Source organism: Rattus norvegicus, chromosome 16 (genome assembly GCF_036323735.1).
Source record: "Rattus norvegicus strain BN/NHsdMcwi chromosome 16, GRCr8, whole genome shotgun sequence".
Taxonomy (NCBI): Eukaryota; Metazoa; Chordata; class Mammalia; order Rodentia; family Muridae; genus Rattus; species Rattus norvegicus.
The window spans coordinates 63,758,496-63,830,296 of record NC_086034.1 but is presented as its reverse complement, the minus strand read 5'-3'; the positions used below and the strand labels follow the sequence as shown (position 1 = coordinate 63,830,296).

The window sequence follows — 71,801 nt, the reverse complement described above, 5'->3', positions numbered from 1 at the left end:
TTCAGTGGTTAAGAATGCTTGCCTTGCAGAAGAGTTAATGCAGTTCCCAGCATCCATGTTGGGTAGCCCATGACCACCTGACCTCTAGCTCAAAGGGCTCCCATGTTCTCTTTTGTCCTCCCCATCCACACATGACACATGCTCATACAGACATACAGAAATACTCAGAAATTTAAAAAATTTTAAAAAAAGGTCCAAGTTCTCTTTAAAAACCTAAAATTTCTTAAGTGTGACCTCCTGTAAAATAAAAACAAACAAACAAACAAAAAATAGGTTACATACTTCTTAATCCAAAATGTAAAAATCCAGGCACAGGAACAATCAGATCCAATTATAATAGAATTATAGTGTTGGTAATTTTATATTTCTGTAAAATTATTTTATTAGGCTCTTCAGTCTGTCTCACGGACAAGTGTCTTTGCATGTGTGTGTTTGTGGTATATACATGTCTTTGTGTGTGTGTGGTGTATATATGTATGTGTGTATATGTGTGTGTATATGTATGTATATATGTGTGTTATATATGTGTATGTGTGTGTATGTGTGTGGTATATATGTGTATATGTGCATATGTGTATATGTGTGTGGTATATATGTATATGTGTGTATTGTGCATATACATGTTTTGTGTGTGTGTGGTATATATATGTGTGTGTGTGTATGTGTCTGTATGTGTGTCTACGTGGGGTGTATACATGTTTGTGATATGTGTGTCTATATGTGTGTGTCTGTGTATTGTATATGTGTATGTGTATATATGTGTGTGTCTGTGTGTGGTTTATATGTGTATATGTGTGTATGTGTAAATGTCTGTGTGTAGTGTATATATGTGAATCTGTGTGTATGTCTGTGTATGTATTTATGTGTGTATGTCTCTGTGTAGTATATATGTTTATGTGTGTATATGTATGTGTGTCTGTGTGTGGTATATATGTGTATATGTGTATATGTGTGTGTGGGTTGATGTTGGGATGTTCTTCACCTTTCACTTTCTCACCTTACTTTTTGAGAAAGAATCTCATACTAGAGCTGAAGGCAGACACTTCAGGTGGCTGTCCAGCAAGTCGTTGCACGTCTGTGACTCTGCCCCAGTGTTGTGGTGATACGTACTTGCCACTGTACACAACTTTCATGTGAGCTCCAGAGTTCAAACTCAGGCCCTCATGTTTGCACAGCAAGCACTTTGTCTGCTGAGCCATCTCCCAGCTCCCTCAAATACTTTTACATGGCACTAAGCTACGTTTTAAAATCTGTGGATCTGGTATAGTACTGCGTTTACCCATCTAATTTGTGGCATGAACCTGGGAGAGCAGGGCCTAAAAATGGAGTGGACTTGTGCCACAACCAGCCTTTTCCAGAGCATTTGGTGATTTATACTCTGAGGGTTAACAAGAGTCACACGAGTAAGGGGTTCAGTCACAAGGACAAGCCACACATGGCAAAAGCATGTTTTTCCACAGAGGCGGATGAATAACAACATCTGGGGTAACTCACCCTCTCCACTACACCTGGGAGGAGCATGCAAACGCATTCCAAGAACAGTTCTGCTTTTGGAACTGAGGTCAAAGATTCTCACCTTGATTTCTTGGAGTTTTTTTCTCATGAGCACTCAGAACTCTCCTCACGTGGTTTCAGTCTTGAGCCGTGTATTATAAGTATTATTGGTTTTTAAAAACCCATTACGATTTTTCCTGAAATTTCCCCATTATTTTTTCAATGATCTGCCATTTGCTTTGCTTTGAACATATGTTTGAATATGCACAATATGGTAGAAATCGCACATGGACACGTAACAGAAGTACAACAGTGGTTACAACCAGACAGACTTGAGCTCAGATTCCGTCGGCAACATGAGTGCTGTGAAGACTTGGAGACATGTCCTAACCTCTCTGGTTCTTGGTCTTCTCATATGCAAAATGGAGTCATACCCAATTAAAAATATACCAAACGGTAACCTTGGGATGTAGGAAGTCTAGGCTGGAGGATCACATGTTTGAGGGTGGTCTGGGACATATACAGTGAGACTATCTGAGGAAAAAAACCTTTCAAAAAGAGAATAGAGAATGTATATTTTAAAATGGGCAGGGGCTGGGTTGGGGATTTAGCTCAGTGGTAGAGCACTTACCTAGCAAGCACAAGGCCCTGGGTTCGGTCCCCAGCTCCGAAAAAAAAAAAAAAAAAAAGAAAAAAAAATGGGCAGGGACTGGAGTGATGTTTTAGTAATTAAGAGCCCTGGCTGCAATTCCGGGGGACCCAGGTTCGATCCCCAGCACCCACCTGCTGGCTTACAACCATCTATAACTCTAGTCGTAGGCGATACAACTCCCACTTTGACCTCCAAGAGTACGGCACACATGTGGTGCATAGTCATATATGCAGGCAAAACCCTCACACACACAAACAAATAATTTTTAAAAATCTAAAAGGTAAATGGGCACATCCTAACACCCGTCATGAAGAAGATTCCATTATTTCTGCTTTGACTCTCATTAATTTCTTCCTCTACACCACAAATTTTACAGAAGAGTATGCATTTCCTCGTCCTTTTGATTAGTTAAATTTCATAAGCTCAACCCTCAATATGCTTGCTTTCACTTCAAGCTTTGACGTGTGTTCAATATTTTCCAAAGTATATTTTATTTTGTTATTGGTCTTCTCCTTAGTCCAATAGTTAAATAAAAAATTTTTTGAATGGGAGATGACCGGGGTGACTTTGGTTATAATTTAAACAAGTTGATTTCAGTTTTATTGTAATGTGACTAGCATATGTAACCTATTCCAATATGGGAAATTACTGAGTCCATTTTGTTTCTGGGGACATAATTAATACTGGGTACACAGTCTATGGATCTCTCGGAATGAGAGGATGTATTTTCTGAAGGAGTAGCATTAGGGGTCTAAGTAGATGAACACTGAGGTTCAATGAAGCTTGCAGCTGACCAGCACACCTGGGATGGTGAGCCTCGCACTGGACATGAGGAGAAGCTCCACCAGCAAGAGCTTGAAAGCTCTGTAAACTGAGACTAAGGCACGCTCAGGTCTGCCCTTCTGTGTGCGTGCGAGTGTGCGACCTAGGACGCCGAGGAGTTCATTTAGATTACTGGATGAACTTCAGCAACTAAGTACAAATTCTACAAAAGAGAAGAGTTTCTGGTATGTAGGTCGCACTTAGCATTGAACCTGGAGTTGGGAACTGAGTTGTGCCTCCAGGTGCAGACTTTTGGGATATATCCTAGAAGTTAATGGCTTTCCTAGGCGCTTCTGCTATTATTGTTCCGTGGTCTCAGTAGTGCGGGCAATAATGCTGTTACTATAGCTGAGGGAATGTTGCTTTCCTTTTCTTCATTGATTACACATCTGTACCACATTGATTACATGCGCGCGCGCGCACACACACACACACACACACACACACACTCACACAGGGATTCAAGGGCAAGCAGGAATATTGGATACAAGAATCAATGATGCTGTGTGAGAATAGACTGCATGCAAGGCAACTTCTTGCCTATGCTACGGAGAGGTCTGAACTTGTCACAGCATAGGAGGCAACAGTGTGTGTGTGTGTGTGTGTGTGTGTGTGTGTGTGTGTGTGTGTGTGTGTATGGGTGGGTGGGTGTTGGTAACAGTATGAGGTATAAACCTGAAATCTCCCATACAGGCTCATGCTTTGAATTCTTGTTCCTTGGCTGGTTAGTGCTCTTAGGAGAACTGTTGAACTTTTAGGAGGCAGGGCCTAGCTGGCAGATGTACCTAACGAGGGTCAGGTCTTTCAGGATTATTAGCTTGGCCACTAGTTCCGGTCATTCTAGTTCTTGGTCCACTACCATGTAAATGTTCAGTGTCTCATGCTCCTAAGGCCGAACGTGGAGCTATTCCTCCACGTCTTCCCTGCTATGAACAATGGAAAGCCCCTAGAAGCAGGAGCCAATCAGATGCATTCTTCCTTCTGCAGGAGCCAATCAGATGTTTCTTCCTTACGCAGCCTTTTTTTTTTTTTTTTTTTTTTTTTTTTTTTTTTTTTTTTTTTGGCTACGTGGTCACATTGGTATATAAGTAAATAATACAAAAGGCATGATGCTGTGTAGATGAGCAGAACTGGTAGTCCCTGACGTCCTGTGTTGGAGCAGTCCTGTGCCAAGAGATGCTGTCTGTACTATTCCACTTAACTGAGGAAGGAATTGGTGTTCACAGAGCTGAGAGGCAATTTCTCTTTAGCCGAGTAGGAAAACAGAAAGAAAAGAGCCTCAGCTTGTTTGATTCCGGAGCCATAGTCTTTATTTACATCCCGTACATTCCCTCCCGAAGATATAGCAGCGGCTGGTAAAGGGCCGGTCCAGCAGCACAGTCCTGGAATTCTGTTGCTCAAATACATTGTTAAACGTTGGGGGCCCCTGCTTCATCTCTCCTGTGACGCGGGTTGTTAAAATTGCCTGGTCCCTTTTCATTGTGGTGGGATTTGCTCAGGCTCTTGTGTTGCTGGGTTCTATGAGATCTGGGGACTTGCTATTACAGCTTTGATTTTCTTTTCCTTGTATTTCTACGGAAGAGTTACTTTATACAGATTGTATAATGCACTTTTGAAGTTCGCACACCTATGTGTACAAACATTGGCACGCATGCTTATGTGCGGATACACCAACGTGCGCACATGCATAAGCACTCAGAGTTCCCCACCCGCTCTAATGGCCTTTGATTGTCTTCCACAGCTGGGCATACTCTTGCCTCGATGTGAGATGATCAAATGTCCCCCTGGAGTCTGTAACGGAAGCATAGATATTGTTGCTTTCTCCTTCCAGAGCACAGGAGAAAAGACTAATATCCCTCCATATAAAGTCTGCTTGCTGCCTTTCCAAACAGGAACACTAACTTTCTCTAAGTGCTGAATCATCGATGCCTAGACTCATTTTAAAGTTTTCAATGGTGCTCCAGTGTTGTCCCGGTCAAGGCAGTCATTATCCATTCACATAAAGGGACCACTGAATGGAGGATCTCCACCTCCTCTTGCCCCAGAATATTTGTATGAAAGCAGAGTTGCTGTCTTCAGACCTTATGCCAAGGAATCTTTGAAGATACCCTCTGAAGCTCAGAAGGAACCTATCTAGGTAAGGCTCTAGATGGAGTCAAAATGTCCAAAATGCTGCACCAGCTTCTCAGATACCTAGGTGGTGACCCACCAAGTCTGCCGCTGCTGAGTTATAACCCTTGTTTCTGAATACACTGTCAAGTTGCTTCTGCATGGGGATATAAAATATGCAATAATGGCAGGGTGTGGACTTGGGAAATGTCATCCTTGTCTTGAAGGACTGCAGCTCATGAGGTATGGGGATCTGTGTCCGTCATGTAAGCCCTTGGCAGGTAGAGGGAAAAGGACTGTGAATTCAAAACCACCCTGGGATAAGTAGTAAGTATGAGGCCAGCTGGGGCTAAGTAACAAGGTCTTTGTGTGTGCCTGCAAGTTGGGTGGTAGTGGTGGGAGAGGGGTAGGACAAAAACAAGGATCAGGTTGCAGCCTCCCTGGGATCAATCCCCAGCATTGAAACAAACAGTTACAATGACTACAAAGAAGCTATATTAGTCAGCTCTGTGTTGCTGAGTTGAAAAACCTGATACAATCTGTTCATGTGGAGGTTCAAGTCCGAGGCTGGGCAGCTATGTGTAGCACATTATTAACAGAGCAGGTGTTAGAGTGAGTGCTCACATCCTGGAACAGGAAGCAGAGTTCAGGGTACTGCAATCCCCTCAGGGAGCATGCCCCCAAGAACTAAGGACCTCTTTGAGAAGTTTTATGCATATGAGTACTTTTGCCTGCATGTATGTCTGTGCATTGCTTATGTGCCTGGTGTCCTCAGTAGCCAGAGGAAGGCATTAGATTATCAGATTCCCCAGAACTAGAGTTATAGATGGCTGTGAGCCATCATGTGGGTGCTGGGAATCAAAGCCAGATCTTCTGAAAGAGCGGCCAGCATTCTTTTTTTTTTTTTTTAATTTACATTCCATTCGTTGCCTCCTCCTACCCCACTCAGTTCCTCATCCCCCTTTCCTGGGGTCTCAGGTCTCTTGAGAATTAGGTCATCCTCTTCCACTGAGACCAGACTAGGCAGTCCTCTGCTATATGTGTGTTGTGGGGGTGGGGTGAGGGGTGTTATATGTGTCTGTGTTGGGGAGGGTGAGGTTGGATCGGCCCCTGTATGTGTATGCTCCCTGGTTGGTGGCTCAATCTCTGGGAGCTCCCTGGGGTCTGGGCTAGCAGAGACTGGTGGTCTTCCTATGGGGCACCCCTCCCCTTCTGCTTCTTCAATCCTTCCCGTAATTCAACCACAGGGGTCCCCAACTTCAGTCCAATGGTTGGGTCTAAGTATCTGTATCTACCTCAGTCAGCTGCTGGTAGGGCCTCTCAGAGGACAGTCATGCTAGGCTCCTGTCTGTAAGTACAACATGACGTCAGTAATAGTGTCAGACCTTGGTGCACCCCGATGAGATAGATCCCAAGTTGGGCCGGTGACTGGACCACCTTTCCTTGAGTCTCTTCTCAGTTTTGTCCCTGCAGTTCTTTTAGACATGAACAATTCTAGGTCAGAAACTTTGACTGTGAGTTGGTAACCCCATCCCTACACTCGATGCCCTGACTGTCTCCTGGAGGTGGACTCTTGCAGTTCCCCCTCCCCACTGTTGGCCATTCTGGCAGTCAGTGTTCTTACCTGCTGAGTCGTATCTATACCTTCTTCTACGCAGGTCTATTTCTTTTCTTTCTTTTTTTTAAAAAAATTGTTGCATTTACTAATTGTGTGTGTTTGTGTGGAGGTGTGTGTGTGTGTTTGTGTATGTGTATATGTGTGCACACATGCCCCCACACATTCACAAGGGCCACAGTGTACTTCTCTGTGGAAATTGCTTCTTTCCTTCTACCTCAAGTTCTGCTTCTTAAAGGTTCATAATACCTCCCAATACTGCTACCCCCACTCACTAAGACATTAAAAAATGGGCAAACCACAGTGGTGCCTAACTGCCTCTCTGCGGGAGTTGGCATTTAGCCTCCAGGGCCTTCCTTATTAATGATGCTATGTATTCCAATCCTTCTAGCTGCGAGAAACATCGGGCATTTAGACATAGCTCTTACTGATCTATAAGCTAACATCTGACTACTACGGTCATATGAACTTTCCTGCAACTCACCTTTGCCATTCTAATACAATGTGCCAGTTACAGAGATAATAAAAACCAACACATAGGCTGAGGCTGCAATACAAGACTTCCTGAAAAGGGGGATGGGGTGGAAAACTCTGTGTTTTCTGTGGACAGGCTTGGTTTTAAAACGTAGCTCTCGGTTGTCTTAAATTCCCTCACGTTTGTGTTTAGAAGAATTAGGGAAACACCACAAAGAAGTGTGCAAGCCCTGGGATGATTCTTATCTGCAGGCTCCCCACTCTCCTCATCAAGGAAAGCAGCTGCACGATCAACACCAAAGACAACTTGAGCAGAGAATTCTCACAGTGCGGTCTAGAGTCTATCTGCATCTGCATCTGTTAGAGAAGACGCCACCAATTCCCTGGGTATGATTCCCTTCCTGGTCAACCTGATTGGATTTAGAGTTGCACAGTGCTGGGCATGTCTGGGAGGGCATTTTTAGGTAGGCATTAGTTGAAGAGAGAGAATACCCATGCTGGATATGGCACCATTCCATGGGCTGAATAAAAAGGGAAGGAAGAGACAGCCAGCTGAGTCCCAGAATCCATTTCTCCCGGCTTCCTGACTGTGGATGTAGTGTGACCAGCTGCCTCAGACTCCTACCGCCATGCCTTCCCAGTTATGATGGACTGTACCCTTAAACTAAGGTGTGACCAGGCATTTTGCCATAGCAACAAGAGAAGTAATTAATACATCAGGCAAGGGAATGTTTGGCAGGGATTTTAGGGAAGGAGAAGTTGCTTTGTTCAGCTGAGATCAACTGCCTTCGGCCTTAGGAGGCATTGTACAGAGGATGCTACTCCTCACCTCATGAAGACATGTTCTTCCACCTATAGATATTGACTTAGATACCGTGGTAAATATGGTGAATCTTACATACCAATTGCTTGCTTTTTTTCCCTGCAACTCATTATCATCCAGCAACAAACATATTATTCCTTAGAACAAGTAAGTTATATACTGGTAGGAAGGGTTTGCATCACAAGAGTCTCCTCTGAGAAAGTTAGAAAGCTGGGGAAAATATAGAAAGAAAATAGAGAAATAAATAAAGAAATGGACTAATAACAAAGTAGGAGAAAACAAAGGAGGAGGAGAAGAGAAAAAAGGAAAGAGGCACAGTATGGTGGCACATGTCTTTCATCCCAGCACTTGGGAGTCAGAGGCAGGCACATATCTCTAAGTTTGAAGCCATCCTGGCCTAGTTTCAGGTCAACAAGGATTACGTAGTAAGACCATGTTTAAATAACAACAACAAGGAGTTTGTCCCTTGGTCTGCCCTCACTTTGTATATAGCTCAATAGCTTAGTAGAACAGGGAGATTGTCAAGATTTTTATAAGTTTTGCAAGTGTTGGCAAAACTTTCTTCCTGACCAACTCCTCAAACGTCCAGTGTAAACCAATGTCTCGTGTACGAATGGCCAATGATGGCTTACTTGTCACTGCTTTGTCTCTACCATGGGGCTGACATGTCTTCCCCTCCCCCCTGCTGTTCATCTCAGCAAAAGAGAGAGGAGCAGATCTCATTGCAACATCAGACTTTTCACAAGCTTTTAGCGAAAACCGTTCTTCCCGTGTTTAGCCCTCTTGGGATTTTGCTACATAAAATCTCATTTTGCCTCTTGAAAGCCTGAGGCAGGGGGATCATTAGTTTGCAGCTGGCCTGTGCAACATATGGAGAATTGGTCTCAAAGAACAAATAAGACCTCATTTATAAAATCAGCAAATTTATAGAATTATCGGAATGGCTTGCTTTGGCATTGTCTTACGCGGTTTGTTCATCCTGCTCAGAACACCCTTGCCCTTCTACCTGATAAGTTCATGCTTTGGGGCTTCTTAAACTAACAAGCCTCCTTTTGCTTTTAGAGGAGTTCTTTAAAATTTTTAGGTTTATTTATTTATTTGTTTAATGGTGTGTGTGTGTGTGTGTGTGTGTGTGTGTGTGTGTGTGTGTATACATAACATGGCGTTTGCATGTATGGGTCAGAAGACAACTTTCAGGGCCTCTTTTTCCAACATGGGGGGCTTGATGATTGACCCAAGTCTGGTCTCAGGTGGTCCAGCTTGCCCACAAATCCCTTTACCTGTTGAGCCATGGTATGAACTCCTTAGCAAGCTTTTAGAGAAACTGATTTCTTCCCCCTATTCAGCTCTGGTTTCTAAATGTTTGGTTTCTGCTAACAGAAGTGTTGTTTATGTGTTGACATAGTACAAAACCAACCAAACCAAGCCTCAAAACATATGACTGCACCACAGCTGGCTATGAATAAATTCTGCTCCTATGATTGTCCAAATGTCTAGGGGCTGACTCCCTTTTCTGTCTGTTACCGTGCTAGCTCTGACTCCAGCTGTGACCATGTAGCACAAGGGTTTGAACCTTGAGTCTGAATTGAGGTGCTGCATACAATATCCCCATGCAGGTACATATTTACATGAATGATTGCAATAACCTCTGAATGACTGAGCCTTCTCCTGACCAGAGGGAGACACAGGAGACAGTGAGAAGTCTAAGAATAGGTTTTTAAGTTCTAGAGTTGACCCTCACCTCCCCCCCATTTTTTAAGAGAGGGGCTAAAGCCCAAAATGAAAGAGCTTTCTCTTTAAGGAATTTTATAATGTTCTGAACATAGGCAGGACCATACAGGCTTGGGAGGATGATGTCACTATAGTACACATCTCGTCTATAATGTAAATACGCGTTTCTAGGGCTGCAAATACAATGTGCTATTCGTTTGTCTTGTTACAACAGGATGCATAATAGAAGCAACTCAAGGGAGCAGGAAAGGTTTATTTTGGCTTGCAGTTCTGGGGGATAAAGTTCATCCTGGCTGGAAGGCTGTGACAGCAGGAACAGGAAGCAGATGGTCATTGTCACAGTTGAGAAGCAGAAAGTGGTGAATGCTTGTAGTTCATCATCTCTCCCTCTCTCTTCCTCTTCAGTCCAGGATCTCAGGCGTGGATCAGGTACTGCCTACATTTAGGGTGTGTATTCTTGCCTCTGTTACTTTACCCTATGACTGTCTGTTTCCATAATCATTCTAAACCTCATAAGGCTGGCAGTCAAGATTAATCGTCACATGTCTTGAGAGAAACTCAGACTTTTTGGTACCAAAGAATAACAGTGCAAATTTCCTAAGGACAGGAAGAATCCATGGACTCCAGAAATAACCATGATGGCAGAGGCCAGACTCTTTTGAAAGCCCTCATAAGGAAGTTAACAATTTTTAAAGACCACAGGAGAAGCCCCATATGATTCCCTCGGAGGGCTCTTTGGACATCTAGGAGGAGCTTGGATACAGGGGCCACCCAGCCAGTACTATTGAGTTTAATGACTATGTAACCTAGTTTGAACTGTCTAGAGATGTAGAATAGCTCATTATAGATGAATAATAACTTTAAATTTCTGATTAGAGGCTGATCTAACTTGAATGTCTCTTTTCAAAGTTTATATGTTGGGGACTTAATTCTCAATGCAATGGTATGAAGAAGTAGGACATTAAAGAATAGAAGCCAAGTTGAATAGATTCTCTCCTCTCTCTCTCTCTCTCTCTCTCTCTCTCTCTCTCTCTCTCTCTCTCTCTCTCTCTATTATGATATGGCAAATGCAGCCCTCCAGACTTCCAGATTCTAGAGCTGCAGGCTAAATGTTTCTGTTCGTGATAGCATTGGAATCTCGTGCTCCTTACAATTCTGTTTTGCTTAGGTACGATTACTAATGTCAAAACATTGGCTGGATAGCTTTGGATCCATACAAGTTCCCCGTTTCCCAAGTCTGTTCCCACAGAATCTGAGTGGACACTGAACATGGTGTTGACCTTGAAAAATAAAGGCCAGGAGAGGGATGTTTGATAGGAAATAGAAGGCAGGCTGCCTGGCTGCCAGATGCTTCAAAGCTGAATTTACTTTGGTGATTTAACTATAGCCCAGTGTCTGGCCCCGAGTCTTTCAGGTTCAGAAACAGGGAAAATTGGTTTTGTCAGCATACCGAGGTAAGATCAGTTTATCGGGCCCTCTGTCGTGCTAACCAAGTTCACAAGAGAGGGATGTGTAAATCAAAATGCCATTTTTATTAATTTATATCGACAAGCAAAGTCAGCCCCCGAGATCAGACACACCTTCTGCCTGGAGCACACTCTCTCCCTGTGGTGAGATTTAGGTGGGAAGTCAAATTATCATCAGAAGACAGCCGGGTGAGCTGGAATGAGAGCAAGCAGAGGCAGCTGGCTGGCTGCCTGACTGCAATGTTAAATGAAGGCGACGCTTCGTCCCCCACCAAAGTGCAACACCTGGAGGGATCAGTGCTCTCCGATTGCACAGCTCGGTCGCTGTTGATGAACAGAGCCCGGCGCTCATGATTCCCTCGTCCCTGTGGACACTGCTCTATCCTGTGTTGACCACATTTATTGTGCTGGACGTGTTATTTCTTTAGCTGGGTCGATTCCATTGATTAGCTACAGCCCAGTTCTCCCATTGTATGGTCTTGCTTCCAACGTTGCTACCAAGTAAGGCTGGGACAATCTTCTCTGAGTGACCCCAACCTGTCTTCGAAGTCATCAGTGGCTGTCACATTCCGCTGAGGTTGGAGACCTCTGTTGATCACACAAACCAAATAGCCCACCATCTCCACCTGAAGCTTTGCTTGTCACCCTTCAAGCCAGGTCCAGCTGGGCAGAGGAGGATGATGAATTAGCAATGAGGGTGGTCGATAATGTTTATTTCAGGACAAGGGCTGCCTCACCAACTAATCTAAACCAGGAGTACATTGCTGTTGCCTCTGAGTTGCCAAGAGCCCTGCTGAAGTTCTTCTCTGCACCAGCATTCAGATGTATTTTAAGAGCCCAGGATGTGAGCTGACACCTCTGTGAACAGGAAGAAGTCTGAAGGGAGCAGCTCAGGTTTGATCTGTAAAGAGAGAAACATTAACTGCTTTGGATGATGCTTCTTTATCCTAATATGTCTTGTTTTCCCCAACTCATCTCTGCCCTAGACACCTCCCTTACAAATAGCGTAACCCTCCTCCCCCATAGTCCCTCACTGAGAACTTGTCATATACTAGACCCTTGGATTAATTACTGCTCTCGTTGTGACTAAATACTTGACAGGAAGCAGGTTATGGGAGGAGAGGTATATTTTGGCTTGCAGTCTGAGGGATACGGTGAGTCAGCAGAGCCGCGGCAGTAGGTGATCACGGGGTGACAAGGGCATGTGGCAGCTGCAGGCTCCCATCTCAGCTGACCAGAAGCAGATGGAAAGAAATGCTGGCTTCCTATTGGCTTTCTCCTTTCCCCCATTTTATTCGATGAGGCAAGACTCCAGGCCATGAGGTGATGATGCCCACCTGCAGGGCGAATACTTCCCTGTTAGCTATTCTTCTCTCAGAATGTTCTCTCAGACAAACTCAAAAGTGTGCCCCATTAATGCCCTAGGCTTTTATTAATCCAATCAAGTTGGCAAGCTAAATCAACTGTCACAACTCTGTTCCGAGCATCCCAGTAGTTCCTCTAACCATTATAACAATTCTTTGAAATTTGTCACTATTATTACCTTTATATCACAGATGAAGAAATGAGACATAGAGAGGTTAAATAAGTTCCCTCAAAGGCACTAGCTCTTGTTAAGTAGATATCTTTCCTTTTTACTGATGATACCATTTGGGCTAAAGCTGCTTCCTCCGTGTAGTGAATGACAGCCTAACTTAGTAGGCTAACTAAGGTTACTACACGTTCTCAATCTCAGCAGTTGGGTTTTAGCCAATCAGAGACGACTGACTGATCAGACCATGTTCATATAAGGCAAGTACCTAATTACACTGTGCTCATATATGGCAAAAGACTGACCCCAGCCAATCAGATTACTTCTGTATGGTTCTTCTTCCTTTCCTCTGGCCATAAGCATAACTTACGCATATGACTGGGTTCTGGTTCTAAATGTTCCAACTCTATAAACTTTTTCCTGCACTTTGTTAAATTTAATTTATCTCCAATTTTCCCTGAATTCCATTAAGTGGCAACACCATATACCAAGTTCGTCTATCTTCTGATCTGTAATGTTAAGCAGAACTAGAAGAGTTTTTAAAAGTGCACTCAAATCACTTCTTATAAGTCTTCTCTGGAGAAATCTGCTTTAAAGTGGAGTCTATTAATAATAATAGTGTACATTTCTACTAGCCATCTATCCTTGGTTAAGTCATTCACATCTCTGAAACTCGGTTTGTTTAATCTGAGGGGCCCCCCTCCAGTTGGCTACATTCCTGTTCTTTTCAACTTTGTGTGTTTTATTCCATGGCTTCTGCCTTATATTTTTATGGGTTTTTAAACAATCTGTCATTTTATTTGAGCCAATAAGTAATTTTTGCCTACCTTCATTTTTCTAGATATGTTCACTGTTACAGGTGGGTGCCTGCCATGATTACTGTTTTACACATGCCCTGGGGATCTGAACTCAGGTCTTCACGATTGCTGGCATGCTGGCATTTTACTAATTGAGCCATTGTCCCAGCCTTACTGTTGTTTCTTTTGTTCCATCAATACAACACCTACAGAGAAAACATGATACCAGAGTTGGGATCCTCAGAACCTATGCAAAATGTCAGCTGTGCTTGTGTGTGGCTGCAACTGTAGCATAGGAAGCAGTCAGGCAGATCCACCAAGCTCTGTGGCCGGCCAGGTTAGTCAACTGGTGAGCTCTGGTTTCAATGATAGGCTCTGTCTCCAAGGGTAAGGTGGAGAGCTATCAAGGAAGTCAGTGGTTTGACCTTCGGCCTCCATATTGATGTGAACACACATATTTACTCACTAGAATGCACATGCACACACACAATACCACACACACACTTGTACCTGCGCAAAGAAAAAAATGACTTCTATAACATAAAGTTGACAGTCACATGATCGAGGTATACTGAAGGGCATTTTAAGGAGATATTTATTTTATGGCTTTTGTTACCCTTTTGAAAGACGTTTCCCTCACATTGTGGCTTTTAAATTAGTTTTAATATGACTAATTGCAGGAACCAGATACTGCGAATACAGGCTGCTTAGTAAACGACCTCTAAAGGGTGAGTGGTAGAGCAGTGTCCTCATGGCCCGTGGATCAGATGGTATGAACGGGCTGATTGAGTCTAGCGCGGGCGCCTTCAGATCAGGCTCAGAGGGGATGGTAGGGGTAGGGGCGAGAGGAGGCTGCTGTTCCAGAAACTATTTGTTCTTGAGCCTGAGGTAAAGGATAGCAAAGTCCCATGGGTAACTCTTCCTGGAGATGGTATAAGTGCAGGAGGCCAAGGGGCAAAGGCAAATGCTTCTGAAGAGCTGTTGTGGGCAGAATCGTCCTCTACAAAGATAGATTGAAGTCGGAGTCTCTGCCCCGCGTTTGACCAGTGAATGTGACCTCATTTGGAAATACAATCTTTTAGGATGGAATCCCATTAGGGTGACGTCATAATGGATTAATGTGGGCCCTTGTCCAATGTCTCACAAAAGGAAAGAGACTTGGGCACCGATGCCCAGGAAGAATATCATGTCAGTGAAGGCAGAGACTGGAGATTTGTTGACATAACCCAAAACTGCCAAGCTTTGCTGGTAAACATCGTAAAGAGGGAAGAAATCTGGACCAGATCCCCTGAGTTTGGGCCTCCAGAACAAGAGAGAGAGAGGGAGAGAGAGAGAGAGAGAGAGAGAGAGAGAGAGAGAGAGAGAGAGAGTGTCAATCTGTGTGTGTGTGTGTGTGTTGCTTTAAGCAACTAATTCTGTATTCTTTTCTTACAGTATCCTTGAGAAATGACTATAAGATATAAACCTATCACTCTTGCCCACATTCCATTGGCCAGTGCAGGTTGGAGAGCTGACTTGAAAGTTGGGGCTCAGAAAGAATGTGCTGAATCACTGCATGGTCAGGTGATGGAGAGAGAGAGAGGCAGGGGAATTGGGGATCATAATTAGGCTACCCCATAGGAGGATTCAGATTGGCGTTCTGTAGCTTCTTCAGACAGGATGCTAGAGTCTATGCATTAATTGTACGGCTGCCATTTTAAGAGGGAGTTTTAATTCTTGTTCTAAGACCCGACGCTCCATGATCTTAGGTAAATGACGTGACCTTGAAACACAAGTGCTTTCATTTGTTCAGTGAGAATGATAATCGTGCCTCTCTCACGGGGCTCATTAATATTCCGAAGGTAGGTGTCTGTGAAGTGTTTATTTCAGCTACCGACATAACATTGTCCAAATGTCCCAATAAATAGTAGCTAGTGCCATATTATCACTGTAATAAAAGCAGAGTGAGGACTTGGAGACTCAGGTAGGAGTGCTCTATTAGGACTTTAGGATAAAATTGGAAGAACGGAAGACAAGCTTTGCAAGGTAAACATTCAGATTTTCATTTGTGGAGCAGCATGTAAGATACACTAATGATCCTTTGGGTAGGCGTGGGTGGTATCTCAGGAAGAAGAGGAGAGTCTATTTGCTTGGAGGACTTAAAGCTGCATATAAAGCGATGATAAAGCTCCGAGCTATAGAGGACTGGGATGAGGAGAATTCACACGGGAAAACCATAGGTGGTGAGGAGGGGACAAGAAGACACAAGACCAAGCATTGGCATCTGTGCAGCAACACACTGGGTCTTGGAACGTAGAGGACATGACGGAAAGGTATAATCTCAAGACTTGATTGCCTATAGGATGGGGCACAAATGAGTCTGAGGATGAAATGGTTGGTGCTGCCTCCTTTGAAAGTTGTATTTTTAATTATCACTTTAATCGCACAGATTAGTGGAGCATGCTAAATCTCCTGTTTTGACTATTTACACTGCTCAGTTATATTCAGTGTGCTCTAGCAAGAGGATCCAGCTTGTGAGAAAGGGTGGTGTGGAATCTAGAAATGTTTAGCCTGCTGTACTGGCCTACAACTTAAATTCCAGCACTTGAGAGGCAGAGGCAGGAGGATCTCTGTGAAGTCCAGGCCAGTCAGGGCTTTGTGGTAAAACCCTATCTCAAGAAAATCAATCAAAATCAATCAATCAATCAATCAATCAATCAATCAATCAATCAAGCAGACAGACAAACAAACAAACAAACAAACAAACAAGGGAATGTTCACTTTCTAAAGCATCTACAACCCAAGGATGCAGAGTACCTGTGGGGCAAGGTGGAAGAGACACTCAAATCAAGGTTTTGTTTGTTTGTTTGTTTGTTTTGGTTTTGGTCTTTTGAAACATGGTTTCTCTATGTAGCTCTGACTGACCTGGAACTTACTCTGAGGATCAGGCTGGCCTCAAACTCAGAGATCCTCCTGCCTCTGCTCCCCTAGTGTTGGGATTAAAGGTCTGTGCCGCCAGTGCCTGGCTAAGTCAATTTTTCTTATCCAAAGTTTCTGTATGCTACAAGATTACACAAAGTTCCATAGTTCCGGGATAATCTCTGCTTTTAGCAGATGACAGATACAGTAGAATAATGGTGGGGATGAGTGCAAGCAAGGAGACACAGACTCTCTTCATTGGTCTGGAAACAACAGCTATCATGAGCTTCTGAGCTTCCTTAATGGCTAAGGCAAACAAGAGTATAGCTAAGATAACTTGTTTTAAAAGAAAATGAAGAATTTGGGGAAGTAAATAATATAAGGTAAAAAATTTTGCAACTTTAGACTTTAATGGTGAATGTGTGCATGAGTGTGTGCAAGAGAGTGTGTTCATGAGTGTGTGTGTATGAGTGTGTATGGCATGTGTGCCAGTGTGTATGCATGGGTGTGTGTGTGCACATGAGGGTGTGTGCATGCACGAGTGGGTGTGGGTGTGAGTGCATGGGTGTGTATGTGTGTGAACATGAGTGTGTATGTGTGCATGTGTGTGTATATGTGTGTGTGAGAGAGACTCTTATAATTCTAAACTATCAGTAAAGTTAGTGTTTCCATTTTAAGCAGAAAGAGAGTGCCTTGAACACAGACCCTCTGTCTGGCATGCGTTTATCTAACATCATGGCATGGGAGGCTGCTTAGCAGTAGAGGGATTTCATAGCATGTACGAGGCACTGACTTCATTCCACCACCCCACCAAGGAAAACCATTACAAGCATCATTGCATTAAACCCTCGAAGACCCCTCCTGGAGCTGGTATCTGGCATCTTCTGTCTTTCTTTTATAGGTCAGAAACCAGGCAAAGAGGGCAAGGTCAGTTGCTGGGGGCCACACAATAATCTGTAGGTCACGTGCTGTTCTCCAGGTGTTTTGTTTCTATGGCCCACATGAGCAGGGAAACCTCTGGACAGGATCTGACTTTTCTGTCCCAGCTTCCCCCTATCCCCCCAACCAGCTAAATGGGTGGTGACCAGAGTCAGCATCAAGTGCTGAGGGGCAAGGAAACACAGGCTTGAATGGCTGGCTCCTGTGGTACGACTAAGGACTGAGCCAAGGGAACAAAATAATTTATTCTTTACCCCACACTTTCGCTCAAGGCATGGCAGTTGTCCTCTTGATAGGTGCTCCAGCTCCATTCCTGAGCCCATTCAGACAAATTTGCACCTTTGACTCTTGGAACAGGATGCTCTACTGCTTGGAAGGTCACGTCATGTCTCTGCCATCTCCAAGACTAGCTCAGATGGCATCTACTCTCCCCTCCCAGCTCTAAGATTACTGGGCGGAGATTGGTCTTCCTACCCTTTGCCCCTAACCCGAGTCCAGGGCAAGGAGGAGTTGGTTCACGTTGACTGGCTGATCATCTATATCTTTGTTGCTAGCTGGTGATCAAAAAGGAATAAACACCATGCTGGGCCATTTGTCTTGCCGTTTGGAGAAATGCTATTGCTTACTCTAATTGAAAAGCAAAAGTTAAAGATGTGTGCGACCTATTTTCTTTCGAAGGGAAATTTGTCTTGCTGTTTTATGTGCGTGGGTAAAGTGTGCTCATAAAGCAATCTGTTTGGAGAACGGCAAAATGTTTCGGGGAATTTTCTGTGAAGTATCTTACTTGTCTCAGCATCGACTTGCTCTGTGAAGACGACTGGGAAGGCGAGGGATACAGATGAAGAGGACGGTTCCAAATCTGTGGGTGGAAGCAGAGTAGCCACACAGAGATGTATCATCAGGGAAGGTGCATGCACATCTTAAGAATGCCCTGAACTAGTTACTTTGAAAATATCTGCGGTTAGATCAGGGAAGAAGTTCTTTCTGGGAACGTTTATGGGAAAAGCAGTTTTTAGTTAATAATTTAAGGGAAGGTGATGCTTTCCTGTAACAATGGTTTATGACTTGTGTTTAGCTAAAGTACTCGCAAAAGTGCCTCTCTCTCTCTCTCTCTCTCTCTCTCTCTCTCTCTGTGTGTGTGTGTGTGTGTGTGTGTTTGCTGTGAACAGAGGAGGATGCAAGGTATCCCCTGTCCCTGCCTATTCCTTTGAGAGTCTTTGTTTAGGCTAAGACTTTGTTTCTGGCTGGCAAGAAAGCTTCCGGTTCTGCCTATCTCTGCCCTCCAGGTGCTGTGGATTTGAACTCAGGTCCTCACGATAATGCATCGAGTATGCCATCTTCCCAGCTGTAAAAGTGCTCGTCGTCATCGATACATCCTGCCTGATAAGGTTTCTGACTGATTTGTGATGGTTCTCAATCTGTTTGAATACACGGACCACAATGAATCGTTCTGACTACCTTTCAAGCAAATCTTATTTCCCTATATATTAGAAAGAAACAACATCTGTTCTCTGGGGGATGCGCTGATTAAACGCTTGTCGGAGGCCCCAGACCTGGGAGGGAAGAGTTGAGACAGAGACTATTACAAGATAATCTCCTTGCTTGTTAATTTACACCTTTGCCTAATCAACTAAGAAGAAGAAAAGCTACCAACATCTGGAAGCTTGGGCTTTGCATATTTATGTACTTCATGGCTTGAATGAGTGAGCAGTAATTGTCAAGGCAATTCAGGCACATGGCGCCAAACAGGGCTCTCCCCAAAGCTTACACGGCTTCAGGCTCTTGTCTCTTTCTTCCGTGGAACACTTTTCTTTAAACTTTGGATGGAAAGAAAAAGTGGGCTAAAGTCAAATTTTAGAATTGAAGTTGTTTTCAAGATGACTATAAGAATTAGCTATTGAATACTTATTTTGAGTCACTGGGAAACAGTTTATATGGACTATCTTATTGGCTCACAGAAAAATCTGGCAACCTCAACGTTATTCATACCAGTCTTGCAGATAAAGAAACTGTGGCTTACAGAGGTAAATGTTGCCAGATGTGTTAGTGTTCACCTTTAATCCCAGCACTAAGCTGCTGAAAGCAGGTGCATCTCTATGAGTTTGAGGCCAGCCTGTTCTACACAGCAAGTTCGAGGCCAGCCAGGGTTCCATAGTGAGGAGGAAGAGGAGGAGGAGGAAGATGGTGCTGGAAGAATAAGAGAAGTTGGGGACTGCAGAGATGGCCCAGTTAATAATGTATCTGAATGTGCATTAAGAGTCCTGGCATGGCAGCAAACCCCTGTAACCCCAGTGCCACCAGTGTGGAGTAAGGGACCTGAAGCTCAGTTCCTGCCATCCTAGCTGCATCAATGAGCCTCAATGGGAGATCCTGTCTCAAACAATAAATGTGGAGAGAGATTTCAGAAAGACCCTGACATATACCACACACACACACACACACACACACACAAACACACACATACAAACACACACATACAAACACACACATACAAACACACACACATGCACATACACAAACACACACATGCACACACACAAACACATACACAAACACACACACAAACACACACATGAACAGACACACATGCACACACACATGCACACAATGCACACACACATGCACACACACATGCACACAATGCACACACATGCACACAATGCACACACACAAACACACATACACAAACACACACAAACGCACAGACACACGAACACAGACACACATTCACACACACAAACACACAGACACACGAACACAGACACACATGCACACACACAAACACACAGACACACAAACACAGACACATGCACACACATGCACACACACACAAACACACAGACACAAACACACACACAAACATACACACACGAACACAGACACACATGCAGACACACACAAACACACAAACACACACACAAACATACACACGCACGAACACAGACACACATGCACACACATGCACACACACACATACACACACATGCACGAATGCACGCACTCATGCACATATGCACACACTTCCCTCATTTCACTACCAAGTAAGCAGAAGAAATGGTCCAAGGCTTTCGAGATGTTGAGCAATGTAGCTGAAATCGGACCCCAAGTTACACTGACATTCGGGTCCCCCTGACCATTACTAGATAACTAATTTGCATTTACATTTCCCCTACAAAAATCCCACCAGGTGACCAGGCTGTATTTGAATACTCTAATGAACTTGGGAGTCCTAGATGATCAGAAGTGCTATGTGTTTTTTTTTTCTTCTGAAATTATCCTCAGCGTGCATCTTAATAACCATTTAGTATTCCTGGCCACTAGTGTTTGTTGAATGAACCAAGTCCCCTGTAAGAGCTTATGGGCATATTAAACTATTATTAGCTCAGAGCATGAGACCGTCCATGTAACTATACATTTCTTCTGCCCCATTTAAAGACAGAGCTCTTAAAGCACAAGAAATAAACTAAAAGTCTAGAATGAGCCCAGCCCATGCTGTAAAGTGATCAGTGGCTTATTTCAGGTCGCCTTCCTCCCAGGTCTATGCTTGGTGCCAACAACAATGTCTTTCTCATTTTCCATCTGTCTCTCCATCTCTTCCCCCTTTCCTATTGGTCCTTCCATCTTTTTCCCACATCAGCCAGAAAATCAGAGGATAAAGCATTTCCCAAGCCTCAGTAACAATGGCTGAATCCCAGAACCCAGTTAGCGCTTGAGACTACTTCGCAAATTCAGAGTCAATAACTAAACTATCTATTTTCATCCCAGACATCATTTTGTTTTCTACACATAAGAACATTCACTGAAGCATAGTTTCAGCAGGCTGCGTTATTGGGTAGCATGGGTGGAGGGAACACAGCAAAAAGCACTCCCTTTGACAGCATTCACTAGCTCGAGGCTCCCAATGATTCTTTATTAATTTTAAATACTGAGAAATCTGTGTTTGCTTCATTGTCCCCACAACGAATAGCACTAGGGTGGTGCTCAGGATTTTAGATCTTATATCAAGCCTCCCTCAGAGCCTCCAAAATGAGGAGCTAGGCACAGATGGAGCGAACAATATGGAGACGTTCGCCTTCCCTGAAAGCAGCTCACAGTCCTCTTCTGTGCACGAGGCTCTGCACATGGAGGCATAATGAGATTTCCCCCAGCACAGAGCGCAAGGCTTCCCCTTCGTGAAAATGCAAACCACGCAAACCATGTGCTGGAGCAGGTGCAGGCTGACTGATGGGATTCCAGCTCCTTGTACCTTCCCGCAGAGCTCAGGCTCAGCCCTCCTGCCCTTGGCTTCTCTCTGCTCTTCAGCCCAGTTTCAGGGATGAATTTGGAAAACAAAAGGCTGGCACCTCACACCATATGGAAATACTCATTTGTGGGATCCTCTGGGAGAAACTTCAAAGCTGTCCCCACAATGATGCACTTCCTTCAACAAGGCCACACCCACTCCAACAAGGCCACACCCACTCCAACAAGGCCACACCCACTCCAACAAGGCCACACCCACTCCAACAAGGCCACACCCACTCCAACAAGGCCACACCCACTCCAACAAGGCCACACCTACCCTCACTAGGCCACTCCTACTCCAACAAGGCCACACCTACTCCAACAAGGCCACACTTCCCAATGCTGCCACTTCCCATGGACCAAGCACACTCATCACAGATGGGAACCCAAAGCAAGGGCATGGGGTGGGCTGCTGCACTGAGTCATATTTTGACACAAGAGGCTAAACAAGGAAGTTAACATCAGTGACTGGGCCTTATCTGGTACACCTTGTTACAGGGTCCTTCGGTCAGTTTTTACAGCCAGGTCCCCTCCTGGACTCTGGCCCAGAATCTAGGGTGATAAGGGAACAAAGGAGCAGGCAGGCTGCACGAAGTCAATTAAGTCACGACAGGCGGCGCGTTTATGACGTGTGAGCCTTGGTTTAGATAACGGATAACAGCGTCTTCCCTCTTTACATCCTGTACTGGTTAACAGACAAACACGAACATCTGAAGAAGCAGGATGGGAGTTTGGGGCCTGGGGACCTGAACTCAGTTTTGATGCTGCCTGCAAGGCAGAACTTGATCCTGAGATGGCTGAACTCAGGAAGCCATCACCTAACCGGAGAGACGCTGGTAGGAAAGGAAGTGGTTAGAGCGTCCTACTGAATCCTGCCCAGCTTTGCATGGAAGTATTTCTTTCAGGCAGCATCAGACATCTACTGTTACCTAGCAACACTAACATCTGCTACAGAGCTGGAAAAGGTAGCCTGATGCTTCAGATTTCAAAAAAGTTTCAGGGGGGCTGGGGATTTAGCTCAGTGGTAGAGCGCTTACCTAGGAAGCGCAAGGCCCTGGGTTCGGTCCCCAGCTCCGAAAAAAAGAACCAAAAAAAACCCAAAAAACAAAAAACAAAAAAACTCAGCACCGTCCTACCTCAGCAGGAATCACAGAGAAGACGATGTCTTCCTACCCACCTGCCTGCAGGGACACCCACACGTACTTGGTCCACGTACTATATCCAGTTGGCATTGTCTTAGGGTTTCCTCTTGAAGTAGGAAGACTTTCCAAGGACAAGAAAGCACTGGCATGTTCCTGGTTCCTAACTTTATGTTGCATCAAAAGTAGTCAAGTGCATGAATGAAAGAGCTTATGGGTATATAAAGCATTATTTGTTCAGGGAATGGGAGCATCCATGTAAATGTACATTTCTTCTGCCCTTGTTACCCTGGAGATGCAGCAGAAGGGAACCAGAGCGGGCAAAGCTAGGTGTCTGAGGTATCCGGAGCAGTGTAGAAGGTGAGGAAAACAGGAAGGTGCATATCGTGTCACCTTAAGACAGCTTGGGCATTAACGCCTTCTTATATCAGTCTTCTCTTAGACGTCATTATGCGAGTCTCATTTGGCTGGGGAAGGCATAGGGACCGGGCCTGTAACATTTCCACATGATTCTCACCAGTGAGAAGGAGAAGGAAGAGTACTAAATTGCTAAGGTGGTTTCGGAAAAGGCGACTGTAGGCTTACAGTGCCTCACGCGTCTCCCATCTTGTTTCACTCTGTGAAGAAGCACTACCTGACCAGGAAAAAAATAAGAGCAGGCTGTAGGCCGGCCATGCTAGAGCCTCCTGCCCCGGGGGTGGTGGTGGATGGGATGGAATGGGGTGGGCTTTTGACTCTACAGTAGTCCTAAGTCCCCCACAGTTCTGAGAGAGAGAGAGAGAGAGAGAGAGAGAGAGAGAGAGAGAGAGAGAGAGAGGTTATAGCAGGCTCCTCCTCTAGGTGTGCTCAGAAACACACAGCCCAGAGCCACGCCCCTGCCTGCGGACCTGAAATCTCACCACCCCAGGCTTAGAAAGTACTTCCTGTTTGACTCCCACATGCATGTTTTCTTTACAGTAGTGTCCCTACAGTTTTCCAGAGCTTGTGTCCCCACCAGCGTCTCTCCGGGTCAGAGGTGGCTTCCTGAGTTCAGTCATCTCAGGAACAAGTTCCGCCTTGCAGGAAACATCAAAACTGAGTTCAGGTCCCCAGGCCCCAAAGCCTAACTCCCGTCCTGCTTCTTCAGATGTTCGTGTTTGTCTGTTAACCAGTACAGGATGTAAAGAGGGAAGACGCTGTTATCTGTTATCTAAACCAAGGCTCACACGTCATAAACGCGTGACTTAATTGACTTCGTGCAGCCTGCCTGCTCCTTTGTTCCCTTATCACCTTAGATTCCCGGCCAGAGTCCAGGAGGGGACCTGGCTGTAAGAGCTGACCCAAGGACCCTGTAACAAGGTGTCCAGATAAGGCCCAGTCACTGATGTTAACTTCCTTGTTTAACCTCTGTGTCAAAATATGACTGTCAGTGCAGCAGCCCACCCCATGCCCTTGCTTTGGGTTCCCATCTGTGATGAGTGTGCTTGGTCCATGGGAAGTGGCAGCATTGGGAAGTGTGGCCTTGTTGGAGTAGGTGTGGCCTTGTTGGAGTAGGAGTGGCCTAGTGAGGGTAGGTGTGGCCTTGTTAGAGTAGGTATGGCCTTGGAGTGGGTGTGGCCTTGTGGGAGTAGGTGTGGCTTTGTTGGAGTGGGTGTGGCCTTGTTAGAGTAGGTGTGGCCTTGGAGTGGGTGTGTCCTTGTGGGAGTAGGTCTGGCTTTGTTGGAGTGGGTGTGGCCTTGTTAGAGTAGGTGTGGCCTTGTTGGAGGAAGCACATCAATGGGCTTTGAAGTTTCTCCCCAGTGGGGAAGAGACCCTCCTCCTGGCTGCCTGCAGAATAGACAGTCCTCTTCTGACTTTGGATCAAAATGCAGAACTGTTAGATCCTCCTGCACCATGTCTGCCTGGATGCTGCCATGTTCTCACCTTGATGATAATGGACTGAACCTCTGAACCTATAAGCCAGCCCCAATTAAACGTTTGCCTTTATAAGAGTTGCCTTGGTTCTGGTGTCTCTTAGAGCAATAAAACCGTAATTAAGACAACGTCCTATAAAAATGTACAGTCTCCCTTCACGGGTGAGGTTCAGATCCCCAACTGGCCACCTCCCTCAGCACTCAGAAGATAAAGCTTTCATTTTTAAGCCTCCATGTTTGAAGTGAGTGAATTTTCTCAGCTACCTCAAACCCAGCATCTCCAAGCCACTCAGATAAAAAAATTAATCTATTTTTCTTTTTTTTTTTTTTTTTTTTTGGTTCTTTTTTTCGGAGCTGGGGACCGAACCCAGGGCCTTGCGCTTCCTAGGTAAGCGCTCTACCACTGAGCTAGATCCCCAGCCCCTCTATTTTTCTTAAATGATAAATATGTAAAACAACCACACACCATTAAAACGTTCACTTTTGGGGTGGTATCAGGTCTTTTAACTACCCTTTTCCATCTTAAGAATTTTTTTTCTGGAAGTGAAGCCTTTTAATTACTTTAGGTAATTTTCCTCCATTTTCTCTATACAAGAGAATTTTCTTGTTTTTTTTTTCTTTATTTGGAGTTAGGGTCTTACCCAGGCTGCCCTCAAACTCACAGCAATCCTTCTGCTTCAACCTCTGTGGGCTCATGTGAGCCGCCACACTTGGCCTTCTGCTGTTTGGTGGTGTTTGAATGTCAGGTGGTGCCTATTGACTTGCTAGGGTGGTAATTATTAGCTCTCATCCGCCATTTGCTTGCCCTCCCCCTGCAATGACTCTTTCTAACGTTATCGTCAGTGCATCAAATGTGGCTCACTGCTGAGTCAACTGCCGTGATTCATCTTTTGCTTCAAACTAATCTTTACCAAAAGTTAGCAACTTAAAATGATAATTAATATTTATATCTCATGATTCGTGTGTCTTTCTATGTGAATTGCTCTCACTAGGTGTTTCCGGCTTAAGGTTTCTCATGAGGCATGGGTCAGAATATCAACCTGTAGAAGTTAATTATATTTTACTTTACCGTAGTGAAATAGTAGAGGCTGAATAGTTTATAAATAAGAGAGGTTCATTTCTGGAGGTCCGAGAGCATGGTGCTAGCTTGTGCTTGTCTCTAGGGTAGGCTTCATGAAAGATGACATCATAGGATGGGAGCATTGGCTATGGGGAGATAGGCAGGCAATGTAGGGCATCTTCTCATTTCATATTCTGCGTTTTGAGTTTCCCTATTTGGCTCAAGCCAGCCTTGAACTTGATTTATAATCAGAGTTCAGTGTGTGTTCATGAGAGTGCATATGCAAGTGTGCATACGTGTGTGTGTGTGTGTGTGTGTGTGTGTGTGCAAGCAAGTGCATGGATGCATTTACAGAGACCATGGGTCACTGGCAGGCATCCTGTTCAATCATTCCCATACTATTATCATTATTGTTGTTGTTACTTTTAAAGATTTATATATTTTATATATATGAGTACACTACAACTGTCTTCAGACACACCAGAAGAGGGCATCAGATCCCATTATAGATGGTTGTGAGTCACCATGTGGTTGCTGGGAACTGAACTCAGGACCCCTGGAAGAGCAGTCAGTGCTCTTAACCACTGAACCATTTCTCCAGCTCAATTACGATTATTTTCAAAGAATTATTTGTTTCTTTCATATATGTGAGTACAGTGTAGCTGTCTTCAGACACATGAGATGAGAGCATTGGATTCCATTGCAGAGGGTTTTGAGCCACCGTGTGGTTGCTGGGAATTGAACTCAGGACCTCTGGAAGAGCAGTCAGTGCTCTGAACTGCTGAGCCATCTCTCCAGCCCTAATACTATTATTTGGAGACAGGGTATCTAATTTGGCTAGACTGGCTGTCCAGGAAGCTCCCACCCCAGCTTCTACCTTCCCAGGGCTGGGATTATTAGGGGTATCTCCTATTGCATTCAGCTTTCCCATGGGTACCAGGGTTGGAACTCAGGTCCTCACACATATACAGCAAGCATGTTACCAGCTAAGCCACATTCCAGTCCAGGCTCACTCATTAATCAAGACATGTTCTTGGGAGAACAAACTCACGAGAGGTACCTTAATGCCTTCTCATGGTCTTCTATGATGTTGGTACATCCAACTCCCCACACAGCTGCCCTGGAGACCAAGTATCTGACACCATGTGGGAAAAACCACGCTGAGCAGTTGTTATCTTTCCCACACATATTCACTCACCATCTTATGAAGGGTTCCAGAAAGCTCTTGTCACGGAGTATCAGCTCAAAGTTTACAATCACTGTCTAAACCAGGTACAAGCAAAGACAGCTCTTGGCAGCCAAGATTCTTGAAGAAAATCTTCTAATACAGTCCCTCTCAAGACAAAGACCTGCAAAGTAAAGAGAAAACTTGTCTGTGGCCCACATACCCAGCATGCATTGGTGGAGCAAGCATATATGCTAGAAATTCTCCTATCAGGAAGGAGAGGGGTGAGAGGCATTGGAACCAGTGGTTCATTCATTGTAACTATTAGATTTAGCAGGACATGGGCTGGTGAGATGGCTCTGCAATTAGAAGAGCTTGCTGTCAATCTTGACGACCCGAGTTCAATTCTTCGGACCCGTGCGATGGATAGAAAGAACTGACTTCTACGGTTTATCCTCGACCCGTAGACTGTGGTGTGTGCATAGACACCCAGACATGTACACTCACAGACACTGGGGGGTGAGGGTGTAGAGAAGAAAAGGGGGGGGACAAGTATTTGTATTTGTTTTAATTCACTAAGACACAGTTGATATTTTTAAGAAGGCTCCTTGGCTCCTGGCTGTGCTCTCTGAGTGTGTTTATCCTCGGAGTCATTCTCCATTTCTAGGAAAGGTGGGCTGTGTTTGCAGCCTTGGCATTTTCTCAGCCTATCTTCTTCAGGCCGAAGCTTGAAAACCCAAAACCCCATTTCTAACTCCTTCTGTGTCTATTGCTTGTGGTACGACATGGAAATCATTTTGCCAATATAAAACCTTTATATGCCTCCTGTAAACCTGACTGGGATCCGTGCCATCAGAGCAAATCGATACCCAGAAGTCTCTGAGGTGATCTGTTCTTTGCCTGGGTTTCTGCTGAGAAGGCAATGGGACAGTGTCCTTACAAGTGTTTTGGTTTTCAGTCTTTAAGGAGTCTTACATTGTAGCCAGGCTGGCCCAGAACTTGGGGCAATCCTGCTGTCTCTGAAGCTCTGGGGGGCTTAAAGCACTTGCCCAGCCTAAGCCTTGGTTGTTTCTGTTTTGTTTGTTTGTTTTGGTTTTGTTTTGTTTTGTTTTTAACCACCCTTTGGCTTCATCTTTATGTCATTGCTTTGCTTACACAGCATGGGTCTGTTCTTTGCCTGGGAGTCACATCTTAGTTTTCGAAAGCATTTTTCATATAAAAGTGTTAGAAAATTTCCACTCACTCTGTCTTATCTACTTTTAACAGTGTTTCCTTCAGTGATTACCTACTCCCAAGTTAGATTACCACATGACTCCTGAGTAGGATTAACACATGGCTCCTGAGTCAGATTACCACATGTTTCCCGAGTTAGATTACCTCATAGATTCCATTTCCATGCAAGGTATTTCCACGGCATTCCTAGTTTGCATTTATGAAAGCCACTACCATTTCTAAACCTTTTACTACTATGTAGCAAGAGCTTCCCATTCTCTACTTTCTGGTAGGATCTCCCTCACTTGATTGCTTTGGGCTTTCCTAGGGGTTTCCTTAAAGGCCACCAGTCTTTACTAACAAAATCTAACTTGTGTTTATTTCACTCATTTTTTTGTTATGTTGTCCAGACTGGCCTTGAATTTGTTATCTTCAGTCTCCTGGGTGCTGGGATTATAGGTATATGACACCACTATTCATAATGTCAAACTAACCCTCTGCCCAAAGCCACACACACACACACACACACACACACACACACACACACACACACACACACACACACACACACCCTAAGTCCAGATCTCTGCGTACCCCTTCAGGGTTTTGTTACAGTTACATCTAACTTCCAGGAAGAAATACTTTCATGCTCCAAGTTGACTTTCTCTCTCTCTCTCTCTCTCTCTCTCTCTCTCTCTCTCTCTCTCTCTCTTTCTCTCTCTCTCTCTCTCTCTCTCTCTCATATACATACATACATACATACATATATATATATATATATATATATATATATATATATATATATCCATTATTTTGTACTTTTGGGATGTTTAGATTTTAGATTTCAGGGAGGTAGTCTGGCTTATAATTGGTGTTGACCGGTAACCAATGGTATCTGCCCTCTTGACTTGGGTTCCACACCCTGCTTCCTGAGTAGCACACTCAGTGATTAGTGAGGTAGCTGGCTGTTGCCAGGCTCTTGCTCCTAAAGCTACTGAGTCTTGTGGTATAATGGAAGTTTGTTTCTTCCAGAGCAAACAGCTCTAAGAGAGCAGCCTGCAAGTCTCTCTGCCTCCTTGTTCCCAAGGCCGTGCCCTCTCTTCCATAATGTCTTCTCTAGAACTAAATAAGCTAAAATAAAGCCTTCTCCCTCAAATTGTGTTTGCAGAGGGGTTTTTATCACAGTCACGGGGAATTAAGACCGTTTACACCTCCTTTGTCTTTGCTGGGTTTCTTCTCTGCATCTTTAAGCTCTAAGAGTTTGAAAACATGGGAGTTGACTGTGTTAAGTTCCATGCGTCTGAAAATGTCTTCATGACTTCTGCCTCGGATCTAGGACTGTACACCCACGGTACAGCTATAACTAAAATGTGAATGTGAGCTGGGTGCATGCGGGCAGAGTTTCCCAAGTTGTAGGCTCACTTGCAGAGTATCAAGGAATGAACCAATTTTACTCCTCCATCTCTGACGATGACTCTTCCGTTCTCTCAAATCCCTGGCGTGGGAGGGGCGAGGCCGGTCTGAGGGCCTCACAGGTTACAGCACTGAAGGTCTTGAGCTTGAGTCACTCTTTGCATGGCACCAAGAGGATCTTTCCTTCTCTTTAACACAGGGTTTGTCGCTGCAGTCCAGGGTTGCCTGAAACTCATGTAGCCCAAGCTGTCCTTGAGCTCATAGGTGTCCTCCTCTCTGCCTCTTGAGCTCTGGGATAGTAGGTGTGAGTCACCACACCAAGCTGAGTCTTATGGCCCAAGTTTGCAGCCCAGTTTCTCCAGAAACAAGAAACCTCTCCTGCTGCTCAGGCAGAGGTGGGCAGGGACTAGTTACCTGACTCCTTGGGGTTCAAGAGCTCAAAGAAAGTCCCTGTTTGTCCTCTCCCACCCTACCCTGAAATCCCCTGCAGTCTGCCGCCTTCTTTTTCTTCTTTCTTCTTCTTCTTCTTCTTCTTCTTCTTCTTCTTCTTCTTCTTCTTCTTCTTCTTCTTCTTCTTCTTCTTCTTCTTCTTCTTCTTCTTCTTCTTCTTCTTGCCTAAATTAACCCTTCATCTGCTGTTCTCTTCTCCCATCTACAGATATTCTAGCATCTGATTTTTTCCTTCTCCATTTCTATTTGTTTATTTAAGAAGGGCTGGTACCCTTCTTAAAATTTGTATTTTTAAAAGCAGGGGGCTGGGGATTTAGCTCAGTGGTAGAGCGCTTACCTAGGAAGTGCAAGGCCCTGAGTTCGGTCCCCAGCTCCGAAAAAAAGAACCAAAAAAAAAAAAAAAAAAAAAGCAGGACTCTGTCATTGTTGTTGTTGATTTCCCTATGTATAACTGGTTAGTCCGGGTGAACGATTTTAGCTTGGGAAACAAAAGAAGAACGTAATAACTCAAAAGAAAGTAGACTCACGCTATAACCAGTGCAGACATTGTTGACCAAAGTGACCATGCTCTTTTGCACCGAGTCTTCTGCAAGGTGAACCTTTGCCCCTCCACTGAACAGAAAAAGTGTGTCCCTTCCCCGGCACCCAGCCCAGGTCCAGGCATCTGAGCATCGTGGCCAAGGGAAGCAGATGGTTTTGAAGAACTGATTAATCTTTCTTCCCTCTCTTCGGCTTCCAGCTGTGGTTCATGCTCCCTTTCCTGGCATGGAGCCATTCCTTCTGAGTTCTTTAGTTCCTGGCAAGATGTCAGGAGCTCGGCTATCTTTTACTAAACCTCTCTGGTCACCAGCTTCACGTTGCTGGCCAACATGCTTTATAGAAAAGTTGCTGTGAGGTTGGGACCTTCACCCACTGTGGAATAAAGCAGCAGACTTCTTCATTTAGTGTCTTGACCGGATTGTATGCTGAAAACGGTCAGAGAAAAGTAAACTCTAGGAAGTCCCGGAAGTCTCTCAAGGTGGCTGCTAGAGATGGACCAAACAGAGAAGCCACTTCTGGGGCTTTTAGTCCCTGTTTCACAGTCACACAGTGCATCATAATGGATTGTTGACTCTTAGGATAGGAATCTTGCAAAGGGTTGGCCAACTTTGTTAGCCCTGAATTAGTCCATCTTTTTTTCCCCTTTAATTTATTTAATTATTCGCTTTAAATCCTGATCCCAGCTCCTCTCCTCCCAAACCTCCCCTCACATAGCCCCTCCCCCACTCACTCTCCCCTTCTCCAAGAAGGGGAGACACCCTTGAGTGCCAACCCACCCTGGCATATTAAGTCACTGCAGAAGTAGGCACATCCTCTCCCACTGAGGCCAGACAAGGCAGCCCAGTTAGGGGGGACAGGATCCACAGACAGACAACAGAATCAGGGCCAGCCTGCCCACTCGGGTTGTTGAGGGACCCACAAGAAGAACAAGCTGTACATCTGCTAGGTGGGGTGGGGCTAAGTCTAGCCCATATATCCTCTTTGGTTGGTGAGTCAGTCTCTGGGAGCCCCAAGGGTCTAGGTTAGTTGACTCTGTTGATCTTCCTGTGGAGTCCCTGTCCCCTCCAGGTCCCTCAATCCCCCCTCCAACTCTTCCAGAAGGCTCCCCAAACTCCATCTAATGTTTGGCTGTGGGTCTCTGCATCTGTTTCAGTCAGCTGCTGGATGGAGCCTCTCAGAGGACAGTTATGCTGGGCTGAATCAGTCCATCTTGACATGGTTTGGGGATTATTAGCTTCTAAAAATCTCTTTTCTCTCTAATCAGGGTGTTTTGAATCTGAGTTGCGCATCCAGGAGGCCCTGGGAGCATCATCATACGGATAGCACTTTACTCTGAAAGATGCTTAGAGTCCACGTGCTTGTATTTCGAAAGTTCTCCAGGAGGCATTAGTTAAGAATTGGTCTAAGGAAAGTCCCTGAAGTTGAAGAGGCAGAACAGTGTCCTAATTATCAAAGAACAAAATCTTTGGACACCTGGGCGTGGGTCCTGGCTTGACTAAGTTGCTTCTCTCGTTGGTAGGGAGACCATATACTTGGCCATCCAAAGGAGGACACATAAAAGAGGAAGATATTAATTGCATCAGGACAAGAGGCATAAATTGGAACTGTCTGGACAAATCGGTCACCTAACTCATTAGTCAAATGAGTGGCTGGAGCAGATAACTTTGGGATCGCTTCCAGATTTATGATTCCATAATTCATGATAACTGGGACAAGTTCAAAGTATGTGTTCATTCCAAGTGCAGCAGGGCAGAGTTAGTGAGGTCTGGTCTCCAGGCAGAGAAGCTAAACCAGGACCATCTCCAGATCAGAGGCCAAAGGACATACAAGGATATATAGGGGACATAGCCCACAGGGCCATGTGACCTTAATCCAAAGGCACAGGGTGGCAGAGGCAAGACCTCAGAAGGATTTGTAGAGTGCTCTTGCTATCAGGGCCCCGAGGATAGACATCAATGCTGGGTGAGGACTGTTGACATTTACATATTTCTGGGTCATATTCCAATATGGTAGGCAGAGACATTTACACACAGTTCTGTAATCTTCCAGCCAGCTATCCAAACAATCTGTGTGTCTACTGCTACATGGCACAATTTAAAAGCAAAAAAAAAAAAAAAAAAAAAGGTGTGGGGGGATTTAGGTTAACTCAATGTTCCAGCTAATGATAGATTAGTATATAAATTAAACCATACACACATTGCCGAATTTCTAAAACTCAAAGTGGATGATCCACCCACTGCAAAATGCTTTTAAGTTTTGCTTTCATGTTTTAGAAAGTATTCGGGGGCTCTGTACTGTCTTGTATGAAAATGCAGCCCAGTAGAATCTATGGTACCGAGAATTTTTGAACACAGGAATAAACTCTGGGCAGTTTGGCTTCGATAGCCCATTTCTGCTCTATTATATGTTGGTGAGATCTGGTTCCTATTAGACAGAGACACCACAAAGCCAGCACTTTATAACCCTGGGGACAGGGGGATGAAATCACTTGTTTGTGAAGGTTTAGACATTAGTGGAGTTAGCAAAAGCAATGAGGGAGAGAAGTGGGGAGAGGGAGATGGGGGGCAGCAAACCTACCGAGAGACCAGAGAAAGAGAAAGGAGGGGAGACAGTGCATGTGGGTGAATAAAAATACATATATGTGCATTTACACACATGGGCGTGCATGCAGGGGAAAAGGAAAATCCAAGGACAGGATTTTTAGGGAGAATTCCAGGAAGTATTTACACTAGAACACAGGGTATAGGGTGGTTCACATCAGTGCTGAAGCTCCCTGGATGGACCCTATCCAGTTCCTATCATGTAGGTTACCTCAGGGTTGTCATTAGAAGGCCTGTCATTGATGGAAAGGTTCCCACCACTGCCCTGGGATGAAGCCAGCCGATTGTGAGCAGCTCGACTCTCACAGCTACGGCAGCATCGTGACTGTCAGGACCCTTACTTGCATGGTCATGCAATCCCCATACCCCATGTGCACTGAGCTATGCATATGCTTAGCCCTGTGTCATGTGAGCAATAATACGTGAACATGCTTAGCCCTGGATTGTATGCTCAGTGAGATGTGCACACGCTTAGCTTATGTTTAGAATTCTTCTGGCTATAAAATGTTTTCCCTGCTAACAGATTTTTATCTTTGACTAAGAATGGCGGCAGGGATAAGGGATTGCTGTTGTCATTTTCAGAGACATGTGGAGAGGGGAGTCTGCCCCTGAGGGAATGCAAGTGGAGAAGGAGCTGAGAGGTTATCTTTTGGCTCATTAGGGAACATCTCGGAGTGAGGTAGCCAGAATAGCGTGTGAGAGGCTGGAGTCTCCAGGGAAGGCTTTGAAAATGAATAGCGATCACTTGCTTTTACCGGAGGGATGCTGAGTGTGTGGACTTTTCTACCCTCTACTGTAGTCTTCTACACAGTGGACTGGGGAAGGCCCTCTTTGGGCCAAGGAAGTGCTTGTGGTGCAGGAGAGAGTAGCCGAGACTGACACAGAATAAAATGGAGCTCTGAAACAAAGGACAGATAAAGATTGCACACCTACGGCTAGGGCCCTGTATATCACTCCTGGATGTTTTAGAAGGATGATGTATAAAAGTATATGACTTTTATATAGTGAATAGTAAAGTTAGGACACTTCTAGGTGAGCAGATTAATGAGCTGAGAGATGACAGACACTAAAAGCATATACGCAGTCAGGAAAGGAATAGGCAAATCAGCCCACAGCGCCCGGACTACCTTTCTCCACTCCCATGTTTTGCTAAGGAGAAATGTCAATCCCGAGACCTGCTGTCTAACTAGCCTGGCCCCAGTTTTCACCTTGCAGGCCCATGGCTGAGTGGAATAGGCCTGGGTAAGGGATCCCTAACCTTAGACCAGCCAACCGTGACCTCGATTGTTATTTCTTGGTTTGCTGTCCTGGTTTTTGTATTTGTTTTAGACAGCATTTCTTCAGTAGCACTGTAGCCTAGGCTTTCTGTGGATTCACCATGCAACCTTGGATGGCCTCAAGCATTGAGACCCTCCTATCCCGGCCTCTTGGGTGCACAGATTACAGGCTTGGCCCACCGTGCTTAACTATTTTGATTTTATTCAATTCTGGATGATGCTAGCCAAGACTCTCTCCCTTAGATTCCAGTCTTAGAGAATCTTACCTCACTCAAGATTCAGAAAGAGCTATTCTAGAGATAACCCAAGACAGTAAAAGAAAGAAGGAAGGAAGGAAGGGAGGGAGGGAGGGAGGGAGGAAGGAAGGGAGGGAGTGAGAGGGAAGGGAAGGAAGAAGGGGAGATATTTAGTTTCAGGATAGCAGAGGGTCCAGTCCTACTAAGAGTCAATGCTCTAATTCTGTGCCAAGGACACTGCTATGTGTTCACCATGCCATGCCACATATAATCTTTAAATTCAATCAGCAGGGCAGCCACCACACTTCTTAGCTGTGTCCTACAGAAGAAGATACTGAGTTGAGAGAGGCTATACTGAACGGGTAGTTAGGCGGCCCTCTGCCTCTCCCATACCTACCGCACAAACACTCCTGCCTCACACGTGTCATGTTAAATAAAAATCACCTCTTTATCTGCATGGCTTCTTTGTCTACACTGTGAACTCTGGGTCATTCATTTTTCAGTCGTCTGTCTGTTGGATGATTGGAAAATTGCCATCCTGGTCCTTGGCTGTCTGTGTCCTCCACAGGATTTTTTCCTGCCTTCCCCAGGGCACTTTTACCTCTGAGGGTTCTTTCAAACCTCCATCCTCAGGGAAATAAATGGTTTTGAGAGTCTTCTCTTTTCTCCAAAAACCTAAAATTTGTTATGTAAATGTGTAGACCTGTATTCAATGCCTCAGTTGTCTTTCTCTGAACGTAGTTCATCTTGGAAACCAGGAGGGGAGAGGGGAAGACAAAGAATTTGGATTCAGGTCTGCAGAGTTCAAGATAATTTGATGGAACTTTGTTGGTTTTGAAAGAACCAACACATCTCAACAAATGCCAACAAATTGTTTCCTATAAGCATGGTGTCTTAGGGTTTCTTTTTGCTACAAAAAAACCACTATGATCAAAAAGCAAGCTGGGGAGGAAAGGGTTTATTCATCTTACTCATCTACATTGCTATTCATCACCAAAGGAAGCCCGGACAGAAACTCAAGCAATGCAGGACCCTGGAGGCGGACACTGATGCAGAGGCCATGGGCGGATGCTGCTTACTTGCTTGCTCCCCTTGGCTTGCTCAGCTTGCTTTCTTACAGAACCCAGGACCACCAGCCCAGGGATGGTACCACCCCCCCATGGGTTAGGCCCTCCCCCATTGATCACCGATTGAGAAAAATGCCTTATAGCTGGATCTCATGGAGGCATTTTCTCAGTTGAGGCGCTCTCCTCTCTGATGACTCTAGCTTGAGTGTCAAGTTGAACACACCTAAAGAGTTGGTAGAAACAACTGTAGCATCCGGGGCAGTCTGTTTAAGGCCTCACTAAATGAAACCCATTTCTCCCTTATGATTTGTATTTCCACATCTAGTTCCCAGAAGAAACATCTCTTCCAGACACAGATGGACTGAACAATGTCACCTGCAATTTGTTAATTGTATTCTGGTCCTTGAATGACAACTGGAGATTTAACTTTTGATAAGAAGAAGCCTCCTTCCCCTCAGCCAAGAAACAATGAAAAATACCCAGTACTGCCCGCATCGGAGCATGGAAATGGAGCTGTCTTCTTAAAGAACGAATGTTGACTGCCCAGTGGGTCTTGTCCATTCCATTTGCAACATGTTGGCTCTTGGGAGCCCTGTGTAGTTGCTGATGGTGCGTCATACTTTGTTAGAGCACAGAACGCCAAGCCGAGAGCCAGTGAGAGATTCTGCATTGGCAGACAGTGACCTAGCACAGATTTGCGAGATGTGACAGTTTCAAACGCCCTGGGCCTCATTGATTTGTCCTTGTCCTGTCTGCAAGATCTCATGTGTGAATGCTTTAGAAGATTGCTAGTGGCAAGACGATGAATCTCGTCGAGTGCTCTTTCTTTTGAGAATAAATAGCTGTGGAGTCTCTTCTGGCCTGGCCTCTGCTCATCTTTTCTGTAGGCGCTGTGGGGGAATAAAGGAGCATCATGTCTCTCCAGCTCCCTTTATGCAGACACAACCATCCCTCTCCCTCGCAGCTTAGAATCTTCAGTTTCCTGTTTCTTATTTGTTTTTAAGAAGACTAAGAATGGACTTTATTTCTTCAAACTTAAACTTTATTTCTTAAAAATTAACCTGTCTGTTAATTCTCATCCCATCCTGATACACCCTCTGGGGAAGACTCTGCCCAAACCACAAGCAGTCAGTTGTCTTATTCATAAAAGAGAGGAGATGTCTTAGTGATTTGAAGAAGACTACAGAGGTCTAGAAGTCAATCAGCAGACAGAAGCCACACAGCTTCGTAAAAAGAAGGTGACTCTTGCCTACCTCTGATGTTTACCAACACTGTAATCTTGTACAAACTGCTTAGATTTTCTAAGATCACGCATGCATCTATAAAATATGGGAAATATTGCAATTTATCATGCAGAGCTGAAGCCCCAGACACTGGTGACGCAGGGCTTTCTCACAGTGCTTGGCACACAGACCCCTCACTGTTATAAGCCCTGTGGTTCACCTCATCATTATTACACTCGCAAAGAGGACTTCTGATGGAGCTGGGAACCTAGGAAGCCATTGTCCGGACCGTAGCTCCCTCCGCCCCACCCACCTCCCCACTTCCCGTTCAATTTCCAGTCCTCTAGTGCTCCTTATAAGGCACGAGACTTGCAGTCTTCTCTCTCCACTTAGATTCAGGGAGTGAAAAGTGAAAGAGTTTGATGAAGACTTTCTCTGTGTAATTTATGGAGTAGGCTGACTTCACCGGTGTCTCTGAAAATGCTCTGGGCTGAGTTGGAGAAAAGATAATAGGGACATATTTTTTTGAGGAAAAATGTTCAGCAGGCTGCACTCAAAGAGATTGGACCATCTTTCTCCCTTGAAAAGGCTTTTGTGAGGAGCTGAAGACGAGCCACGAAACAAGTAGATCCGTCACTTTGGCAGAATGTTTTCCGAGAGCCCCTGAGCACCGAGTGTGACCCTAACCGGCAATCTCTGCTTATCTGAGACAATTTCGCCCGAGGAGGAAAGTGGAGCCACTTTTGATAGTCTCAAGTTTCTTATTAGGTGTAGACCGAAGCCTCAGGCAACTTCTGAGAGAACGCCGTCACCTTCGGATTGCTTCCATGACGGTTGCCTTGTACAGCTTATCAATATGCTTCTCCTTTTTTACCCAGCATGCAACTGTCAGGGCAGCAACTTGCAACCTGATTCTCTGGCTTAGCGTTGTCCTCCATGCTCTTTCGCAGTTGACCTAGCTTACCTGTCCAGCTGTTGTAATGCTCTGCGACTGTGGGCTTTTCTTTTTTTTTTTTTTTTTTTTTTTTTTTTTGGTTCTTTTTTTCGGAGCTGGGGACCGAACCCAGGGCCTTGCGCTTCCTAGGTAAGCGCTCTACCACTGAGCTAAATCCCCAGCCCCGACTGTGGGCTTTTCTTACAGGAAAGTACAAACGCGAGCTGATTTGGGTGAAAAGGCGTTAGGTGTACATCAGAATAAAACTGAGCTCTATGGAGTTCTCACTGAGTGTCACGCATGCTGCCCAACGCCTTTTACCATATATTAATGCGTTTCGTCACCCCTTTAACCCTGTGAGGTAGATCGTACCAAGCTCTCCATTTCACAGATGGAAAAACTGAGGCAAGAGAGGTTAAGTGACTTGCTTAGTTAAGTGACTCTGGGCTGACACTGGAACTAGACTAGGCCTAAAGCAATGCTCAGCCACACGGTGCTTGGAGCAGGATACTGCAATGTCTTTGTTTCAGAGGAGCAGCTTGTTTCTCCTGTATGCCTCATTCTGCCTTCCTAATGGCTGGACTTCTGTATCTCTCCAGAGTTCCCTTTTCTGCTTTTCCATGTTTTAATGGGAAATGACATTTCTATGCAAATTGCTTTTACCAACGCAAAGTGCTGGTTTCTTGACCTCTGCTCCCCACCCCAGTTCTATTCTTTAAGTTTTTCAGTTTTTTTTTTGGTCTGGAAAGTTCAGTCTGAATCCATGAGGATGTGTCTAGACTTGTCAAAGCTCCAGGTTTCCCTGGGACTAGAGAGCCACCCACTGTATTCGCTCCCCCCTTAGGCCATGGTGTCTTTGGAAACAGAAGAAACTGATGACGCCTGTCTGTAATGATTCCGAATGGAGACAATGACAAGAATCACACCCAGGTTAGAATGAAATTTTCTGCAGCTATTTTCCAGCTTGCTCCAGCTGGTTACAATCCAGATAGTGCCTTAAACAAATGGTCTGTGTGCATGGGACGGACGGACCTGTCAAATGTCTCATCTCTCCTCCAATCAGATCAGGGAGGGATTGTATCTCTAGGGGAATGGTGGATAAAACCTCCTTTTAGCTGTGGCTCTGTTTGTTTACTCTCTGGATGAATTCATACTGCACAAAGACTCTGGAAGGATTGTTAATTACCCCGTAATCTAATTTATTGCTCGAGGCACCCAATATGTCCGATACCTTCGATAATGTTAATTTTATCCTTTTGTGAGGCTGAGCCTGGTATTCACAGAAAGCTGTAAGCTGTAATTTATTTCTCCCCACTTGCCTTCTAAATATTAATTCTACTGAAAAATGATTAAATAGATTATGTAAATCATGGTCATTGCATCCACTTTAAAGGTTAATCCTGTCATCTCATAACCAGATAATTACTTTGAATTTGTTCCCAGGCGTTAATTCTCAAGGAAGTCAAGGTGTGATGGGTTACAGTCCTCTGTGAAGGAGGTCACTGTGCGCCCATCCATGACAAAACTCCAAACAACAAACCTCAAAGCTGTGGGAGACCAAGTTCCTTTAGGACACTGATGGGCTAAATGCATCATGGGAGCAGAGGTACCTTCACTCCAGAACTGTAGAAAATGAACTCTACTGACTGCTATAGTTTGGGTTAGCATTCCTCTAAAGGCCCATATGTGAAGGCTTGCTCCCTATGGAGCATCTGAGAGATGCTGTAGACCTTGGAGAAATGGAACCCAGGATAGCCATAGGTCATGTCCTGACAGTGACCAGTCTCTCTGTCTGCTTCCTACCTCAAGATCTCAGCACCTTCTTCAACACGGCTCCCACCAGGATATGCTGCCTTTGACAGAAGTCTAAACCCATGGGGACTGCCTTGTTTTGGACTTGAACCTTCAAATCTTGAGCAAAACAAACCGGTTCCCTTTACAGAGCTAGTGGCCTCTGCTATTTCACTGCAGTAGTGGAGAAGCTCTACTCCCTCTATAGCCTCTCTTCTTTCAGCCATCTTACATGTCACCCCGCTTTCTGGGGAGCAAGGCATGCTTTGGTTCCAGGGGCTCTGAGACCATCTATTGCTTCAAACGGGAGTTTGCTCACCGTTCAAAAACTTATCAGCCAGGAGAGGACATGACAGACATTTTCACAGCCTTACCTGTGAGTTGCCATGTTTTGACCTCAAGAACAAACATCTACCAGATGGTTGCCTCCACCCTCCTCTGAGAGAGCGAAGCACCCAACAGTCTCCCACCCTGGTGCAGGGAGGTGGCTGGGAAACTCTTCCTCTGAGGCAGCCCGTGAACTCTCTTCATGCTTCACCTTCCTTAGCCAGGGGGAGAAAGCAGAGATGGAGTTTAAAGCTCCCATGTATTTGGCCTTGTGAGCTTTCTCTAAGGAATGTCTTGTAAGAAGACAAACTTGAAGCTTTATGCAACATGAATATGTATTCGGCATGTAAGAAGAACTTGAGACTATAAATTTTTTAAAGTGACTAATGCTATAAATATCCCCAAAGCTATAAAAAGTGACAATATTTTTACTTAAAATCCTTTTTCCCACCCACTTTTGTATAATACATTTAAAAAAAAATGGACTGCCTACTTTGATCCCGTCTTCATACAGCAACAGCTTTATAATATCTCTGTGGGTAGATTAAGGAGACAGTTTAATGCTTCTCCTAGCACACAGTGTTAGAACGTGTTTCCTATCGTGGGTAATTAGGCTGAAGGAAAAACTCCCAACTTCACACACTGACATGCTGTTTTCAGTCCTGCTTCAGGATGGCGCCTATGACACAGGAATTTCGTTTCATACAATTGCCACCAAAGGAAAAAAAAACACGCAAGGAGAACTAAACCTGAATATGTTGTCATTTAGCATATTCATTCCTGATGGGATACAACTTTAATTCTGGACTGAACTGCATCCTCTAGTTTTCCTCGAGTAATATAGAATGTTCCTAAATGAGGCTGGATCCCAGCATGTCAAAACTTATTTCTTCTCCACTGTTCTGGAAAATTCTCTCTCCCTGTTTTTGTTTGTTCAGACATCTGTGTGCGTGTGCCTGAGCACACAGATACGCAGATGAGCATTTCCTACTACAAGCATGTGGAAGAGGTCGGAGGTCAGCCTTGGATGTTGGTTCTCGTCGGCCACCTCGTTCGCTTTCTTGGCGTTTATTGCTGACCGCTCCGGCGTAGGTGGCCCTCAAGTTTCCAGGGCTTCTCCTGTCTCTGGTGGAGAGCTGACATTTAGAGACACATGCACCATATTGAGCCCTATGTGGGTTCTGGGGATCTGAGTATAGGTCCTTAGGCTTGTACGGGAAGCGCTTTACCCACTGAGCAATCTCTCCAGTCCCAAGAATTCACTCTTATCTTGCTATGACCTGAATCCTTGTCAGGAAGCTGGCCAAATCAGCAGTCAGCATGCATACCCCCAAGGGCACCCTTACAAAGGGATAGGCTATGCATGTACTCTAGTCAGAACTTTAAGAAAATATCCCGTTTAGTCAGTCTAAATGTATCCCCAACTCAGATTCCCCTCAGCTAGATACCTCAAAGGTCTGTGGATGCTCGGGGCCTCCTGAAACACGGGCAAGGAGGAAGGAGGGGAAGTTGGAAGGACAGCACGAAATTTAACCGCCTGAGTTAAGACGTCAAGGGGAACTATGTTGTCTACTATGTCGCCATATGGGTACATCATCAGTGTATGGCATAGGTCTTTGGAAAGCGTCTCTACCAACGAGGTCCTGCAACCTTACTTCACAGTACCTCTGCCTCTGGAGACTTGGTTCCTGGATACGTTTTCCCACTGGTAGTCAACCCTGCTCATCAAACTTTTGGCACTGAATTCTTTCTCTCTCCATGCTTGACCTGGCCCACATAGCACAGCATTAATTGTGGCAAGAGCTCCTACAGCATCACGTTATGGTAGATGATATCACGGCAGAAGGACGTGCAAGAGGAAGAAATCCCAGGGCAGGGTAGAAAGCAAACCTCCCTGGAAAGGACTCACTCCATGAGAACAGCATCGGTTCCCTGATGGCCTAATTACCTTGCTGCGGGCTCTGTCTCCTAAGGGTCTGTCGCTTCTTAGTATTGTCACACTAACAACCAAGCAGTCGATGAATAAATCATCGGGGCATAAACCCCATCCAAACACTAGCAACAGGCAACCAGAGTACTGAGATCTTTGCATGGGATATTCCAAATCTTCCTCTTGTATCGTTGTCCTTCCTGGAAATGTCATTGCCTTTTCGCTTTGATTTTCTGGCCTTTGGATTCATTTCCTGGTCTCTCAATCTCCTCTAAATTGTAATTGCTCTGGAGACAGCTAAACGGAGTGAGGAGTAAATGAGGAAGTAAGTGAAAATGACTTCTGGAATCACGAAATAGAACCCCAGACTCTCATATAGTGGCTGTGTGTCCTTGGGTAAATTATTCATTGTTTCTGAGCCTCCGCCTTACAATATCCTGGAAATAATCAGAGTTGTCCAACAGTACACGATGCGTGTGAAGTCACACATCAGTGCCTAGTGCTTCGTGACTGATCATGGGAAGGTGACAAGGGTAATGATAACATAAAACAACAAACAAACAAAGCCCCAAATCTCAGCGTTCCTTTGGAGCAAGCAAACTTTTCCTAGCCCACCTTCCCAGTTAAGGTGCGAGACTGACTCCCACACCCAACACCAGTCTTCCCTTCCTCCAGCTTTCATCTTTTGTGCAGAGCGGGACACATACCTCTGGTCCTGCGTGCACAAAGACAGTAATTAGAGCCATAGGTTGGAGCTCAAAAAAAAAAAAAAAAAAAACGAAAAAGTGTCTGGTTAGCAAACGGTCCAGTCAGGTTCAGCCAAAAAGTACAGCAGATCCTGTCTGTGTGGAGTACATATCCACTTCCCTTAGCTTTCAAAGTTGGTAATGCTGTTAACAGGCGGCTGGTGACAGCAGCAGCAACAGCATTGTCTGTTGGGCAAGGTGACAGAACGTTCTGCACTTCTTGTCTCGCAGGAACTGTTCCGCGGATTCAGATGCAAATGAGAACGAAGCCAGCCAGTCCTGATTTGCATTTGCTCTCTGTGAACCCACGTTCCCTCCGAAGATCGTCTTCTGTGCATTTGCAATGCTGAAATGACTCTGCCAAAGCAATTTCTTTTTTCTACTCTATCAGTCGTAATCTCTTTTAGAAAATCCTTCCCCCAAAGCCCAACTTTTACTCTGTATTAATTTGGCCCTCTTTGCCTAGGCTCCGTTCAGTGAAGCTTCTGCTCTCTCACCTGCTCTGCATCCGGGTCTCCTCACGCTGCTCCTTCTCCCATGAGGCCTTGCAGCTAGCCGTCCTTTTGTGTCGTTTCCCATCCTGACCTCATGTCCTGGGCCTACAAAAGGCACACGGGCCCTCCTAAAGGAGAAGGGCAATGCCCTGAAACAAATTTCAGTGTGTGAGGGACGGAAGGCTCTGTGAAAACGAACTTTTAGTAAAATCGGGCATGTCCAGCTGACCTTTAATCAACACAGGCTGGAACTTGGCAGGTCTTGATAGTATGAATTACAGTCTTTTGAGAATTGTGACAATAAAAACAAAAACAAACAACAAAAAACTTGTCTGTGGAGCCTAGAGGTATGGGTACAAATTAATAAAAATCTAGTTATGTCGTTAACATATATAGTATGTAGGTAGACGACTATAACTGTTGACTATCATAAAAGACATGAGTAGGTTGTAAAAAGCTAAATTTTATTCAAGAATTTTATTCAGATTATACTTGGTGCCAGCTGCGGTTGAGGGGATGCAAACACACAGAAATGGCACAGTGTTAATTATACTGCATAGAACTATTCAATGGGTGTCTTAGCTTTCCATAACTGAAACAAAACACAGGAGGTAGTCAACACAAGGAAAGGAAGGTCAATATTCCCTCAGTTTTGAGGTTTCAGTGTTTGGGCCCTGTTTCTCTGGACCCGTTGGGTGCATAGTATGTCATGGCAGGATCATGGGCCAGAGATCTCTTCACCTCATGTGACCAAGTAGCAAAGACAGAAACAGGAAGAGGCTAAAAAACGTCAACACTAACTTCCTTATATTACGCCTCTCCTTCTTCTTAGTTATCCCCCACCTCCCGATAGCACCTCAGGCTAAGAGCTAAGCCTTCCCTGGATAGAGCTAACGGGGCTAATTCAGATCTAACACTCAGCAATGGGTTCCAGCAATCTTTCCATTATCATTTCCTGCTGCCATGGCAGTGAGCCCCAGGGTAGGTACCAAGCATCTGCCCTGTAACGCCAATCATTCTGCCGAAGCAGCTCGTCCCCTAAGTAAATTGCACATGGCAGTAAAAAGGGACCTCTTGGTGCTCTCGCACGTCATATCTTTCACTGTATCTAACCACTTATGGCATACTGAATACATGTAATACCTGTTTATGTCGTCAGTAAAGCTCTGGTCAGCCAGTTGCTAGTTATCACTGTCAGGGAGGCTATATGTAGTTAAGACGGGGAGTCAAAAGCTACACGTGGAATGTGTAATTGCACTGGTCCTAAGCCATTAACCTCTGCAATGCTCAAGTTCACTTGTCTAGAGGAAAGCACAGAGATTACACAGCCTGAGCTCAAGGAATGCTTACACACACGTGCAGCTAGCATCAGATCTGGAAGTAGGTCAGCAGACAGGCCCAGGACCCCAGAGCCTTCGCTCTGCTTTCTCTCCTAGCCCCTGCATAGCCCTGACTTCGAGACCATGATTTTACCTAATGTTCAGCTCGATGTCAATACAGTAACACACGATGTACTTTATTGGGTTTTCCCTTCTTCTATTACGTCTGTAAGACTCACCCACACTGCGGGTCATTTTCAATTCTGTGGACCATGTGGGTACAGGGTTGTATTAGAATTTGCTCTGTCTCATAGGAGATACGCTCTGGTTGTCTTGTGTCAGGGGCTCTGAATATTATGTACAGGACTTCTGGTGAGCATGAGTGTATGCACACATTTCTAAGGCGTTGCTTCATGGGGTTGAACTCATGGCTTTTGATGACTAAGAGTATTTAGTGGTGGTTGGAGAATTTTAGTCATGGAGACTTGTGGGACCAGGGTTCATTGGCAGCTTTGTGTTCTTCCCAGACTTTCATGTTGAGAATTGAACCCGAATGTCAGTATGATTACAGATAGACCTTTTAGGAGGGTCTTATGGTTCAATTAAGTCATAGAAGTTGGTTCCTTGTCCAATAGAGAAAGAAAATATGCCCTTTCTTCCTCCCCCACACCATGTACCCAGCAAGCAAAGGCCATATGAGGACACAGCAGGGAATTAGCCTGTCATCAGCCAGCGAGCCCTTACCAGATATGACATCCTTTCTCAGTGCGTAAGACTTGATCTAGGCTTCCCCTCACAGTAGCGCTGATATAAAATTCTGTGGCTTATACAATTCAACTGTTCTGGCTCTGCTACAGTGACCTCAGCAGACTGAAAAAAAAAAAGAAGACGTTTTGTTCCGATAGGTTTTGTTTTTTTGTTTTGTTGCTGGGAGAATATCTTTGAGAACGACATGATTTTTACTGTTGTGAAATAAATACAAATAAAACGTTTAATGTTAATTATTTCCAAGGGTAGAGTTGGTGGTGTTAACTTCACTTATGACATTACTTTTATCTCCACAACTCTTCAGCATTGCCAGCCATCATCCATCCTATACACAGCAAGCATTTGGCTTGGGGGAAGTGACCAGAAACTGCCCTTGGTCATATACATGTGAAGGAGTTATCATCCTCTTATCTGAGGGCACCTTGAAGACACTCTGTTCAAGGTGGCTGCTGATATGTGGGTTTGATGTACTCTTAGCCGGCCTGAGACTCTTGTCTGTCTTTATTCTACATCTGAATTTAGAAGCAGCTGGTCCTAAACTTGTCTTTTCTTGGGAGACAGGCAGACATCATTGTTCAAATGTTGCTCAGAAAAGTCCAGTCCCAAGTGGACGGTCTTCCCTGTGTTCACGCCTTGTGCCTGGGCTGAGCATATTATATCTACGATCTCATGACACAAATCCCCTTTAAAGTAGCTCATGGTATACTAATTTTAAAATTTATATTACAGTGGCTGAAGATGTAGTTTGATGGCAAGGCTATATATGATTGGACAGTAGAGAGTGGGGTGGGGACAAAGTTTTTGTAAGGCGGGAGAGAGGAGGAAGGAGGGGAATCAAGATGGAGTCCATGGAGGAGGATAGTTCAGGTTTAGGTCAACTAGATCAATTTTATCTTGTCTAGGTGGGCGGTTTATATCTTTATCAGTTGGCAGTGAATTTATTGGGTGGCTGAATTATGGATTGAGAATTTAACATGTAAATCTAATTGCTAAATTACGAGTTTCTGGAACTTTGATTTACCGGGCTAAAGAGGACAGTGTGGGAAAGAAATGGCTGAGAGGCAGTTGGAGCACGCGGATCTGGTTGTTACCCTCGCGGAGTGAGAATGCGCAGGGCCTGCAGAACGAGACGTTTGTGTGTCAGGCATGGTAACTACCGCCTAGAGGGCCACTTGGAGGGGGTGACTAAAAGGGAGACAGGTGGGAGAGGACGGCTTGTGAACTGCGTGGCAGAATAGCAGCCAGAGCCAGCGGATCCAGTGCAGGAACTGATAGAAAATGATTTTTTTACTGCATCAAGAGAAATGGCTCAGTAGTTAAGGCCACTGGCTACTCTTTCAGAGGACTTAGGTTTGATTCCCAGAATCCTCATAGTGAAAGACCCCAGCTTAGCAGCAGTAACGCCATTTTGCAAGGCTGTACTTAAGATGACTGGTTCAGGGAAAGGTTAGAACACTGAGTACACAGCGGCTGCCAAGCAGGATGTGTATGGTTGAAGGCCTGGCAACAGGACGACTGCGGTTGAGCGCCTGACAATGAGAAAAGCCCCGGGAGAGGTCCCACACCTTGGTGGGGGGCCGAGTCAGCCGTTATGTTCCAGGAAGGTGGCTAGGAAACTTGCCCCGGGGCTGAACCCTTGCCACATTAGAATCCACCAATTATATCCCTGTAACCATGCATCTGCTTCTGTATGCTTGCTTCTGCTCCCCAGAATCCTATAAAAAGCTCATCCTTGGTTCCGTGGGGCGCGCCAGTCCCCCGAGTGACTGAAGCACCCACAGGTGCCTGTGTATCCCGACAATAAACCAAATCCTCTTGCTGATTGCATCCTGTGGTCTCGGTCTGGTCATTGAGTTGGAGGGTCTCCATCCCGAGGGAAAGTTCTCCCTGAGAACTTTTCAATTGCCACTCACAACAAATAAAACTAACCTTTACTTGCCTGATGTAATTGTCCTCGTGGAGGCTTACTGCCTTCATCTGCTAACCTAGACCTAGTCCTTGAAACTTCTAGCCTCTACAATCTAATCTAGGCCTAGAGTGTTTTCAGCCCCTGAGACTTGCTGCTGAATGAGCTCACCCCTTCCTAGTTCTTTCTGAGCTCTGGCTGGCTGGTCAAAGCTGTTGTGGTTCAAACTCCTCTCCAAGCTGGTTCAGTCTGGCTTCTCTCAGCTTCTAACTGATTTGTTCTGCTTGGCCTCAAACTAACTACAGCAATCTCTTCTAATTTTCTGCTCTTTCTCATTCTACGGTTTGTTCTGTCTTTACCTGTGTCTAGCTTGCTCTCTCTCTGCAACCTGTGTCTGTACAACTGTCCCAGTAAAACTGCCCCCTTCTCCTGTGTCCTGCTCTAAGTCACCTCTCCGTTCTCATGAGAGTTGTGCTTATCTTATACTGTCAAGTCTTTCTCTGATTTGTCACTTTGTCCGATACTCAACTAGACAGCACTTTCAAACATACAAGGATGCAGCATGTAGATTTTACTCCCCACTTTAAGCTCCGGGTAGACCATGCTACCAGCCCTTGGATCCACAAGAAACAATGCATGCACGCACGCTACTTAATCTTAAATGCCTTTGCTAACTCGATGACTGGGCACTCCTAAACCTCCCCTGTGACGTCAGGCATAACCGGATAGAGTGGCCATTGGCCACTCCAACTGAAAACTCACAAGGCTGGTTGGCTTTATCTCCTGCCACTATAGCCTCCTTCTTCCCCAGTTCTCCCAATTTTAGTTTGCCTGCAGGGACCTAGAAGTCCCGCCCATTCTGCCCAGCTCATTGGCTGCTAGCATCTTTATTGATGGATTAAGAACCAATGGGGGAACAGGATCTTAGCATCAGAGCCACCGCCTACAACTTAACTCTCATTGTTTGCGATTAAAGATATACTAAGGACAAGTCTTAATTCCAGCCAGAGGGATTAAAGGTGTGTGCTAAAGAGCCACACCCTAAATAAAACAGCCCCCCCCCCCCGCCCCAAGTAAACAGCATAACCTCAGGGTTCACGGTGTGATCAAATATCCTGCAACAATAGGCTATAACTCTAGTCCCAGGAGATACGGTGCCTCATTATGACCTCTGCAGCCAGCACAGCCGTGGTACACAGATATACATGTAGGTAAACACCTATATGGCACATTGAAATATAATAAAGATAATAATAATAAATAAGATAGATAAAATAAAATTTATACTACAGTTATGTTGTTGTAAAAATATAAAAAATAAAAAATGTATAGTGATCTTTTACCTCTCTAGGTCCTGCACCGAGGTGCCCCAAGATACCTGCTAGATATCTTGGCGGAAACACATCCCAACTCCGCGGCGGCCCAGTGTCTCCTGCCACCGCACACTTTCCTACACTCAAACCATCACATAAAAGAACACACAACACAATAACCTTTGACCCAATTGATAAGATATAATTGCCCACTTAAACATACAAAGCTCGGTACCATCCATCCCTTGAGGACATTAATAACAACCTGTAAATACACAGAGAGGAATCTTTACGTCAGCCTCTGTTGTCCTGCCACGGCTTCTCCTTTTCCTCTCTCTTCGTTCCAGTCTCCTCCTCCTCCTTCAAACTTTTCTCTCGCCCATCCTTCCTTCTCATCCAATGACAGGCCTCCTCCTATCTTGTACCTGCCCCACCTGTGACATCATCCCACACAGTTATTTATTATTGTGTCTGTGGGTATGTGGACACCATGTGCATGGAGCTGAATGTGTGCCATGCGTAAATGTGGAAGAGGAAAACTTGTGGAATCATGTTTTTTTTCTTTCCTCCATGAGGGCCCCAGGGATCAAACTCAGGTTGTCTCGATTGGCAGCAATCACCTCTATGCGATGAGCCATCTTCTTGTCCCTTAGTCTCATTTTATAGATGAGGAAACTAAAGCTTGACAGAATCAAGTACTTTTTGTCCATAATCATTTCGAGGGAGCTGCAGGGCCACATTCCAGCTCAGTCTGATTTCTGAGTCTAGATACATCATCAAATGCACACACATAGGCACACATATACATACTCCAGGAGAGAGATGTAGACTTCCTAACCTTTGATATTGGAGGAAAGATTCTTTTTTTCGGAGCTGGGGACCGAACCCAGGGCCTTGCGCTTCCTAGGCAAGCGCTCTACCACTGAGCTAAATCCCCAACTGGAGGAAAGATTCTAAAAGTGAGTTAAGCCACACTTACCTTGAAGATGAATGGATCTTCTAAGTCCCCATGGTACACTAGCCATCTCCCATTTCTCTCTCTATCTTTCCCAAGCCATTCTCTGCTTTCCTCTAGCTGGATCTGTGCTTTATAAGGTTCACCTCTGTAGACTGCATCCTTAGGGCTGCTTGCTGGTTTGATTACAAGGTAGACTCTTGTTTTGGGACAATGTAAGAAGGCATCAGAGAGTAGATGTGTCTTCAGCACAGATGTTTGTGCACACATGTACACATAAACAGACACATAGGCTCACACACTGAGGTATCATTTGGGGAGATTGGTATGTTCTTGTCTGTTTAAATTTTGTTACTAGTTTTCAGCTCCCAGTTGGAGCCAAGCATAGGGTGATGGTGTATGATGTGTCCTCTGCAGTTGTCTCTGCTGTTTCACCTTTTTGTCTGTGTTGGCTCCTCAAATGTCTAGGGATTGTTGGGTTCTGCCAGCATAAATTTTCCTACCTTTACGTGGGGCTGTGACTCAACCTGACTTGACTGAGAAGTTCTCTGCTGGCCTTCGAGTGGTCCAGGCTGGGCCCTGTTTGAATGTAGATATTGAAGAAGCTTTTGAGACAACAAAGCTAAGCAGGATGAACATAGGAAAGAGACAACATAGGGTCTAGAAAGATTGGTCCATCAGTGAAACGCTTGATGGACAAGCATGAGGATCTAAGTTCAAATTCTGGCACCCACATAAAAACCATGCATGACTGCTTGTGCCTATAGTGAGAGATGGGGGGTGGTTAGAAGGGTTGGGGGTGGAGACAGATTCCAGAAGCTCCTTGGCCAGCCTGTCTAGCCCAAGTGATGAGCTCCAGCTTCAGTGACAGACCCTGCCTCAATAAATAAAGTGGAGAGTATTAGGAGGAAGATACTCGATGCTGATTTCTGATCTCCACATGTGCACATACATGCAAAGATGTACACACACACACACACACACACACACACACACACACACACACACATAATATAATCTTCTGGCTTTAATGTGAACCTGTGAATCCAGAGATCCCTGTAGCCTGCCCCTTAGATTTTCACTCATGCAAGCTAGTTGGGGTTCCCCATTTGATGAGTCTGTCATGCTACTGTAAATGTCACTGTAAAGTCTTCATTAACCCCCCCCACACATACACAAAATATTGGTAATGATGCAGCAATGCCTTCTGTGTTGTCTTTTATCTTAAAGCTGCAAAGAAGAGAATTTTTGCTGATTCTGTGAAGTTGGTATGGTGGTCTCTCCAAACCTCTCCCATGGCATTTGGACTAAGCTTCCTTCCTTCCTTCCTTCCTTCCTTCCTTCCTTCCTTCCTTCCTTCCTTCCTTCCTTCCTTCCTTCCTTTCTCCCTCCCTCCCTCCCTCCTTCCCTTCTTCCTTTTTTCTCTCCCTCTCCCCCTCTCTCCCTCCTCTCTCTCTCTCTCTCTCTCTCTCTCTCTCTCTCTCTCTCTCTCTCTCTCCCCCCTCTCCCCCTCCCTCTCTTCTTCTCTTTTTCCTTTTTTGTAAAATAGCCCTTAGCTGCTTGCCATGCAATCTCTCTGTAGTCTGTGAAAGACAATGGCTGACAATTTCCTACAGTCACTTCCTCCAGGCTAAGAATTCTGGCAACTTAACATCTTTCTTGGAGACGTTTTCCTCTCTGAATTGTAGCTTTTGAACTTTCTCATTTCATCTGGAAAGGTGGTGAGCGGCTCCAGGATTTTGTCCGGAAGGGCTTTGCTGGGGGAAAAAAATGCACTCTAACCATAGATTTATAATACTGAAATTTTACACTGAATAAATGTCTTTTAAATATGTAAGGCATGGGAAAATATTCAGCCAGGGACCTTGCCCCGGAAGGTGCTTATCTGTAAGCTCCTTCTTGGCTTGGCTTGAAGTTATTGGCTGTTTTCTGGGGATGTGGTGCTGTTGTAGATTTTCCAGGTCCACCAGCATGTTGTTAGGGTGGGGTGGGGGTTAAGGGATACTTTGGTCTTGAGGTGAAGACTTTATGGCTTTGTGGGATTCATCCCCCCATCTCTATCTGTTCCTAACAGGAGTGTAGCTGTTCCCAAGTCTTGTAAAAGGGAGCATTTAGGGAACCAAGCCAAAAGGGGAGACTTCCCAGAAGCAGTGCTCACAGGAGGAAACTTTCACTGGGGAGGAGGAGGGCTCTGTTTTCTTAAAGAGAGACCTCCCTTAAAAGATCTATTTTTGCCTTTAATGAATATTCTGTAACTTGGCTGAGATTCAAGAACCTAACACGACCATGCCCGTCTCCTGTATTCAACTTGGGAGCATGATAGGGGATGCCTTAAATAGAAACCTCAAATTTAAAGAGGAATCTTGTCTTGCTAAAATAATGTTTGGAATAATGAACTTTCCATTGGCTTTAGCTCCTCTTAAGCCTGCCTGCCTTCTTCAAGCACTCATGTAACCCTGTTTCAGGGAACCCTGGGAGTGGGGTGCAGTTGGAAGCAGGTTCCTGAGCTGAGCTCTTGGCATCCGTCTATGTGCATGTCCACAGATGGACTTTTAAGCAAAAACTAACTCTTCTTTTTTTCCCATTTCTCTCTGCTCCAACTTTTAAATATAATTCAATCACAGGCTTGGGAAATTTAATGAATTAAATTACCACCATTAGCTCAAAGAAGAGAATCTATTCCTGGTTAGCTCAATTATTTTGAGGAAATTAACCATTTAGAAAAGCGGTTCTCATCCGTCTGCACAGTGGCATTACCCACGGAGCTCCCTGTGCTCCCATCCTGAATTCCAAGCGTTCCTGTTTGGATAGATGTGGAAGAAGAACAACCACTATTCATATCTTTACAGCCTGCATAATTTTCATCTGCAGTCAAGGTTAAAATCCTTGATTTAGGAATGGAAAGAAATCGCACTTTGTGGGCAACTTAGCTGGAAGCAGATTCATGAGAAGAGCCTGGAATTTGGAGTGAAGGGTTCACTTCTGTTCCTACTTTATTGTTTGGACTTGATCAATGTGCTCTCTCTCTCTTCTCTCTCTCTCTCTCTCTCTCTCTCTCTCTCTCTCTCTCTGTGACTTCTTTGGTCTCATGGATTAAAAATACATACATACATACATACATACATACATACATACATACATACAAACATAAAAAAAGACACAGAGCAGAACTTGAGGGCAATTTATTGGACTTAGAGAGAGGGAGAGTAGTCTGGGATACAGGATAGAAGTATCTGGGAAAGAAGTCACTTTTTTTTAATTAGTAAAATAAGTAAAAGGAAGGCAGATTTCAAGCATTGATCATGAAAGATTTTCAAGCTGCTTGAAACTCAGTTTTAAGCTCTGGCCTTCTATAGCTTGATTAAAAGTAAATCAGCTCTGGCTGTGGTTGCTTGTATAAGACCTGCACAAGATCCGGCCCATCAGCATGCTATCCCAGGGGAAGAGTCTGGGGGCTCATGAAGCTCTGCCCTTCCCTCAGAGTTAGAGGGGAGAGAAGGGTGGGAGAGACATTGACATTTTCTCTAGCGGAGTAACCATTAGGAGGTTTCCGTGCTCCTGTAAACCCTAATGAAACTCATTGGATCACAGACATAATGTATCAAGGGAGAATGGGAAATAGGATAGTTGGGAAGAAGAAGTGGGGTTAGAGACAGTGGAGAAGACCATGAGAGACAGGGTGAATAAAAATATCAATTGACCAGTGTGATAGAAAACACGCTCCAAATATCTTAATTCCTGGGATCTGCAAATACAATGTTACATATTAAAGGAGAATTAAGGTTGCAGATGGACCTAGGATTGCCAATCTGTGGACTCTACACAAAGTAAACCTGCAGTATCTGGGCGGACTTGTTATAATATCAAGTGTCCTTAAGAGGAGAAAGGGAGACAGAAATGTTCCGTGATTGTGGTGTGGATGGATTGTAATGGGAACAGAAATCGAGTTGCCCATGTTAGGTTTGGGCCAGAAGGAAGAGAGTCATGAGCCAAGTCATGTGGGAAGCTTCCAGAAGAGAGACAAGAAAATGGATCTTACTCAGAGCCTTAGAGAAAGAAAATAATGTAACTCATCAGTGATGTAATTGGAGCCACATGAGACTGGGGAAGACCTCTGAGCTACAACGCTCTGACATAATAAAGGAGACATAGGAACGAAGGCTGCAAAAATTCGAACATTAGAGTGATTACGAAATTTAATCCGTGAGGCTAGAGTGATGACCCAGCAGTCAAGAGCACTCACTGCTCCTACAGAGGACCCAGGCTTGGTTCCAAGCACCCTTAACATCTATGTACCCCCACTTTCACAAGAGCCTTCTTTCCTCTGACCTCTGCAAATGTCAGGTACTCATGGGGTACACATAAAAAACATGCAGGCAAAGCGCTCATACACATAAAATAATAGAAAAGTAGTAAATCTTTTTTTAAGTGTGTTTGGTTTTGAACTCTCAAGACACACACTTTAGCACCAGCCTTTAGGTGAGGGATAAAGAGCCACAGGTTGCTTAGAGCTCATTGTAAGGTCGGAGATGAATCATGGGGGAAGCTTTCAAATAGCCATGGAGCTAGAGAGAAGCCCCTAACAGGAAGTACAGTAATTCTTCCTTCCCACTTTCGATCTTAAATTCCCGACCACAGAGAACAACTTTCAACTTACTACCAAAGTTAAACTGAGCAAGATTAAGGCTAAATGCTTCTTCAACAGTTGGCCTGTAGGATGGTACATTACTTTACTTCTTAGAGCCCTAGTCACCAATGGAAGATGGCAACTCTTCTGCCCCTTCAATTCAACTACCAGAGCAAAACCCTGTGTACCCAGATTGTCTCCTGTTTCTGTTGGGCTCACTTTTGTTTTCCAAGTCATATCTTTTTTTTTAAATCTTTTATTCTATTAAAAGGGTAGCTTCCTATCTCCTACTCTTGCATCTCCACTTTCCAACACCTTTACATTGACCAATAGATCACACTCTCTAATCACAACATCCTGTCTTTGAGCTCCCTTCTGTCCCTGATATGAAATTCCCTTATTAATGAGACCAAGAAGTGCTAAGGGGACTCTGGCCTATGACAGAAGCACTGAGCATACAGGACAGGCTCTACATCAAGAGCTATTTTCCTGAAGCTTGAACAGATGGGAAAACTATTTTCTTCTCTCTTCCTCTTCTTCATTGTCTTGAATCCACACTTACCCCATTCCCAAAGATTTGGAATTCCCTGAGTACACCTAGATCGTCAGAAAGGCCAACTGAAGTTACCGATTACAGATTAGAGAACCAGGTACTTGATAGCTCTTTGCTTTGCTGAGAACATCTGAGGTAGTGTGGCTTGGCCAAAAGCACCCAAAGGTCTTCATCAAGCATTTACACAAACTCAGTGTTACCATGTCTGTTGCAATTGAAAAGTTATTACCTCCCTCTGGTCCACAGTGTTTCTGAATTGATGAAGTGAGAAAGGACATGTTCAACTCCCAATTTCTTGCTGACAATATGAGTTTATGAGTTTTAACAAGCCCATGGACCCATCCCAGGCAAGCCAGCAAATACTCTTACCTGTCAACAGGAGAAAAATTGTGCCCAGGAAGCTTCAGAAATGAGGAAGTTTCGTACAGAATGTAGAGATTTTTCTTCTGGAAATCTGGTTGCTTTGAAGTTAACATTGAGAAGGTCTTCATTCCATGCTGACTTGGCTTGAGTACATAGATCTTTCTGTCAATGTTGATAGAGAGGAGGGTCTTGAGGTTGATGTGAGGATCAAAAGTAAGATCACATCAAAGCACCCAGAGGATTAGGTTGTGGGATTTCCAGGAAGATCTCTTTACCAAATTCAGGGAAGACAGAGATTAGAAATGCTTATGCAAGGTACAGACAAATTGTCTATGCTGCTCAGACCTTAGGGTCTCTAGAGCTTCGTGGTTTTCAAACTGAGCATGCGTTTGAACACCTGGAAGGCTTGCTTTGTTGCTCGTCCCTAGACTCCACACTGAGCTTCTGATTGAAGAGATCTGGCTGGAGCCACTTCACTATTCTAACAAGTTGTCACCTATTGTTGGTACTGCTGGCTGACCTTGATGGCCCTAGAGTCTCAGTTGGGAAGCAACTGCTACAGGTCTCACTCTACCAACTTCTTATATTTCCTAGGAATCCCCAGCAATGCTTGTTAAAAATACTGGATCCCAGTCTGTCCAATGGAACGCTTGACTCAGTAGATTCCCAATGAAAACTGGGCAGTTCTCATCATCATGGACCAGGACCATGCGACTGGTGCTGACTTAGACAATTATCTGTTGGCTGCACCAGAATCACCGGAAGGAGCTTATTTAAAATGCTGTTCTCTGTTGGAGAGATGGCTAAGTGGTAAGAGATAGCCCTCACCTGTCTTGTAGAGGATTCGGACTTGGTTCCCAGCACACTCACCTAGCAGCTCACAACCACCCATACATAACTTCAGTTCCATGAGCTCTGAGGCTTCACAGGCAACAGGCACACTTGTGCACAGACAGACAGACAGACAGACAGACAGACAGAGATGTATAGCTGTAGGCAAACACCTGTATGAATTTAAAAGCAATCAAGACCGATTCCTGAGACCTCGTGTAAGGACTGGTTGTGAAGAGCAGGGCTGGCCACCCATATATCTTGAACTTCTAGGTGCCTTTGTCTATTGCTAAGCTGACCTGTTTTGCAGGACAGAGTCCTAGGGAAGGGAAGGCAATAATATTCCAGGATTGGTTGAAGACATGGTGCTGCCTGGTCTGGCTCCCTACTCCTTGATGGGTCAGTCAGGGGCAGCATTTGTTTCTTGTGCTACTGTCTTTCTAATGGAGAAGCCCAGGGAATTGGGTCCTGCATTAAGATCCGATAACATCTCAGACTCCAACTGGAGGTCTTACAGCACAAACTGATTTTGACATTAACTGTGTAGAATTCAAACCACAGGTTAAAGGGAAAGGTCGCTTCTTCCTTCTGATACTAGTCACAAAGAGGGTCTTCGGGGCATCCAAACAGCTGTTTGATTTGACTCTAAACATAGAGTTTCTCGTATATGATAGAGTTTCTCCAAATATGATAAATGTTACAATTCTCAGAACTCAGGAAAGCACTATATTTACTGTCATTGCTTTGTTAGGAAGGCCATAAATAGGTAGCCAGAATAAAATCTAGACTGTCCTCTAAGCATAGGGGATAGTTTAGTGACCAGGGACTCCACTTGGTTTGGACTATTCACACACCCCTCTTTCAGTAATGCACTTGAAAACCTCATTCTCTTACTTGCATGTTACACACACACACACACACACACACACAAACACACACACACACACACACACACACACACACACACACACACACACATTTTACCAATGCATCTAGCAACCTGCTGGCAACCTGGGATCACCATAGATACCAGGCTACATGTCTATCTGCTTTAAACAATATTAATTATTACTCACCTTAGCAACCTCCTGTTAATATCTGTTTCCTTCCCAGCACTTCCTCTAATAAACTTGGAACCATGGGAAATGTGCTGATACAACCTAGTCTGGTTTGTAGTACATATACCATAAAGTAAACTTCTTCTTCTAAGTACCTTACTATGCTTATGCATAATTGAGTGTGCATATGATTAAATCCAGATACATCATGAGAAGAAGCATCTGTAATAGAAAAAGTTTTGACTTAAGCTGTCAGTCAGAACAGGGAACCACCCATGCTATTGTACCTTACCAACAAACTTTTCCTCTTGAACTCCTAATCAGCAGCCTGGGTGTTCATGGCCCAGCCACTGTCACTCTTAAGAGCACATTTCCTTCTGCTCTGTGCTATCATTTCAACCCACTTGGGCCTTTATTTCAGTTCTTTGAATAAGAGGCCAAGAACCTAAGAGCAGGCTGGTCAGAATCTGATCATTGGTAATAGGAACGTTGGCGTCAATGGGATCTGAGTACAGCAGGCATTTAGAAATTACTTTTGCTAAAAGCATTGACTCCTTACTTCTGCCCTCACCGTATCTGAAAGCACTACGGAAGGAAGCCTGGCCTCTTCGCTGTTGTTTTGTGTATCTTCGATTCGGTCTTAGCTTGCTTTCTATTGCTATGATAAAACATTTTGACCAAAAGGCAACCTGGAAAGGGAAGGACTTATTCTTTACGCTGCCCTCTCAGAGCGCATCACTGAGGGAAGTCAGGGCAGAAATTCAAGCTGGAACTGGAGGCAGAAGCGGAACACAGACCCCGGAAGAATGACGGTCACTAGCTTGCCTGTTGTGGCTTGCTCCACCTGCCACCTAGGGTCATCTGCCCAGGAGTGGCACGGCCCACAGCAGACTGAACATTTCCATAAATCACTCATCAAGAATATGCCTCCACAGATGTAGTACAAATATTTTAATAAATCCCAGTGCGGGGTTCCCTCCCGCCTTTGACCTTTTTGTGTCCCCGGATGAAACCACACACACACACACACACACACACACACACACACACACACACACACACACACAAAACCTTTATGTTTTTTTACAATTTTTTTTTCTTTTTTTCCGGAGCTGGGGACCGAACCCAGAGCCTTGCGCTTGCTAGGCAAGCGCTCTACCGCTGAGCTAAATCCCAACCTCCTATGTTTTTTAATGTGCCGTGTGCAACACAGTAGCTGGGCAGTTGCCTACCCTCCATGCTGTTAGAATCCACTTTCCTAATCTATAACTCCGAGTTACTACTTCCTAATTTCTATGCTCCATCTTGGCTGCTCTTGGCCCAGTTGAGCAGCCCTCCGGGCCACGTTTTCTTGGCCCTTTTACCTCTTCTTCCTCCATGGCTACTTTCTCCCCTTTCTCTCCTTCTCCGAGGTCTCCAGCCTGGGAAACCCAAACCACCATCACCACCACCATCTCCCCTCAACCTGCCCCACCCCCTTACCTCTCTTCTTCCCTGCTATTGGCTGGGGTTTACTTACCAATCGGAATGAACTAGGTGCAGGTTCCCACAGGCTCCGTGCTAAGCAGTGTTAGGCCAACCCACTCTACACAGACATACCCATTGGCCAGTCTGATGAAGGCAATTCTTTAACTGACGTCCCCTCTTCCCAGGTGACTCTAGTGTGTGTGAAGTTGACGAGAACAGTTACCCTTCCCATTGCTGTCCCAAAATGCGTGACAAAAAGTAACTTAGGGCAGGGCGGACTTATGCTGGCTCATATAGGTTACTGGGATATGCTCCTTCCTGGCAAGGAAAATATGTGGGTAGGGGCAGAAGGCTGGCTCACATTGCTCAGCCAATCAGGAAGAGAAAGCAAATAGGAAACTAGAGCGAGCTACAAACAACCTCAAGGCGTACCTCAGTGACCGCTTCCTCCCACAGCTGTACCTCCTGAAGGGTCTGCAACCTTCTCAGTGTCACCAGCTGAGGGCCAGGTGTCAAACCCAAACAGCGTCACCAGCTGAGGGCCCAGGAGCCGAAGCGGGGCATTTCATATTCCAACCATGATAGCGGCCTTTATTTTGCACCAGGCTGGGGCTTGAACTGACATGGTTATGATATTCATCAAGGAGCACGTCTATTTAATGTAGTCGAGGCTTAAAGTGGAGAGGAAAATCTGTAGTCCTTGGACTCCATGAATAACAAAACCTTGCAGGACAATTGCTCATGCAGGCAATGACTACAATAACAAGGGCTATCCCCCTCCCACCCCAGAACCAGCTTGTTTCTTCAGTCAGTGAGGAGTTCTTCACCCTGCTTTGCAGAACCAGGATTAACGGAGCTCACCTTGGCCATTATTGCTTGACCACACCCATTCCTCTCCCTTTGTCTATATTCTTCTTTCTAAGCTGATGTTTATGTCATAAGCTGAGGTTAGACCTGGGGGTGGGGTGGGGAGGTCACTGAATCCTTTGTTCTTCCCTAAATGGCTGCACTGATTAAATCTCTTTTCTCTGTGGTTTTCTGTGACTAGTCTCTTTATTTCCCATACGGAGACCAATGACTAAGCCTAGTTTTTTCTGGAAATGAGGGCTTGCCCTAAACTTTTGATTAGAGGACACACCAACTCCCCTGGTGTGCCAGGGTACTCAACATCCAGGAAGTTTGCCTGCCTTTCTGTGTTCATAGTTTTTATTTTTCAGGCATGATAGATTAAACGATTTTGTGTGTAAATAAATTTTCATCTCCAGTCCCCTCCCCTTTCTTAAAGGTTAGTAGGTGAGTCTGGGAGCTCAACCCCTTTAGTAATTTACCGGGGATCTATCTATCATGGTCAGTCCCTCCTTGAATCTATCTAAGGGCCAATATTGAGTTTCCTCATTAGCATAAACTCAGATATAATCTGCAGAATTCCCGACAGACACTCCTACCGTGGCAGGAGAATGGAGATTGGAGAAAGCTGTGTCAAGATTAACATTGAAAGGAAGCCAGTTGACAGAGAAAGACTGGACTCCATGAATAACAAAACCTCTTTCCTGACTGGGCTCTATACAGCAATGGAGCGCGGTTTAGAAAAGCCTATGGTAAGAACATGGTGGAAACAGATACAAATGCCTGGCCCAGTGCTCTTCACTTAGCTCAATAGCCTGCTCTTGGTCTCAAGGAGTTCCGGTCTTTACTTTATACTATACTGACGCCATTCCTACCTCGAACCATGTATCCGTGGTCCAGTTCTTTGCTCCGCCCTTCTCCCCTCCCTCTTCTGTCCCCCATCCTTCCCTTCCTCCCTGCCTCCATCCTTTCCTGTCTTTCTTCCTTCCTTTCTTCCTTTTCCTCCTCCTTCTTCTTTCAATAGTTACATAGAGGACTTTGGTGGGGTTTGATTGAGGAATCTAAATGAGGTCACCGAGAGCTGGGGTGGGGGACATCAGACAGGACAACAACAGATCTGAAGTGCAGGGAGGTAGGGCATCTACACTGCAAAGATAAGACTCTTGTTTGTGGTTTTAGGTGATTTCTGGGGAGAGGATCAGGGGCCCCTCATGAGGTTATAGACTCAGAGCCTGGGTCTGGATGTTACTTTAACACCAACTATCTATACCCAACAGAACTGCCTGTTTTACAGCAAATGTAGATTATGCTGGAATTCTTGTTACTCAGCTGGTGAGGAGCTTTAGTAAGACTCCAGGATTGGGAGGGAGGCTTTTCTCCCCTCTCACGCCCCCCAAATTTCCTTTCTACCCTGCCTTAGTTAGCTTCTTATCCTCCTGTTCCCTACCCTTTACAGCTCGGTGTGTAACAGCCTTGGCAGGAGCAGAGATCTGTTAAAGACTGTTTTACTTTATTTTATGTGTAGGAGTGTTTTGCCTCTCTCTCTCTCTCTCTCTGTGTGTGTGTGTGTGTGTGTGTGTGTGTGTGTGTGTGTGTATGTGTGTGTATGTGTGTGCCACATGTGTGCCTGGTGCCTGTAGAGGTCAGAAGATATCAGATCCAGTCCTGAAACTGGAGTCACAGTCACACTGTGTGCCACCATGTGGGTTTTGGGAACCAACCTGAATCCTCTGCAGGAACAGCCAATGCTTTTAGCCATTAAGTCCTCCCTCTAGCCTCAGCAAAGGTATTCTAAAAAGAGACATGTGTCCTGCCCTTTAGCTACTGGACTATTGGGACAATGGAGCCCAAGGAACTGGAACTTCTTCAGAAGTCTCATTAGCAGTGAAGGAAAAGGCTTCAGACTGTTGCTAGCACGAGGGGCTTTGTCTCATAGAACGAGAGTTTGTGACACCTTTTAGGACAGATCTGGAGCCAGGAAGCGAGGCGGTGATGTCTCGAGGGTGGGTGAGCCGCTCCTTAGCCAGGTCTGCTCAGGCATGTGTACCTCCTGCCCCAGATTTGAGAACAAGAATTCCTGAGATGAAGCATCCAAGGCTGTTAAGATTCCAAGGACCATGGAGAGTTTGGAATGTTTCCGACTCAGAGCCTAATTACGATGTCTCTTGGGCCACCATTAGCCCCTTAGGTAGTTATTCCTTACACCTAACAAGCTGACTACCGATTGAAAATCTTTTGGAATGTATTACTTAACAAAACTCTATTTTCTGCTAATTAAAGTGCTAAACTGCCATCAGATAGCACCCGAGGCCTGTCACCGAGACTCCTCCGCCTGCCTACCTGCCTCTGATGTTTCTACCCGTGTGCTTTTAAAATGTCTTGTTGCACACCTTTCTTTGTTCTGTTACCACAAAAGCCCCATGAATCGGCTTCCATGTTGGCACACAGACTTGAGATAATCTATGCCCATGTTTCTGTGATATGGTCCCTTAATTTGGCTTCAGAATAACCTCTCTCTCGTCCACTATGAGTCAAGAGCAATGTATTGCATTGACAAAGTAAACCTGAACTTCATGTCAGATGAACTTGGGGGGGTCCCTGAGCCTAATTATACAATTATAAAATAATTAATATACAATAATTAGTATAAATGAATTAATATAAAATAACTTACATAAAAATAAATTATATATATATAAATATATATAAATAAATAAATTATATGGCTTCATAGAAACACCCTCTGGATTCCAGTTCTAGCTAGCTCCCCGAACACTGTGATTTCTCCCTTGAGGTCCACAGAAGTTTTGGCTTCTTGCTAGAAAGATCCCTAGTATAATGTTCTCAGTTCAGAGATACATACCTCTCACTTACTAATATTTTTTCCTCTTGTTTCAAATTTTACATTCCAAGTTTAGACTCCCAAATAGACAACCCTGTGAAGCAGGCAGAGAATCGCAATATTAACTCAGAAATTTTACCATGCGAGTGAGTGACACGCTCAAGGCTATGCAGGTCTTTTCTCTGTGCTATTTTCCTACTCGGGGTTAAGTGTATAAGAAACTTCTTTCCTGTCAGCCCAACAAGGACCTGTATTGCCTGAACTCTGTTAGGGTTTTATTGCTCTGAAGAGACACCTTGACCACAGCAACTCTTAAAGAAAACGTTTCATTGGGGCTGGCTTACAGTTCAGAGGTTCAGTCCAGCGTCATCGTGGCGGGAAGCATGGCGGCACGCAGGCAGACATGGTGCTGACAGTTTCATATCTAAATCCAAAGGCAGCAGGACGAGCGCGTGACACTGTGCCTGGCCTGAGAATCTCCAACAACAGAGGTTACCCCTAGTGACACACTTTCTCCAACAAGGCCACACCCACTCCAACAAGGCCACACCTCCTAACAATACCACTCTGTATGAGTCTCTGAGACAACTTTCTTTTTTTTTTTTTTTTTTTTTTTTTCAGAGCTGGGGACCGAACCCAGGGCCTTGTGCTTGCTAGGCAAGCGCTCTACCACTGAGCTAAATCCCCAGCCCCAGACAACTTTCATTCCAATCACCACAACCTCCCATTCCCTCTCTGTGCAGGTCAGTCAATCACATCAGACTGGAAAGACTAGTTGATACCAACGGGATGAGACATAGAACCACCCACAGCTCAGGAAAGAAAGGGGCCGGTAAGTTCGTTAGCCCAGATTGGCTTCTTGTGTACCCTTTTGCAAAAACGGAAGTTGCCTTGCCAAGTTCCTTTTACTTTGTGTGTTCCTTTGCGTAGTGCGGAGATTATTCTTTTCCAGACAAAGTGGGCCCGTTACCCATATTGTTGGTATTCTGTCTAAGCTCCACCCCCACAGCTACCAGGCAACAGCCAGGTATGCTCCGCCCCACAGTTGCCTGGCAACAGTAGCTGTGCCTGACTACAAAGGGGGTTGCTTGCCCCCTCCTCTCCCTCTTACTCTCTCTTGCTTTTGCTCTTCTATTCTCGGCTTTTGTGCCCTCTTTGTCCCTGTCCCTTCTCTCTCCATCCGCCCTTTCCCCCACATGCCCGTGACCAGCCTTTGTTCTGAAAGAGCGTACCCCTAAACGGGGAGCCGCGTCTCTCGCTCCGATCGCGGGGTGGGGTGCCCCCAGGAATCACGAGTAGCCAGTCTTGATGTAACAGCAAGAGGTAGCTTTTATTAACGAGATCCCTATTAGCGGGATCCCGGGTCGATACGTATCCCACACAGGAGACAGAGGAATCGACCCCGAGCCTCCAAACTCAGGGGTTTATATAGGGGAGGTTAGGGGCATTCGCGCGGTTACACATGATTGGTCATTTCAAATGGTGCACAGTTACTTTCGGCATGAAATTACATCAGTAAGGAGTACGTGCTCTCTAGCAGCTCGGCAGGCAGGTAGGGTGGCTCATCTCACTCAGGGGGGTGAAGGAAGGGGAGGGGGTGGCTACAGATGGTCAATGTCCTTGGGGCTGGTAGCTGGTTTGGCAAGTCCTATCTCTGGCTCTCCCTCAGGCACGTCCGGCCCTGCACATCCAGACTCTGACAATGAGTAACCTTTTTAAAACTCTAGTTCTACAGTTCCTTCCCAGCTTCTACTCTTCTTCTCTCATTAAAACCCTCCACATGGAACGATGTTGCTTTGGTGTGTTCTGTCTGGATGTGGGCCCTTCTGCCCCAACACATATAGTCTTGATTGCCTCTCTGGTGTGCATAGCCCAAAGAGACGTTGCTCCTTAACTTCTCGTGGCTGTCATCAACAGTTCCTAAAATCTCGAATGTTAGAAGAGACAGAAATTTGGTCTCTGGCAGTTCTGGCAACCTCGGGTCTGCAACCAGCATCATAGAGGTGACACAGTTTTCATGAGGTCTGGCTGTGCCTTCACCCTTCCCAGCTTCTGGCGGCTGCAGCATTCCCTGGCTTATAACTACATCAACCCAGTCTTCATGGCCAACATCTTAGAATCATTCACTCATCCATTCTAACCGTGTGTGTGTGTGTGTGTGTGTGTGTGTGTGTGTGTGTGTGTGTGTGTGTGCATTTGAGATTCCCCTCTTGCATTAAAAAGGACATTTCTGATTGCATTTAGTTAGGGCTACCTGGATAATCTGGGGGAATCTCCCCATTTCATGGGTCTTACATCTGCCTAATACCCCCTCAGTATCCTCTCTTCCTTTTTTTTCAAGCAAGTTAGCATTTCAGACTGCCAGGGATTATTGGGGGCCATTATTCAGCTTGTCATGGCATCCCTGCAAACCAAAGGACACTTTGAGAAGAGGCCACTGGTCTTTGTCTTTGATCTCCAAAGAGCTCTCTCTCTGTTCAGAAGTCAGAAGGCTGAATTTGGAAAGTCCAGACCTGCAGACACCTGGAGATGATCTTCCCTAGGTTACTGTTTACAGAGTTTACAGCCCCAGGAGATCTGACCTTCTATTGCCTGGCTCATATGCTGGCCCCCTGCTGTCAGCTCGCAGGTTCCCCACCCCCACCCCCACCCCCACCCCACTGCGCACACAGCCACCCCCAGCCTGGGCTTGCCCAGGGCTGCTAATGTAAGAACCGAACACAAGGTTCCAGGGCGATCTGGGGAGTGGGAGGGGGATAGAGGGGTTGCTACTCATCTGGCTGGGACAAAGAGCTTTGGTCTGGTCCCAGGCTGAAGGCTGCCAGCATCTCTTTGCCCTTTTCCGCAGAGCAGAATGCTCACAGAACTTCCCAGGGGAACTGATTCACAGTCTCCCACAGACTCCCAGCGCTGCCAAGACTGATAAGGGGCTGGAGCAAAGCTTTGCCACATCTTGTTAGAGCCAGCTGCAAGGTAGGACTCTATGAATGCAGGAACAGCGAGACCTTTGAAGTGCAAATTCCGAGCTACTGAAGGGTCTTGGTTTTATAAAAGGTGGTTCCCTTCCGGCCTCCGCTTGCAGGGGTGGGGGGAATCGCTTCTAGTCACACACCGCCTTAGAGTCAAATATTAGCAGAGGGTTTGTCTGAACGGATAAGATACATCTGAGAGAAAAGGAATCTTTTCCCTGTGGTGGCTGCTCGTGGCCAGATACTGACCAGCAGTTCTTCTCTGTCCGAAGTTTGAGGGCTTGGGGTCTTGGCTTTCCAGTACCCCATGTCCACTAGGATCTATGTTTAGAGACTTGATCCTCCTCACATCCAGGAACCCTGTAACTCCCACTGCTTCATTCTCGGCCCTTGCTTACTACTCTCCTCTTCTGTTACACAAATAGTCTATGCCTGTTTTGGAAAGGGCCAAGCACCCAGGAGAACAAGCCGTGTAGATGTAGTTGCTGGAAAAGATGAAGCACAGCTTCTTCCCTAAAGCCAGTTAGGTTTTAGCCCAGCGAAGTTCATTTTGGACATTTGACTTCCCAAACTAGTTATTTCGAGCTCCCAAGTCAGTGGCAATTTGTTACGGCAGCCTCAGGGAACTAGAACAGGTTTCCTGGCTTTTGTTTGTAGAAGCCAAATAGTTTATTATCTTCTAGCTTCTGACAAGATCCCTTGGCTCCAATATATCCTGGCTTCAGTGTGTCTCAGATATCGGTCTTCCTGTGTTTCAAGACCTTTATTGCTTTAATGCACTTTCCGCCCCCCATTCATTCACACGCACATGTGCACGCACACACACACAGACACACACACACACACACAGACACACACACACACACACACACACACACACACACACACACACACACATGCACATCTCTGTACTCTGTAGTTCAGGCTGGCCTCAAGCTCACCATATAGCTGAGGCCGGTCTTGAACTCCTGCTCCTCTTGCCTCTGCCTCTCCAATACTAGGATTACAAGCACACATCACCATACCTCGACTTGACTTTCATTTCTTGGAAATGAAACCCACATTCTTTAGCTCAGAGCCCCAGTATATACTCACTCCAACTCCCATCTTTTTTATCCCGACAGTGGATGATGTAAGAACACCTCTAACCTCTATGCATGTATGTCCTATCTCCAATTGGGTTCCTGTGTTTGAGGTGCTGTCTTCGGTTTGTCTCTATACAGATGGTGCTTTAAGATGCAGGCCAAGTGCTAAGTGTCCCAAGGAGACCTCCTGTCCTCAGTCCATGCCCAGTGAAATGTCATTTGCTTTCTTTGAATATACCCGGCATCTCTCTTTTGGCATCTGTCTATTTTACCCAGCACCTGACATATTTTTGAATCGTTTATAGACTTTATAGTATTTAAATATTTTTGAATTACTTGTTCATTAGGCAATTGGGTGGAATGAAACCTGGACTGTGCACCACAGCAAGGCCTGCTTGCTGTTGATGTCATCCTTTGCAGATACCAATGACCCAAGGACTGATAGCAAAATCAGCTTCGGGAAAAGAGGACAGTCTGACTCCTTCGTCACTGTGATGTACCCTGAGAGACAGAGGAATAAATATTGGTGGTTTAAGAGAAAAGGACTTGAGGGTATCTGATGGCTTCAGATTCAAATGTGATGCTAGTTTGATTCAGATGTTGAAAATCCTCATGCCATATCACAGTCAGCCCCAGACAAAGAGGGGCAGCCTGGAAGCACTCACAGTCATCTTTTGATCCACCTTGCATCAGTGACCACTGTCTCTCAGCCCCTGATAAGCACAAGAAAGGATTTCACCTCCAAGAAATTCTGACTAAGAAGTCAGAGGAGAGAGAGCCTAGGACTTTGACATGATCTCATGCTCACTGCTCCTAAAAACAAACATAAAAACCCAAACAAACAAACAAAACAACAATATCGAAAAAACCCTCAAGGCTGTTTCCAAATTCAGAATTATTCAGAGCAAGCTCTGGTTGCTACCCCTGGTGGTTCTCATGGGAATCAATACCAAGTTTTTCACTATCACTTTTTGGCTGAAAAAACAAAAACAAAATCAAAATCAAAGAGCAAAAACAAACAAATAAAAACAAAAAACAAAAACAAAAACAAAACCGAACCAAAAAAGCCCCCAAAAAACAAAAAACAAAACCCAAAAAACCACCCCTCTAAAAACACACACACCAAAAAAAACCAAAACCAAAAACGAAATAGGTCAGTTAATGGCTAGAACCAGGAATGGCTGCCTACTTCATTGTTTTAGTTATTCATTTAACACGTTATGGCTTGATTTCCCCTGACATGAATTGAGACTGTAATTTACAAACATGACCACTCAATTTATGATTGGCACAGACCTACACAACCACTGCAGCTGAAGAGCCACCAAAGACAAAAGTAAGTGAGTGTCCCCAGGTCACTTTAGTTACCTGATGGAGACCAAGTCATTGTGGGTGCTCTCTCGTGATAAGAAAGCCGAGTGCAGCTGAGGCAGGCAAAATGGGTCTGAGGTCTTTGTGGTGCCTTGGGTGGAACCCAGGGCTGTGTGTAAGCAAGGCCAGCACTCTACATTGAACTCACTTTCAGTCTCGATGGATGACTCCCTCAGACCAGAACTGGCATCTTGTCTTAGCTGCTCTTGTATCCTGGGACAAGACCCAAACGATTAAAAGAAGTCTTATTCTCATGACCTTTCCCCTCATTCCCGCAGTGTTGGCTGTTCCCACTGGGGGGTTGGAAAAGCTAACAGGGGAGAGCGGAGCCAAGGCTCCAGGGTCATGATGCTGGTCATTCTTGAGCTGTCCATGCTAATTCCTGAGGGTTATTGGTACCTCCTAAATAAACAAGGCCCTTGGAAAAGCATAATCTAGATGGATGACCAAGAAGGGAAAGTCATTTTTCAGCCTCAACAGTGTTTATCTTTTGACTGTTGCTGTTAACCCTAAGAGTGGAAGCAGACTGTCCACTTCATGCTGACCGTCTAGTTAATGGCACTGTTACAATGAATGGAGGGCTCCCCTCTGCCCATCCCAAGCAGGCCATGTGGAGGAGGCAGAACCCTAGAAAAATACTGAGAGACCGTCTGAAGGTGCTTCTCTGCCCAGGTGTGGGAGTCAGAGGCCTTGTCTCATTCAGTCTGTGGAAACTCAGCTCAGATATTTTGTCCTGGTTCGGTAGTCACTACCTATTCTGAGCACCACTGTCTCGGGTAGAAGGTATAGGAAGGCAGAAATAGTGCTTATAGTCAGCAAGGGAAGGACAAACCAGTTTGAATATTTATTATTTTTCAACGAGGTTTTATTTTTATTTCTAGTTTTGTGTCTGTGTATGTCGGTTTGCATGCATGAACGCAGGTGCCTATAGGGACCAGAAGAGGGGTCCTGACCTTTCCTTGGAGCAATTGTGAGCTCCCTGATGTGTTTGACTCAAAAAACACTGCTCTCGCCTTACAAGGGAACTAGATGGTATATCTGGAGCCAGTTTGAGTGACCATGACCTAGGAAGACTGGCTTAGATTTCCCCAAACTTTATGTTCCAACATGGAAGCCATTTTGTGAAATTGTACAGTTTTACAGAACAAAGAAAGTCATAGATCAAGGGGAGTTTAAAATACACTGGACAGAACATCAGACAGGCGGCTACAGGTGGCTTGTCCGTGGGCCTCAGATGCTATCTGATGACATTTTAGCTTTCAAGTTGGTGGGAGCTCATGGTCCCTAAAGTTAATAGGTTTGTTTCAAAAGACTTTAATCTATTATTATCACAGGATGGTAGTCCCGACACAGAATTGAGTAAGAAATGGCAGCTCAAGATGAGAGAACTGGCCTTCAGATCTGCAACATCCCAACCTCTTACATCTCTGCAGTTTACTCTCTGAGTACCAAGGCGTTACTTTCCCAGAATTCTCATTCACTCCTAAGCTGGAACCAGACTCTGCCTTCTACAAGGGCAGTACATGCCGGTGCCATCATCATTTCTTGTTTTTAGATCGAAGAAGTGGAGATCGGAATAGTGGAAAAAACGAGTCTGGAAGTGGACAGCCGTGAATGTTGCCCAATATTGTCAAATATATTATATGCCACCTAACAGTGGCTTAAAATGTCTAAAAAATTTCCTATGGCTGAAAAATTAGGAAATGGCTGCATTTGGAGGTAAATTTTCTATTTTGTATATTTTGCCATAATTTTCTTCAAAGGAAGAAACTTCGAGGAAGTGAGCCTGCTTATCTAAATGCTTCTATCCCTCCTAGAGCCTCCTTACCCCATTTTAGAGCCCCAAACATGCACCTAAGCCTTTGTTCCTGGGGTGTCTCTGGAGTGGCCCATCTTGCCTTTCCATGAAGATGAGAAGCAATGTGTCCCACTTCCCCAGCAGTTTTCGATTAGCCCACCGTCCTTTGTTACTTGTAGAAGTGGATCCCGCAGGGCAGAGCCAGGCTAGGGAAAGCTTTTTGTATTTCTGGCCGGGACTCACTGCACTCTGCCACATTTGTGTCAGTAAGTCCTCAGATATCAGCTGACTAGATCCTCAAGATCGCAAGACACTCAAGCATTGCCTGTCAATTGTCACTGTCCTTGTGACTTCTCCTGTCTCTGAGAAAGATCAGACCCTATGATCACCTCTTCAGAGAACCCCTCAGACATTGGCAGAGACTCATATATAAATCCTTTCACACACACACACACACACACACACACACACACACACACACATTTGTGGAAGATATACACACATATTTATGCATACGTGTATGTATATGTAAATGTAAGTGTATGTGTATATGTAAATGTATATGCATATGTGTGTATATATATAAGTATATACATAAATGTATATGTATACCTGTGATGGTTTGCATATGCTTGGCCCAGGGAGTGGCACTATTAGAAGGTGTGGCCTTGTTGGAGGAAGAGTGTCACTGTGGAGTGGGCTTGGAGACCCTCCTCCTATCTACCTGAGGATGCTCAGTCTGTCCCTGGCTTCCTCCAAATAAAGATATAAAACTCTGAGCTCCTCTTGCACCATGCCTGTCTGGACGCTGCCATGCTCCCACCTTGATGATAATGGACTGAACCTCTGAACCTACAAGCCAGCCCCAATTAAATGTTGTCCTTTATAAAACTTACCTTGGTCACAGTGTCTGTTCACAGCAATAAGACCCTAAGACAATAACTCTTCCACCAATCGCTATTTCTGACCTGGACTTAGACTGACTTATTTTAGTTTTCCAGGCAGAGGTTTGTAGTTTCAGGCATTTTAGACCAATTCACATTTTGTACCTATATATTCTGCCTGGGAATTACTTATGGAAGCTGAGTCACCTCCCTCTTTGCCGAAGCCTGAGAGGCCGGTTGCCGAGAGCGAGGCTTTTCTCATTCTTCAGAGTCACCCACAGGAATACCACAGCAGCACTCGTCAGTGGGGAAGATTCAGTCCTTCCAAGTCACGAAATGCAGGGGGATACTTTGTGTTTGACTGAGGATTTATGACTACCTAGGGGTTATATTTCCAGAAACCATATTCTGAATGCTCTCTGCCCTGCAGTGAGGATGACTTCTTTATTCACATCAAAAAAAAATGACAGCAAGTAAAGGGCAAGGATAAAAAAAAAAAAACCACTTCTATGCAGAATGGAAACTTATTCAAATAGGACCTTTAGAGCATTCCCTTCCACTGTGCACACCGGGAGATATTTTGCAGGTGATACGGACACCCTGCAATGTTTCCCAGTCCGTAATCTTTTATCTGTAGCTTTAGAAGAACAAAGTGGGTGCCATATGGAAGGAGGGGTCAACAGAAGCAGCGTGTAGATTATTTAACCAATTCTACCCATGGATACCCATGTCTGGGTTCCGAATAGAAATTGCTACTGAAGCAATTAAGAGCAGGAGAGATGGACGGGCAGCAAGGCAGAACCGTAGAACTGAATCGCATCCCTCAGCAAAATCAACGCTCTTGAGAGAAACCACGGAGGTAGACGTCTAAGTTACCTTTCTATCGCTGCGAAGAGATACCATGACCATGGCAACTTAGAAAAGAAATCATTTATTTGGGGCCTTGTTTACAGTTTCAGAGGGTGACTCCACGTCCACTATATAAGGGAACATGGTAGCAGGCAGGCTGGCATGGTGCCCGAGCAGTAGCTGAGATCTTACACGTCGAGACATCAACCAGGAAGTAGGGAGATCAAGATAGGTTGGTTTGGACACGCCTCCTCCAGCAAGGCCACACCTCCTAATCTTTCCCTAACCAGTTCCACGAATCCGGGACCAAGTATTCATTCAAATATATGAGTCTATGGAGGCCATTTTCATTCAAATCACCACAGTAAATTTTTATTATGAAGTCACGGGTGGTATAGGTTAAAATTGTGCCCCTCCTCTGATGTCCCACAGTACCTCAGAATATGAGTGCACTTGGAAATAGTGAAAATGAGGTCATTCTGGAACAGGCTATGTCCCAACCAGGAGCATAGGAATCCTTATAAATGACGAAACCTAGGGCTGAAGAGATGGCTCTGAGGGTAAGAGTTCTTGCTTTTGCACAGGACTATAGTTCAGTTCCCAGCATCCATGTTGGACATTTCCGACCACCTATAACTTCAGGTCCAGGGGATCTGACACCCTCTTCTGGTCACTGTAGGCATGTACTTGAGTAAAAACAAACTCTGATACAGAGAGACATGTCTGAGCAGTGGAGAGAAAAGACAGTGTGAGGACAGAGTCAATGCCATTTTCGAGTACCATCAGAGGCCAACAGCAACCACCAGGAGCTGGGAGAGATGGGTGGAGCACAGAGACCTGCTCACAGCTCTCTGAAGGAACTTAGC

At 45.0% G+C, this 71,801-nt stretch overlaps 4 long non-coding RNA genes across 10 annotated transcripts; 2 read left to right on the top strand and 2 right to left on the bottom strand.

Moving 5' to 3' along the window:
- Positions 1-11,231: 11,231 nt before the first annotated feature.
- Positions 11,232-24,148, bottom strand: LOC103693975 (uncharacterized). 3 transcript variants are annotated; one of them, XR_010058434.1, is made up of 4 exons: positions 23,769-24,148; positions 19,120-23,408; positions 18,136-18,210; positions 11,232-12,087 (listed from the first exon to the last, which is right to left on the bottom strand). It is a non-coding gene; the product is annotated as an uncharacterized LOC103693975 (long non-coding RNA). The 3 variants fall into 3 exon arrangements; XR_596498.4 differs by having other exon boundaries at positions 22,813-23,408; positions 23,769-24,122; XR_010058435.1 differs by lacking the exon at positions 19,120-23,408 and having other exon boundaries at positions 23,769-24,129.
- Positions 12,032-18,836, top strand: LOC134482396 (uncharacterized). The gene is made up of 2 exons (XR_010058436.1): positions 12,032-14,762; positions 18,638-18,836. It is a non-coding gene; the product is annotated as an uncharacterized LOC134482396 (long non-coding RNA).
- An 11,566-nt stretch (positions 24,149-35,714) lies between the features above and the next one.
- Positions 35,715-63,160, bottom strand: LOC102553697 (uncharacterized). Of its 5 annotated transcripts, none has more exons than XR_010058433.1 (9): positions 62,847-62,985; positions 62,324-62,403; positions 62,001-62,073; positions 56,843-57,046; positions 54,942-55,097; positions 49,896-49,971; positions 45,195-45,320; positions 43,135-43,280; positions 35,715-42,188 (listed from the first exon to the last, which is right to left on the bottom strand). It is a non-coding gene; the product is annotated as an uncharacterized LOC102553697 (long non-coding RNA). The 5 variants fall into 5 exon arrangements; XR_005494916.2 differs by having other exon boundaries at positions 62,324-62,456; positions 62,847-62,978; XR_596497.4 differs by having other exon boundaries at positions 62,324-63,160.
- A 1,577-nt stretch (positions 63,161-64,737) lies between these two features.
- Positions 64,738-66,578, top strand: LOC134482395 (uncharacterized). Its single transcript, XR_010058430.1, has 2 exons — positions 64,738-64,952; positions 66,381-66,578. It is a non-coding gene; the product is annotated as an uncharacterized LOC134482395 (long non-coding RNA).
- The last annotated feature ends 5,223 nt before the right edge of the window (positions 66,579-71,801 follow it).